General features: G+C 37.7%; 2 protein-coding genes across 2 annotated transcripts; one reads left to right on the forward strand and one right to left on the reverse strand.

Annotated features, from left to right (window-relative positions):
* Positions 1-20,466: 20,466 nt before the first annotated feature.
* On the reverse strand, positions 20,467-27,552 carry LOC138900285 (uncharacterized). The gene is made up of 5 exons (XM_070187008.1): positions 27,256-27,552; positions 27,011-27,145; positions 26,321-26,905; positions 24,739-24,822; positions 20,467-20,535 (listed from the first exon to the last, which is right to left on the reverse strand). The coding sequence occupies exons 1-5, from the start codon at positions 27,550-27,552 to the stop codon at positions 20,467-20,469; spliced, it is 1,170 nt and encodes a 389-aa protein (XP_070043109.1).
* Positions 27,553-31,961: 4,409 nt separating this feature from the next.
* Positions 31,962-36,930, forward strand: LOC104109378 (uncharacterized). The gene is made up of 9 exons (XM_009618658.2): positions 31,962-32,157; positions 32,496-32,713; positions 33,305-33,419; positions 33,774-33,863; positions 34,045-34,218; positions 34,308-34,427; positions 34,763-34,873; positions 36,447-36,528; positions 36,599-36,930. The coding sequence occupies exons 1-9, from the start codon at positions 31,990-31,992 to the stop codon at positions 36,646-36,648; spliced, it is 1,128 nt and encodes a 375-aa protein (XP_009616953.1). The 5' UTR covers positions 31,962-31,989; the 3' UTR covers positions 36,649-36,930.
* Positions 36,931-72,089: the final 35,159 nt, after the last annotated feature.

The raw sequence follows: 72,089 nt of genomic DNA on the forward strand, positions 1-72,089 counted from the left end.
AAAATCCTAACCTGTCGTAATGGTGCTTAACATGGTACTAGGCAAGCCGCTATCTTACAAATATTTCCAACACTTTTAACAAAAATGAATTTAAAATAATTTTAATAGTAAACGTTCTCATAACCCGGATAGAAAACCCAAAACATAATGCGGAACTCCCAACTATCGGGGTGTCATAGAGTACATGAGTATCTATACATCACAAGTCTGGAAAACATGGTCTATAATAGTTTGAGACCAAATACAGTAATCAAGAAGATAAGGAAAGAGAGACAAGGTCTGCGAATCACCGGCAGCTACCTCAGAATCTCCGGATATCAACTATGCGATGAAAATCAACACCCATTGTGTCCGGGAACACCTGGATCTGCACATGAAGTGCAGGGTGTAGTATGAGTACAACCATCTCAAGAAGTAACAATACTAAATAAAGAACTGAAAGTAGTGACGAGCTTCACAACTGAGTCCAATTACAGTCATTTCCAACATAACAAGGTAAGCATACTTTCAAGTTCAATATTTAATGACAAAACAGTAATTTCATGTCTGGTTCAACTGAAACATAAGATAATATCTCTCAGAAATTTTCAAAACAGTGGTATAAGATAACTAAAGTGCAACAATAATGAAATCAAATGCATCCTCTCAAGACTACAGTCACTCAGCTATTCCATTCACTCGGCCATTTCATTCATTCAGCACTTATCACTCGCACTCAGTAGGTACCTGCACTCACTGGGGGTGTGTACAGACTCCGGAAGGGCTCCTACAGCCCTAGCGCTATAATCTACACGGACAACTCGCGTGCTATAGTATAATATCTGGATCCGCACGGACAACTCACGTGCTATAGTATAATATATGGATCCGCAAGGACAACTCGCATGCTGCATGGACAACTCACGTGCTATAGTATAATATCTCACAATTAGGCCCTCAGCCTCACTTAGTCATAAATCTCTCAAGTCTCTCGGGCTCTCAATAATCATGAAAATCAGCCCAAACAACAAGGATATGATGCATCAATAATGAACAATAGAGACTGAGATAAAATAAATAAGTAAATTGTGACTGAGTACAGAATAATAATTTAGCAGATAATTCATCATGTACACAATCTTCGTGGGTCCCTTCAGTGCCAACACATGGATTAATCATGATTTATAGTTCAATTTCTCTAATACGTGGAAAAATGTACGGATATCAACAGATTATTCAACCACACAGTTCCATGGAATTGACCATGTCACAATTCCTATGGTGCACGCCCACACGCCTGTCACCTAGCATGTGTGTCACCTCAAAACCAATCACATTACACATAATCTGGGGTTTCATACCCTCAGGACCAAATTTAGAACTGTTACTTACCTCAAACCGTGTAATTCTTTATTCTGCAATGCCTTTGCCTCGTGAATCGGCTTCCAAACGCCTCGAATCTAGCCACAAGTAATCTGATTCAATCAATAAAAATTATAGGAATTAATTCCATAAGAAAATACAAATTTTCCATAAAAATCCGAAATTTCACCCAAAAATCGCTTGTAGGGCCCGCATCTCAGAACCCAACATAAGTTATAAAATTCAAAAGCCCATTCAATCACAAGTCTAACCATATCAATTTTACCAAATTACGACATCAACTCGGCATTCAAATCTTCAAATTAAACCAAGAGGATTTTCTACATTTCCAACTTAATTCACCGATTAAATTTAAAAAAAAATCATGGATTCGGGTAATTTAACCAATATTGAGTTAAGAACACTTACCTCGGTATTTTTCTTGAAACTCTCCCAAAAATCGACTCTTCCCGAGCTCCAATCCGTCAAAAATAGAAAATGGGACAAAGTCCCATTTTCAGAACTTAAACTTTCTGTCAAAACTTTTCTTCCTCGCGTTCGCGAAGCACAATTTTGTGTTGCCCACAGTTCCTTCTTCGCGAACGCTAAGGTCTTCTCGCAAAAGCGATGACCAAAAATCCCAGCCTTCGCGAATGAGGAACCTCCTTCGCGAACGCGTAGGCCAACACCCTCTTCTTCTTCGCGAATACGACCGACCTCACGTGTTCGCGATGCACAACCTGCACAGCTCTTCGCGAATGCGAAGTTCAAATCTTGCCTGCCTCCATTTCCACTTCGCGAACGCGAGACCCCTCTCGCGAACGCGAAGAAGTAAACCAGACAGTGCATCAAAAAAAATTCAGTAGCTGTTTGAGTCCCAATTTCGATCCGTCAACCATCCGAAACTCACCCGAGGCCCCCGGGACCTCAACCAAATACACAAACAAATCCTAAAACATCATACGAACTTAATTGAAACCTCAAATCACATCAAACAATGCTAACTAAAATCACTAATCACACCCCAATTCAAGCTTAACGAAAACTAACGAATTCTAACTTCTACATTCGATGTCGAAACCTATCAATTCAATTCCGATTGACCTCAAATTTTGCACACAAGTCATAAATAATATAACGGGGCTATGAAAATTTTCAGAACTGGATTCCGACTCCGATATCAAAAAGTCAACTCTCTGGTCAAACCTCCAAACTTAAATTTCTATTTTTGCCATTTCAAGCCTAATTTAGCTACGGGCTTCCAAATAACTTTTCGGATACGCTACTAAGTTCAAAATCATCATACGAAGCTATTGGAATCATCAAAACTTTATTTCGGAGTCGTTTACACATAAGTCGATATCCGGTCACTATTTTAGCTTAAGCTTTAATCCTTGGAACTAAGTGTTCCAATTCATTCCAAAACCTCACCGGACCCGAATCAACTACCCGACGAGTCACATAATAACTGTAAAGCATAAATTGAGCAGTAAATGGGGAAACGGGGTTTGTAATACTCAAAACGATCGGCCGAGTCGTTACATTTAGAGGTACCATATTTTCATAATTGGTGACTCTTATACTTCACAAGAGATTTTTCTACTAAAGATAATTATTTTTTTTGGATTAAAAATTATTTATGTTTAAATCTCAAATTTGAATGCTATAGATGGGTATTTTATAGGATTGTTGTTAGAAAAATAATTTTGATAACTCAAAGAAATATTCAAATTGATGTCTAGGTTCATTTTTTAAAATATTATGCTAATAAGTTTTCGTTATGTAATTAATTTGAATACAATTTGGATATATTTTCAAACATAATAATGATTTTGTAACTGAAATTTGATATTACTCTTGAATAGCCGTAATGGCTAATTATTCATAGTTTCTAACGTTGGCTTTTGACAATTGGGTCAGACATTTTAATGGGTTCAAAATAGCTTTTATAAGCTACTAAAGTTGACAGTTTTAACTTCTATCAACTTATCATATATATATATACACACACTCTACTTTCACGTCGAAGGAAAAAAAGGGGGAAAAATAACAGAGAAACAAGAGTGAACATTTTCTTCTTCTTTTCTTTTGTGTGGGTTTTCTTGTAATTAATCTTTGTTGTTTATGTTCCTAGTTATACTAGAAGAGCTTGTTGACTCCTGGGGGATATGCCTAATTTTATTTATCACAGTGTGGGCGAAATATCCTTAAGGACAATGTCCTTGACACGCCTCAAGCTAACTCCTATTCTCCATAACCAATTTATCCAACAATTGTCACGCAAGAAATTCATAATTAGTTAGGAGAGCTTTTAAATTTATCAAGTATTTAATTTTTTTAAAATTTATATCACTCATGGTGAAGTTTATATATATCATACAGAATTCTTAAAAAAACATGCAATTTGAAGTAGAGGACAGTTATTTATGCTTGTGTTGTAAGTTTGAAACATGCATGCTTCTTTCACAATACAAAATTAAAAAAATTAAAAAAAAAGTTTAAAATTTAATTTGAAACATAAGAATTTAAGATTTAAAAAAGAAAGGAAAATTCCGTGTTTCGTATAGATTATCAAAATCAAAACTAAAAAGAATTTACTCATCATTCACACATTTTACACCTTAAACAAATAGAAGTGTATTTTAACGTTTTATTTAAGGTAAAATTATAATCGGTTCTACAAAATTCAAATAAGGAAATTTTAATACCAAGTTTTAGTTGATTTGCAAATAGAGGGCCAAGTCTTGACTCTTGAGGCTTTTCCCCAAACCACTATTGTACTCAAACTTTCGCTGCCACAGAAATCCGCGGACCCAAGTCCCAGGTCAGTCTGCAACCACGGGCGGATCCAGCTTTAGGATTGTGGATTTCCGTGAATTCAGTAGCTTTTGCTCAAATCGTGTATTTGTATTAAGAAATTCATTAAATATTTATAAAAATCTGATTGGGAGCCCAGTTATTATTATATATATAACTCGAGATCGTTGTAGGAACCCAGGAACCCATAAATTTCAAATCCTGGATCCGTATTTGTCTGCAACCGGCAAGCGGAAATCAGAGAAAAGAGAATGGAGACACCTAATGGGACGTTTGAGGTATTGCCCGTTGATTACAAAAATTGGTCATCCATAGTAATTTTTTTTATGGAAATTTTGAAGACATCAGTGTGCATGCTTTTGACTATGACGAGTGCAATCTGTACTATGTTGTGTCCTACAAACGCCCACGGTGTCTTTTGTTGAGTCTGGGATATACTGCTGGTGGCTTTAATGTGTACATTGTTGGTGAGCCCAAATATGATGAGCAATTTAATCCTATAGCTCACTCACAGGAAGTCAAAGTTTATGATATTTGCAATAGGGTACGGCGGGAAGACTTGCCAAAGTTGAAAGCTCCCAAGCCCAAGCCGTTTGTGTTTTTCCTTAATGGGCTGCTTTTATGTGCTTTCTGCTGGTATGTCATATGACCAACCACACTTGGAGATGCTGGATATCAATAATCTTTCTCGAGGATGGGTTTCGCTATCTAATCCCTCTTTTATTAGCAACCATGTAATACCCTCAAACCACACTACCATTATTGACTACTCCAAGTCCAAGAAGATGCTATACGTAAGATTGGTTGAATGGTCTTATTGCGATTGCTCGTCAGATCTTTATGGTTAAAGCGTGCATGATCACAAGTGACATGCTTTCTGAATTTGCATGTCCGAAGAAAACATAACCTCTTCTAGCCCTATGCCTGATGACCAGCCGAGTCCTTTGACATATGATGACTATCCGAGTCTCACGTCTGAATCCTCAAACCAATCAGAACATGATGACGAGCACAGTCCTTTGACATATCATGACGAACCGAGTCCTTTGACAGCTCGCACGGGTAATCTATTGAAAGCCAGTTGGTCGGATGGCTGTGTAATTGTAGACAATCACTTGTACAGATTTCAGATGTTTCGGTACCCTAAAGAGGAACTACGTGCTATTCTGATCATTCGTGATTTGGAGCATGAAATAGAGGTGTACAATAATGCAGTCGAGCTTGATTATGTGGATGCTATGCATTTTCCTGATGATCCACCCATCGGAGGTTGCTGGGATGTTGATATCTCTCACATTGTTCAGGAAGATGTGCTTCATGATCTCTATTCTTGTGGCAAGCTAGTTTATATAGGCAAGAGGAATTCATGCCCAAGGTTTTCTTTGGTTATCTTGTACGCTTGTAGGTTTCGTCCTAAAATTACTAATCATGTGTGTACATGCACGTTTGACTTGGAAGTGAAACGCGATAAAGTAGCTGCAGTTGGAGAGAGTTCAACTGTATCATTCATTGCCAAACCCATTTCCTGCAAGTCCACAATATAAATGTTGATACAGGCCTGTTTTCTTGCAAGGAGTTATGTAAGTTTCTCCCCCTTCCACTTGTAATTGCTTGGTGGCCCGACGAAATTTAAAGTTTGTTTGTTATATATAATAGTGTTTTCAATACTTAAAACAAGTCCATCTAATTATGTTGTGACTAGAATTACATAAATAAGCAGATTTTTTACATTCCTTTCCTGAACAACACACTTGTGACCTCTAGATCATTCTTATCAACGAGAGGAGGGTATTTGTTCTCTGTGAACTACTCCATTGTTAGTTCTTACTCAATTATCAGTGGCCCTAGTGCTTACCAAGTTTTCAGTTAATATTGGATTTTTTTGCTCTAATGGTTTAAGCATGACTCCTAATCTTCTTGATCTTCTTTTCCCTCGATGAAGGTATGACCTCCTTGTTTATCATTGTTAGGATGTTGGAAGTTAAATTATCTAAGGTAGCATCTGTAATGCTTCTAAATGTCTGAAATATACCTGTATTTATCTTTGTTGTTGTGGTCATTGTCATCATTAGCGTTCCCGACTGCTCATTTGTTTGTTAACTTTCTGGCCACAGGTGAAGTCAAAGATAATTGAACTGTCTAATTGGCAGCAAAAATCTATCTGTTTGGTAAGCCTCCTCTTAGGTTCATGTACTTTTAGAACCATGATGTCTTTACAATTAATGAACTGTGATTTCTTTAGGAGTCTATTTTTTCCATTCTAATAGTCTAAAAGGACATTGTTCCAAGATGAAATGTTAGTTTCTAGCTTATTCAACTTTGATTCTCCAACCATAAGTTGTTTTCTACTCTCTGCAGTTCATCGTTCTCCTCTGAAAGTGAAAGATGCATATTCTTTGAATATTGTAGGGCAAGAGAGGACTTGTGAATTTCTAAGGATTCATGATTTTCTTTCTTGGGTTTCCTGTCAAACCTTCCCTCTGTTATTTAACAATCTAAAATTTGAACTTTGAGAAGTTTCCAAGTGATTTTGGAAAAGGAAAAATTCTACCATATGCTAATAGGATCATCTCGGTTTACACTTTCTCTCTTTTTCCGTTTCCAGTGGCAGTGACAGGTTGCGGTTACTTTTTAACCTACTATCCGCGTCATAAATAATCCAGGCGGATGATCCATTCTTCTCTCTTCCGGTGTGCAACCCTTGTTATTTTAGTGCCAATTTTCTACGGAGATGCTTTAGAGTTGGATTTTGAGTGAAAAATACCTTGAACAGTTTTTCCTTTCCCTTTTAGCGGGTCCAAGAGTTCAGTTCTCTCGATAGCGGTGGATATTTGGTTTTAACTGATTGCCCCACCCCAAACAACTCTTCAGAAAAATGAATTACAAAAATCAGTGAATGAAATAAGGCGATAAAAAAAGACCTAAGAATGAGCTAGGAGGATTGGTTTCCCACCTTAAGTACCGAGCATTTAGGGGTCTAGCCTGATGCTTTAGAGTTGGATTTTCAAGGCTATAGTCTTGTTGGCTTGTCGACTCTCATTCTGCTTGGCCCTTTCACTCTACAAACTAAAGTTTATAGTGATTTTCTTGTGTATTAGTTCCTAATGGAAACTCTTAACATTGTTCCAAGATGAAATGTTAGCTTCTAGCTTATTCAACTTTGGTTCTCCAACCATAAGTTGTTTTCTACTCTCTGCAGTTCATCGTTCTCCTCTGAAAGTGAAAGATGCATATTCTTTGAATATTGTAGGGCAAGAGAGGACTAGATAAGGATTCATGAACGGAATTCCTGTTTCAAGTTGTACGGATGTCTCACTTTTTGCAGATTTAAGTAATTTGTGAATTTCTAAGGATTCATGATTTTCTTTCTTGGGTTTCCTGTCAAACCTTCCCTCAGTTATTTAACAATCTAAAATTTGAACTTTGAGAAGTTTCCAAGTGATTTTGGAAAAGGAAAAATTCTACCATATGGCGATAGGATCATCTCGGTTTACACTTTCTCTCTTTTTCCAGTGACAGGTTGCGGTTACTTTTTAACCTAGCTACTATCCGCGTCATGAATAATCCAGGCGGATGATCCATTCTTCTCTCTTCGGTGTGTAACCTTTGTTTTTTTAGTGCCGATTTTCTACGGAGATGCTTTAGAGTTGGATTTTCGAGTGAAAATGTCTTGAACAGTTTCTCCTTTCCCTTTTAGCGGATCCAAGAGTTCAGTTCTCTCGAAAGCGATGGATATTTGGTTTTAACTGATTGCCCCACCCCAACCAACTCTTCAGGTAAATGAATTACAAAAATCAGTGAATGAATTAAGGCGATAAATAAAGACCTAAGAATGAGCAAGGAAGATTGTTTCCCACCTTGAGTACCGAGCATTTAGGGGTCTAGCCTGATGCTTTAGAGTTGGATTTTCAAGGTTGTACTCTTGTTGGCTTGTCTGACTCTCATTCTGCTTGGCCCTTTCACTCTACAAACTAAACTTTATAGTGATTTTCTTGTGTATTAGTTCATAATGGAAACTCTTAATGTGGTGATGCGGAACTACATAAAACGGGGTATGCTCCCGAAGTTAGTTTGCGGCAGCCTATGGACAATTAGTAATATTCATTTTGATATGTTCTTTTTCTATTATTGGATCTTTGACCAGCCGAAGATGCGATGAGAAGTTTTTGTACTAATTACATGTCTTGGTTTGTCGGTTCCAATGACCGTCGAAATAGCACAAGATTGTTTTAGGCTTTCAACTTTTGCTGGTAAATGGAGTTGGCCTGCATCAGGTGAGTTCTCAGCTAGCTTAAATAAGAAGAAGAACGTCATTAATGACTTCCAGGGTTTCACTAACATGAAGGACTTGTTCTTGACCAAAAATCTCTATATCTGCTAACGGTGTGTGGATGTTTTTCATGATGCATTTATATATGGTGATCAGCAGCTACTATTTTTCCATTTGTCTTACAGGTTTTTGAAATATGTAGCTGTCGGTAATTGTTGAATAGTTAAATATGCTATGAAACAACTGAATCAGATTGTCCGATTCTTGCTTAGCTTATAATTTGGCCTTTCTCATCAGTAGCTATTCTAACTTAATCATATTTTGGGCTATTCTAATACTGTGTATTTTGATCAGATGGCAATAATGATTTATGATGTCGGAAGGTTCAACCCAAGAATTGTCCATGGAGGCTAACAGAATGTCTGAAAAGCAGAAAATTGTATGAACTCCTAAGAACAAATTATCTCCCCATTTGTTAGACTGGGTCGTTTCTACTTTCACTGAATTCTAGCTCCCTTTGAAGTATTTATTCAGTGGTAATTACTTGTTGAATGCCTCTGTAATGTGTAAGGCCAAGCTTCATCACATATATAATCAATTTATGTGACAAAAATATGTGCAAGGCCAAGATGCGTCACACATAGTCCTCTTCTATTATTATTGTTAGAAAGGTGGATATTTGATATTAATATGTCGATGAGTTAATAAGGAGAAGGAATTTACTTATATGCATCCTGTATTCACAATAAACGGAGTAAATTGGCATTTGGAGTTACAAACTAAGGCAAGTGGAGAGAAAATGTGTATGAAAGACATGTTTTGTATATGCTTGTTTGTTGCAAACGCTGGATAACTTGGTTACGGAATGGAATTACTCTAAGCTCAACACATACAATTTTAATTGATATTGAAACATGTATGGTTCATTAAAATATATCTGCGCTTTAATATGATTATCTTCAAATCTTAGTGTAAAATTATTGCAGTTTTTAGCTTTGCTTGTTGATGCATATCAAGGAATATGATTGCATTGTTATAGCTTACTACTTTAATATATTAAGTTTAATTGAAAAGGTCCAAAATCCCTAACCCTATTGGATTTGGGTTATATATAGTCTTCGTTAACCTATCGGTTCATAGAAGCCTCCGCCCTTATCTTTCGACTTAAGTAATCACTTTAAAGGTACGTAATTAGATTAACTACTCATAATTAATATAATTATTATTATTCTAAAAATTAAGGCAAGTGACCTTATACAGCATGTTAAATTGCATGATTGAGTACAATTCATTATACTGTCCGTGAAGATAAATCCTTTTTTTTAGTTAGTACTTACTACAATAGCCAAATGCTGATTAAAATCGTGGAGTAATATAATTAAAGTTATAACTTAAAATAAGTAAGTAATACATAGCTTACACGTTAATAAATCAAAGTCGTGACTGGCTGTTTGTTTTAATACATAGTATTTTCTTTAAGAAAGAAAAAAATTGCTGCGTGTTACTAATCTCCTACACAATGTACTTTATTTATTTATTTATTTATTTATTTATTTCTATAACCGTAATATTCAAGTTAACTTGCATGGACGACTAATTCCATAAGATATTACTATCTCTCACTAGCTAATACAAGTATCGAAAACATTTGTCCATATACTTTTCATCTAAGTCATGATCCCTTAAATCTAGATTGTAATTTGTGTTAGGATCGGGAACACAGGTAGTGCGGAATTTTGTCAAACAATGTTACAATGACAATAACAAAGACAATGTAAGTTGATAATAACGGTAATCAAAGAAGATAAAGAAGGCACAATTTAACGTGGTTCGGTCGATGTGACCTACGTCCATAAACGGAGAGGAGCAATTTCACTATAATAACCGGTACACAAAAGAGAGTACAAAAGTAGAGATGAAACTCTAATTATCTCAAAATATATCTCAAGAGAATAACTTCGCTACAATCACTCACAAAGAAGAGGTTCACTCAAAGTGTTTCCCAACACTAACTCTATGGAATATAATAAAACTCTCTATCACAAGAATACTTAAAATGAGTTTCTAATCAAAATGTGGGATGATTCAAATGAAGTAAGATGGCTCATATTTATAGGGCAAAGTTCTTTTTTGAAGAATTTTTTTTTTATTAATCTCCACAAACAGGTACAGTATTCTCAGCTTCTTACAATCTACCTTTCCTAATAGTTCCCTTCTAACTTTCCTATTTTATACTTCATATATAACTTTACATCTTCTTCTAATATCTATAACATGTAAACTATGAACTCTCTAATTCAAACTAAGTGTGTTGTTCAGCCATTCCCTTTCTTTGCTGCCCTGCTTCATGTTGAGGAATACTCTTCTCCGCATTTTACACTCTTGCTTTATCTGTTCAATCACAAATTCAGGTCGTGGTAATTTGGATTCCCAGTAAGCCAGGTTTCTTGATTCCCAAATACGATATACCAATGTTGTCATAGTTGCAGTGACAAAAACCCTACAGCTTCTACCTTTAGTGCTCATTGTTAACCTCCTCCATATCCCATTTATGTCCCTTTGTTTCACTCCACTCCCTCTCCAGCTGAGTATACCTTGTAGGCAAATCTGGGAGAATGTACATTCAAAAAACAGATGTTCTATGGTCTCTTTGTTGGTACCACACATTACACACTTGTCACTACTAGAAATTTGGCAAAACCCGACCAAGGTCGACCGACCAACTTTGGTCGATCAAACAATCGGCCAAAAAATCGACCAAAGTTGGTCGATTTTTTAAAATATTTTATTTTTTAATTTTTTTTACAAAACCGACCAACTTTGGTCGGTTTCTTTGAGTGCAAAAATGCGAAAAACTATTTTTGAGTCACGCGAAATTTATTTTTCAAGAAACCGACCAATTTTGGTCGGGTTTTCAATTAAAATAAATAAAAATTAATATTAAAAAAACGACAAAAAATGGTCGGTTAATTCGGCCGGATATTTTAAAAAATCGACCAACTTTGATCGGTTATTTTCGTGCGAAAATACAATAAAAAAGTATAAATCAAATAAAAGACAGTCTTAAAAATAAAATGCACTAATGGTCTAGTGGTAGAATAGTATTCTGCCACAGTGCAGATCCCGGTTCGATTCCCAGATGGTGAATCTTTTGATTACATAATTAAAAAACCGACCAACTTTGGTCGATTTGTTTTGCAATATTTTTTTTTTTGAATTTAATTGACCGACCAATGTTGGTCGGTAATTTTCGACCAATGTTGGTCGGTAATTTTCGACCAACTTTGGTCGGTATGCCTTTCCGACCGTCAAAATACCGTCCACGCATAAATGGTCGCGTTTTGGTCGATAATTGGCCATAACCGACCAACTTTGGTCGATTTTTTTGTCGGTGTTTAGCGGATTTCTAGTAGTGTGTCATCTTGACTAATTCCCAGCCTATATAGTCTATCTTTTGTTAGTAGCCATTTATGCATCACCAACCAGCAGATAAAACTATGTTTTGTTAAATTTCCTCTGTTCCATATCCATCTCCACCAAGGCCAATTCTCCTTCTCCCCTATTCTCCAATTGTAGCCACTGCTCACTGTATATTTTCCTTGAGCTTTTAGCCAATCATTTATCACAAAATCAGGTGCAAATGCATCTCTTGTAGTCCATACCTTTTTCCAGTACCAACAACATTCAAGTGGTGGGACGTATTGCCACCAAACAGTATCTTTTAAGTAAATATTATTAATCCATTTGACCCACAAATTGTCGGCTTTTTGGGCAATGTTCCCAATGTATTTTGCTATTGCAACTTCATTTCATCTTTAGCACTCTGTTATTCCCGGTCCTACTTCTCTCTTTGACCTGTATACCAGGTCCCAAGGCACAAGTGGGGGTCTATTTGTGATCACTTTGCCATCCCATAGGAAGTTTCAACAAATTTTAGAGATACCTTTGAGTACTGACTTTGGTAGAATGAAGATGGAAGCCCAGTAGCTGTGAACATGGAGTAGGACCCAGTTAATTAGCATCACTCTCCCAGCATATGAGAGATGTCTAGTACCCTAGCTCCTTACTCTTACTGTTAATCTTGTAATCAGAATTTCACAATCCATTTTTGATAGTTTTCTAGCTGAAATTGGTACTCCAAGATATCTGAAAGGCAGGGTGCCTTTTGCATAGCCAGTCGCTCTAGTAAGTCTGCCTCACATTGGGGTTGCATGCTCACACTGAAGATATTTGATTTTGATGCATTTGTGCATAATCCAGAGGTATTAGAGAATGTCTTTAGTCCCCTTAGCATAAGGAGTACAGACTGGAAGTCCCCTCTGCTAAATAATAACACATCATCTGCAAAGCATAGATGATTTAGCCTAAGACTTTTGTACTTTGCATGAAACCCAAACTCCTGATGTTTTGCCACCTGATTCATTATTCTTGTAAAATATTCCATGCATATAACAAATAGAAGAGGAGAGATAGGGTCCCCTTGCCTTAGCCCTCTTCTACCTATTTGTAACGACCCGACTTGTCGTTTTAAGAATTTAAGCCCCATCTGGCGGCATAAGGCTCTGAGCATCTTCTTATTATGTGTATTGACTTGCGTGTGTGGTTGAATTCAGTTACCGGATGATTTGGAGTGATTTGGGATACTTGATCCCCAAAACGGAAGCTTAAGTCTTAGAATTTTTACCGTAGTTGGAACTGTGTGAAGACAACTCCGGAATGGAATTTTGATGATGTCAATAGCTCCGTATGGTGATTTTGGACTTAGGAGCGTGTCCGAAAAAATTATTTGGAGGTCCATAGTGGAATTTGACTTGAAATGCCGAGAGTTAAATTTTTGGAAAGTTTGACCGAGGGGTTGACTTTTTGATATCGAGGTCGGAATTCGATTATGGAAATTGGAATAGCTTTGTTATGTCATTTATGACTTGTGTGCAAAATTTGAAGTCATTCCGGATTGATTTGATATATTTCGGCACAAGATAAAGAATTTGAAAGTTCAAAGTTCATTAGGCTTGAATTGAGGTGTGATTCGTGATTTTAGCGTTGTTTGATGTGATTCGAGGCTTCGACTAAGTTCGTATGATGTATTAGGACTTGTTGGTATATTTGGTTGAGGTCCTGAGGGGCTCGGTTGAGTTTTGGGATGGTTTCGGACCATTTCTAGGCCATTTTTAATTGCTGGTTTCTGCCTACAGAGGTGTGCATCGCGATCGCGAACTTTTGGTCGCGTTCGCGAAGAGCAAACAGCAGTTTGTGGCCTTGTGAATCGCGATCGCGTAGAACAAATCTCTGTTGCATTAACCCAACTTTGGAAGCTTATATCTCACAATCTATAAGGAATTTAGAGATGATCCAAAAATAAAAGTTGTAGCCCTTGATATCTAGTATTCGGAAAAGTAAACCATTTGTCATTTGAAGTTGTGTACAAAACGTTATGGTGGATAAACTATAGGCTATTTGGGAAGGGTTTGGAAATCTCTGTTGCACAGGGCTGAGTTTGGAAGCTTATATCTAGAAATCTATAAGGAATTGAGAGATGGAAAACAAATGAAAGTTATATCTCTTGGTGTCTAGTTTTCATAAAGTTAAACCATTTATAATTTGGAATTTTATACAAAAAGTTATGACCATTATACTAGAGGCTGTCTGGAAGAGTTGGTAGAGTTTGATCTTCGCGATCGCGATTGGTTTTCCGCGATCGCGAAGAGCAATTTTGGGGCTGAAAATTTTTGTGCTTCGCAATCGCGAAGAGTAAATACCTGGGCAATAGCTATATTTCAAGGTTTCAGCCATTTTTGATATATTTGGAGTTATGGAGCTCGGATTGAAGCGATGTTTGAGGCGATTTTCACCATATGGATTAGGGTAAGTGTTATATATCCTAAAGTGTTTATATTTCATGAATATATGATTATATTTATCGTTTAATTCAGATTTTAATGGAAGAAATCAAGATTTTTGTAAAATCTTCCAAAAATAAACATTTAAGATTTGGAGGTCGAGTTGTTATTGGAATTCAATAAAATTGGTATGGTTAAACTCGTATCGGAATGGGTGTTCGGATTTCATGAAAATTTTGTCGGGTTCCGAGGGGCGGGTCCCGCGTTGACTTTTGTTGACTTTTTGGAATAAATTTTTAAGTCGACGTATTATTATCCGGAATTATTTCCGACGAATTTTAATGGATTTATACAATTAATTTTGATAGATTTGAGTTGTCAGGAGGTCAATTCAAGCAAGAAGGCTATTTTGGAATATCGGCCTAACTTCAAAAAGGTAAGTGTCTTGCTTAACCTCGAGTGGGGGAATTACCCCTTAGGCATTGAGTCTTATGTGCCATTTGTGAAATGTGAAAAGCCGTGTACGCGAAGTGACGAGTACGTACTCGGGCTTATACATGCAAAAATTCATTGAATTAAAGTTTTAGGCATTATTGTGTAGTAAATTGGAAAATTGTAGAAAATTATTAAATCATCTGTTTGTCATGCCTAAATCCTTATTGTTGAATTTGTTTTTATATGATAATTTGATGTGATTGTTAATTGAAATATTTATAAACTTTCGTGAGTATTGTTTGTGTAATATTTCTTGAAAATTAATTCCAATATGAATTTTCTTATGCAAATAATTAATTTAAGCGAGCTTAAGAATAAGTGTTAATATAATTATCTAAATTTACATTAATGAAGGCTTTGCTTTATGCTGAGTAATTTCTATCTCTATTGATTGTTTTGGGTGTTATATATATTGTGTGGAATCTTGTGCTATTTGTTGTGAAATTAATTAATTTTGTTATATCTTTGGAATTTGGTTGTGGCCATTGGGCAAATTGTGATATGAATTGATTTTATTATGTTGCCATGTTAATTTCCCGTGTAAATTGGTGTGTTGTGTGAGTTATTATTTTGTGGAGATAAGGGTAGCATTTCACCGTTGATATTATGTGGGTATAAGGGTGGCGTTTCACTGTTATTGTGTTTGTTGGAATATTATCTGGGCGGAACAATAAAGGTGGCTATAGGAGTGATAAGGGTGGCAATATGAGCTATAAGGGTGGCTATTGATATTGTCTGGGCGGAGCGATAAGGGTGGCTATAGAAGTGATAAGGGTGGCAATAGGAGCGATAAGGGTGACTATTGTCAGGGACGATATGTGATGATGTGGGGTTTTGGTGTTGATGATTTTTATGTGATGTTGTGATTTTTCTCGTGTTTATTTTTATGCTTTGTGAAATTGGTCTTGTTGATAGTAAATTGATAACAATCTGTTTTATCTTGAAATCGAGAGCCTGTGGCTATTGTCAGGCGGATTATAAAATGAAATGTGGGCACGAGGTGCCGTGAGTAAATAATGAGGATATTTGGCACGTGAATTGTCCGTGCAGTTGTGATATGAAATATGGGCACGAGGCGCTGTGATGAAATGATAATGATAATTGGCACGTGAATTGTCTGTGCAGCTGTGATATGAAATGAGGGCACGAGGTGCCGGATAAATATGATGATTTAATTATGGGCACGAGGTGCCATGGAAATATGAAATTGGGCTAAGACCCGTGTTTTAAAAAAAATTGAAAATAGGCTGAGACCCGTATTTTTTATGATTATGAAATGAGGTATCACATGGTGACTTTTTAATTGAAAGAATTATATTCAAAATATTTATTTGGAAGGATTTTTACTTAGAAAGTATTATATGAAAGAATTGTATTTGAAAGATATTTATTTGAGGAAATTATATTTGAAAAGATTTATTGAAAGAATTATATTTGAAAAATAATTATTTGAGAAAATTATATTTAAAAGAGAGTTATCTGGAAGAATTATATGTGAAAGACATTTATTTGAAGGACTTGATTTAATTGGGTGTAATTGTGTTTATTAATTATTGAGTGATATTAATGGTACTTGTTGTCTGTGGTGCATATAACTGGTTATTTTATCCTGCCCTTATTATTATTATTATTATTATTTGTTTCCTATTATTTTTTATATTATATTGCACAGGTTATTAGACCAGTGAGTGTCTTGACTGTACTTTATCTCTAATCCATTGAGGTTAGTCTTGATACTTATTGGGTACCGACCGTGGTGTACTCATACTACACTTCTGCACATTTTTGTGCAGATCCAGGTATTGGAGATATCAGACTTGAGTAGAGTTAAAGCAGGATCGTAAGGATTCAAGGTAGAGTTGCTTGGTCATCGCAGTCCCTTGGAGTCTTTTCATTTCATTGTACTGTTAATTTGTAATCTAACAGTATTGTATATTCGGTCCTCGTGATCATTCCATGTATTCAGTTAGAGTTCGTGACTCGGTACTACCAGTCTTGGGAGGTTGTATATCGTAATTATTTCTGCTGTTAGTTTTGATTACTTAAAAAAAATGGCTTCAAAATATAATTGAAATCGGCTTACCTAGTCTTAGAGACTAGGTGCCATCACGACGCCTGTGGTGGGATTTTGGGTCGTGACACTATTATATTTCCATACAATCCCCTCATTAATTGCAATACAGTATTTGGCAGTTGTGATATAATTCATAGTCCATTGGATGAAATGGTGTGGGAAATCCAGTGCATGCAATATCTCTTCCACAAACTCCCATTTAATAGTATCATATGTTTTTTTTTAAGTCAATCTTTATCAGGCAGTTTTTGGTAGTGTGCTTTCTGTTATACAACCTAACCAAATCCTGAAAGATAAGTACCTTTTGAGCAATAGACCTCCCTGCTACAAATGCACTTTGATTAACTGAAATGATTTCTGGCAGTACCTTCTTCAGTCTATTAGATAGAATCTTTGAGACTATCTTGTATATGGTATTGCAACATGCTATAGGTCTATAATCACCAACTATTTCAGAATGATCCTTCTTAGGTACTAGAGTGAGTATAGTTGCATTCCATACCTTTAAAATTTAACCAGAGCTGAAGAATTCCATCACACCGGCTAAAAGGTCGTCTTTAATGATCTCCCAATTGTCTTTGAAGAACTGACTATTTTATCCATCTGGTCCTGGTGCTTTATCCCCTTATATCTCCTATAGGGATATTTTCATCTCTTGTTTAGTGAATTCTTCTACAAGCATCTTTTTATGCTCCCCTGATACTACTAGACATTCCTCCATAGTTGAGCTGCAAACTCTGATTCTGTTAGTGCTTGAGGATCCCAGTAGAGATGTGTAGAATTCAACAAAGCTTTGTGTTATCCCTAGTAAATCATTAATGATATCTCCATTATTGTTTCTAATTGTAAATATCCTGTTGGTATTCCTTTTGGCTTTGAGAATACTATGAAAAAACTTAGTGTTCAGGTCTCCATAGTTCAACCATTGAATCTTACACTTCTGTCTGAAGTATTGGTCTCTGTCTAGCTTCATTTTCTTATAATCTTCAGTTAATCTCATTTCATGCTCTATTAGTTGTAGATTTTTGGGATCCTTATGCAATTTACTTTGACATTCATCTAGATCCTTCTTGATCTTTTCTGTATTGACCTCCACATCACTGAAATTTACTTTGTTTATTTCCCGGAGGGTGGATTCGAGCATGTTCAATTTTCCTATCAAACCAAACAGTTTTGAACCAGTTATACCTCTCTCCCAGCTAAGTTTAACTGCCTGCTGAAAGTTTGGTGCCTGACTCCTTAAATCCGCACTGGTTAGGTTGCTGCCCATTTTCCCAATTTATTATTACTGGACAATAATTCATAACCATTTATTTCCAAAGTGTGCTTCAGAGCTTGGTAGGGTGGTAATCCAGTCACTATTGACTAGGACTCTATCAATTTTGCTGTAGACCCTGCTGCTCTCACCATGCTTGTTATTCCATGTGTAAAATGCCCCTGATGATCTCAAATCCTTTAAAGAACATACTTCGACACAATGCTTAAAATCTCTTATTTCAGAAAGAGAAACAGGACTACCAATTCTCTCATCCTTGTTGAGAACATAGTTGAAGTCTCCCATTACTACTTATGCCCCTTGTATTGTACCATGAACCCCTCAAGTTGTTGCCATAGTTCTCTTCTTAAAGCATGATCATTGAATCCATACACTAGTGTCACCTGAAACATCAACTTAGTCTCTCTATGTATCACCTCACAATGAATAATTTGTGAGGCCATTACTTTTATATTAAACTTCAAAATTTTGTGGCTTCCAGAGTAAACAAATCCTACCACCAGGGTGATGGTTGAGATTTGTAGTGAAAGACCATCTATTGCTTAGGTTAAAGGCTGTTACCTAAGCTTTGTGCCTTTTAACCTTTATTTACAGGAGTCCAAATAGACCAACTTTACAGTTGTGCATAAATAAATTCATTTCTTTCTGTTTTGCTTGTCTATTCAGATCCATGGTGTTCCAAAATTCAATTTTATCCAGTATGACGGGGGTCTTCCCCACCCCTCCACGTACCTGGATTCATCACTGTGACATTAACTACACTACTAGTTGAAGCCTTAGTCTGATTCACCCTTGGTACCAGGCATGTGTCGGTGGCATTCTCAGCTTGCTTCATTTTCCCTCCTACACCTCCTTCTCCAGGTTTTCCATCTTTATTGTTTACCATTGCTGAGTTGTTTACCTCCCCTAGAGATGCAAAAGTATTGCTAGTAGTAACAACAACCTCTTTGTATTGCAGCTGTTGTCTAGATCTTCTAGGGATGTGCTATATCTCCTTCACTTTGTCCCCTTCTGGCATACTTTTCTCAGTTGGTGCCTTGCCTTTCTGAATGTTACTCACCTGGGCTGCTTGAGTACCTTTTGTCTGCTTATTCATCTTTCTATATTGCTGCTTGTTATGCTCATATATCTTACAATGATCACATAGTATAAGTTTCCATACTATACTTTCTGTTTGATGACCTGCCCAGTTTCACTTTCAAATATGATTATGTCCGGGTGTGTTTGGTTCAGCTGGACCTCAATCAGTACCCTAGCATACATCAGCCTCTCTTTCATAGTTGTTGCTGTATCAGCTTTCACTGGTTTCCCAACCAATCCTGCTATTTTTGTTAGTGTTATTTTCCCCCAATACTTCAAATTCAGCTCTATCGGCTTAATCCAGATAGGTACCTTTTCAACTGTAATCTTGTTCATTTTCACATCTGGTCTCCATGGTTTTACAATCATAGGTTTTCTATCAAAGCCTAGATCCCATCTTCAACTACTTTAATACGACTCTCCAATGAAATCTAACAAGGAAGACACCTTTACTAGTTTGTGCAATTTTGTCTATCCCCAGAGCTCCCCATATACGCTTAAAGTACCCTTCTATGACTGTTAGGGTAGGATTCGATCCCAACACATAGCAAACTACAAATGATTGCCAGTATTCTACCTCCTCCTTAATATCATCCATGGTGATTTTTATATTAGTAGCCGGGTTTTCTGTTGTTACTAAGTCAAAACCCTCCCTCAATATTGATTTCCCAACTATATTACTCCATGATTTTAGACTAGGGTCAAGTTTTTGGGTTGTATCTTTATCAATTACAGATTTCTCCTCTACATCAACTAGATCTGCCCAGGATGCCCTGCTTGTGTTCTGTTCTCCAGTGGTTGCATCTGGTGTACCAGTAGCTGCAATTGGTGTACCATTTGCCCTGCTAGATGCCATTGGAGTCACGATCAACTGCGATATCTGCTTCAATTCCAATGGAACTACTCCCTCAATTACATTCATACCCTCCGTCTTCTTTGCATCCTCTGATTGGGGAATCCCCATTTTTCCCATGTTAAGCACTGGTAGGTTACTCTTTACTCCTTGCCCTCTCCCGCCAGTCTTTGATTTCCTTGTCATCCAGCCTTAGCTGAGAGGAGCTCTCATTCTAGAGAGAGAAAGCTATTTTTTTTTCCTTTGTCTTCTTAATACAAATTCTCGCCTTAGGGCAAAGTTCTTGGTCCCCAAGTAAAGAAAAAAATATATTTTTATTCTTTGGCTCCAAGCTAAAAAATTTTGACTCCAAGTTTGAGTACTTTGGCTCTAAGATTAGCCATGGACAAATTTAGGCCATACAATTTGTAACTGGATTTTCTAAATGACTGCAACAAGAAACCTTATATCTCCACATGCAGTTTCTCTTCCTTCATTGCGCTGAAGAGCCTTACATTGCAATTGCAGATATAAGAATCATTTGATAAGTTTTTAACATGTGTAACTTATACTAAACTATTTGAAGGACATTATTTTTACTAGTGTCGGGTGGTTCTGTTACCTCTCACCAATATAGGTATCAGATAATTCTACTACTTAGGCTGATAGGCAAAAATTGTCTAGTGTCTCTACTGTAATTCAAACATTGGTCTACTAGAATTTTCACTCATTTTATTGACCTCGAGGCTATATCCTTAAATGATATTCAAGCTGACATGTTTATCGAGAAATAAGTCTTTTTCTCCAGAAATTAAACTGGCAATAGAAATTTTTAAGAATTTACTTTCTCAGTTGCCTCACCATTTCCCTTCGCAACTTAATGATATCTCGAAATCAATAATAGAAAGAAAATCGCTACACTGTCAATTTTTTAATAATTATAAATCTCATTATTAGAAATATACAAACTAAGTATAGAATAGGGGCTTACTAACTCAACCTACTGAACTCCAATCTTGATAGATAGTTCCTACGTACCAGCCAAAAAAATACTAGCTACTTTTTCCGTTTTAATTTATATGAACCTATTTGATTCAGTACGAAGTCTATTTCTTTTTTCTTTTCCGAAAGGTGTGATCTTAAACTGTTATATCATTTGTGTGATGATAAAACTTTGAAACTTATGATCTTAAATATGTCATAGTATTTGTGTCTCCATTAAAACTTCTTTTGAGGGTAAAAAAAGAAGTTTATGTTATTCTTCTCTGTAACGACCCGACCGGTCGTTTCGGGAGTTATAGCCTCATTTTTCCTATTTCTACTTCTTTTGTATTATTCAGCTGCATTATGTTATATCGAGTTAGTTGGTTCGGGACCGGAGTGGTTTTAGAGTGAATTGAGACACTTAGTCTCTTAAGTAGAACTTAAGTTGGAAAAGTTAACTCGATGTTGACCTATGTGTAAACGATCTTGGATTTGAAATTTGATGATTCCAATAGCTCTGTATGGTGATTTTGGGTTTAGGAGCATGTCCGAAATATTATTTGGAAGTCCGTAGAGGAATTAAGCTTGAAATGCCGAAAGTTTAATTTTTGAGAAGTTTGACCGGGGGTTGACTTTTTGATATCGGGGTCGGAATCCAATTCTGAAAATTGGAATACCTCTGTTATGTTATTTATGACTTGTGTGCAAAATTTGAGGTCAATCGGACGTGATTTGATAGGTTCCGGAGTTATTTGTAGAAATTAGAAATTTCAAAGTTCATTAGGCTTGAATAGGGTGTAATTCATGGTTTTAGTGTTGTTTGAGGTGATTTGAGGGTTAGACTAAGTCCGTATGATGTTTTAGGACTTGTTGGTATATTTGGTTGAGGTCCCGAGGGGCTCGGGTGAGTTTCGGATGGTTAACGGATTGGATTTTGGACTTGAAACTCTGCTGGAATATTTCTGATACACCATCTGGTTTCCTTCATCGCGTTCACGAGTGGAGCCTCACGTTCGCGAAGAGGAACTGAGAGTCTGGCAATATTTTCTCTTCGCGTTCGCGAAGAGAAGCACGCGTTCGCGAAGGGTGGACCGGGGATGCATCGCGAACACGAGATGTGTTACGCGTTCGCGAAGAAGAGAGGAAGCAGCTGAAGCCCCCAGGCAATTGGTCTACTCATTCGCGTAGGGGTTGTCGCGTTCGCGTAGTGAGAGGGAACGAAGCATCGCGTTCGCAATGGGTTGAACGCGTTCGCGTAGAAGGCATTGAAGCAGAGGCATTTTGTGCTTCGCGAACGCGAGGGTGATGTCGCGTTCGCGAAAGAGGAATTTGGACGGGAGTTATTTTTTGCTTCGCGAACGCGAGGCACTGACCGCGTTCGCGAAGAAGAAAAGTCTGGGCAGTGAGTTTAAGTTCTGAAAATGGGACTTTGTCCCATTTTCAGTTTTTGGCGATTTGGAGCTAGGAAGTGAGGCGATTTTGGGTAATTTTCAGAGAAAACAACGGGGTAAGTATTCTTAACTCAATATTGGTTAAATTACCCGAATACATGGTTGTTTTTATCATTTAATTGGTGAATTGAGTTGGAAAAATTTGAAAACCCTCTTGGTTTAAATCGAAGATTTGAGGGTTGAGTTGGGGTCGGATTTTTGTAAAATTGGTATGGTTAGATTCGTGGTTGAATGGGTTTCCGGATTTTGTAACTTTTATCGAGTTCTGAGACGTGGGCCCCACGGACAATGTTTGAGCTAATTTTTGGGTTTTTATGGAAAATCATTATAATCTTGTGGAATTAATTCCAATAAATTTTATTGACTGAAACGAATTATTTATGACCAGATTCGAGGCGTTTGGAGACCAATTAACGAGGAAAGGACATTCCAGAATAAGAATTTCGCGGTTTGAGGCAAGTAACGATTGTAAATCTAGTCCTGAGGGTATGAAACTCCGGATTTCGTATCATTCTACTATTTTGAAGTGACGCACATGCTAGGTGACGGGCGTGTGGGCGTGCACTATTGGGGAATTGTGACTTGGTCCGTCCTGTAGCAACTGTAAAGTTGCATACTTTGTTGAAACCATTTGATACTTATATGTTTTAGAAAGAATTTCTATAAATTGGGTTGAATGCCATGTTTGGGCCTTGCGCCAATGCTATTTGGACCCTTAAGGGTTGTTTCTTACCATCCTCTCACTGTTTTCGATTGAAAATCTATACTCAGTCATGTTTATACTTGTTTACCGCATAACTCAGTTTTTGACTTTATTTTGATGTATATAAATGTTGTTTTGGGCCGAATGCCCTGTTTTACTGAAATGCCCGAGTGGTTTGAGAGGTTTATGACTGAGAGAGGACGAGGGCCTGATTTGTGAGGATGAGTGTGGATCGGGGCTGCCCGCCTGCAACATATTTATGACTGAGTGAGGCTGAGGGCCTGATTTGTGAGGATAAGTGTGGATCGGGGCTGCCCGCCTGCAGCATATTTTATTATTATAGCACGTGAGTTGTCCGTGCAGATTATAGCGCTTGGGCTGAAGGAGCTCCTCCGGAGTCTGTACACACCCCCAGTTAGCGCAGGTACCTACTGAGTGCGAGTGTCGAGTGCCGAGTGCTAAGTGACTGGGGGCATGAGTGATTGTGAGGTATGCCCGAGTGGCAAGAGTGATTGTGAGGTATGACCGAGTGGCACGAGTGACTGTGAGGTTTGCCCGAGGGGCTGTTTATAAGTGATGTTTTTCCCGAGGGGTTGTTTATGATTTCATCATTTCTTTTGCTCACCTTTGCATTGAGCCTTTGTTTGAAAAACTGTTGGAAAAATATCTTTAAATAATTTTTACTGGAACCGGGTTTAAACGAGATGATTCGATTCAAACACTGATTTTTAAAGCATGTTGCACTTTACTGAGATTTCATGATATGAACGTTATATGCTTTATTGCTCGTCACTACTACTCAGTCTTTATTTATTGTTGTTACTTACTGAGTTGGCGTACTCACATTACTCCCTATACCTTGTGTGCAGATTCAGGTGTAGCTGGACACGGTAGCGGTTATTGAGTGTTCTGGTTACAGGTTTTCTTGGAGATAGTAAGGTAGTTGTTTGGCAATCGCAGCCCCAGCTCTTCTCCCTCTTATCTTCCTCTAGTTGTATTTAGATATTTTACAGGCTGAGTTAGCCTTGATATTGTTAGACAGATTGTAGTAGATGCTCATGACTAGTGACACCCCGATGTCGGGCTTTTCTTTTCCGCACTTCTATTTTTCTTTGATTTGAACTCTTTAAATGGAGGTTTTATGTTAAATAATCTTGAAATTTTCTTTGAAATGAAAATATCGGTTTGTTTTGGAAATGAGTCAGCTTGCCTAGTTCCACGATAGGCGCCATCACGACAGAGGTTAGTTTGGGTCGTGACATTCTCAAATTGTAAAAAATATCTCTTTTCGGATGAACTAAAAAGGAAAAAAGATCACATAAACTGAACGGGAGAGAGTAAAGTAGAAGAAGATTATAGACAAAAATAGATGGTTCAAGACAACAAAAATGAAAATGATAGTTGGATGATCCAGGCAGCTATTAAGAAAGCCTTCCCTAAAGTTAATATGACATTACCTTGGGTCAATTTTTGCGATAAAATGTTCAAGCTACAACCTGTTCTCAAAATCACAATAGTGTGTTGGGAGATGCCAAAGCCTAGCACACTCAAACTGAACACTGATAGAAGTTATACCTCATCAATAAATAATGCAGGGTTGGGAGGTATTCTAAGAGATTGTAAGGGTAACATGATAATGGCCTTTTCCCAGCCAGCCAACTGCAGCAACAATATCATAGCAGAAGCACAGGCAACTAAATTGGGTATAGAATGGTGCGTGCAGAATGGATATAACGATTTCACACTGGAACTTGATTCCTTGGAAGTCATTCAGATGATTATTGACAAACAAGCCAACAATTACAAGTTGCTTCATATTATCATGGACATCTCTCAAATATTGAGTCAAGCTAATGTCATAGTAAGTTATTATTTTAGGGAGGCTAATAATGTTTCGAATTATCTAGCAAAAAGTGCCAAGAATAGTCAACAAGGCTCCTTCTATTACACCTTTGAGGACCTTCCTAGAGGTGCGAAGGGCCCCTTTATGTTGAACAAATTTCAGATGCCTACCATTAGGCTAAGATACGACAAGGCTAATTTCTTTGTTAGTTAGTCCTTTTTAGTTGGTGGGATGGCTGAATAATTAATTTTTGCTTTAAGGCCATCCTTTTTTGAAGGACAATTGCTTGTCCGTGTGTTGTAATTTTGAGGTAAAGTCAAGTCCCCCTCTTGTTCTCTTTTTCATGAATACAACTACACCCAGATCACTGGGAAAATTTATATTAAAAAAAATATATACACAGTATTATTTTTTGATGAATCAGGTTCAGTTGAACCCACTACGTCCCGTATTCACGCAGGGTTTGAAGAAGAATCGCGCCCCAAAGGGGTATAATATAGGCAGCTTACCTTGATATTTGCAAGCATCAGTTAGACAAAAATTATGATTTGAAATAGAGCTTCATAATATGATTGCAGTTGAAGTCTTGTGGTTTGGTTGTTGATAAACTCAAATATGGTGTGAACTAGTACTGAAGGAGGAAAAAGAGGAACTCTGAAGTAGAAATGGCAATCACGGGGTCTTTATTGGTCCATTTTTGTTGGAGGTATTTGTTGGGGGGAGGGAGGGGGGTTGAGGAATATTAATTACATTAATTTGCATGTACAATCTCACATGTGCATATATAGGTGACATTAATTCTCTAAGTCTATATTTTACTGTTTATTATTTTAGCATAATCATTTCGGTATTTGGTGCCCATTGATCAGATTAATCCATATGTACACTATGTAGGGCTGGAAACACTCTCTATTAAAAGATTTTTTCATTATCATAATTCAAACCTGAGAATTATAATTAAGTCGTCTCATTCTTTGTTTTGTGAAAGAATTTCAAAATTTTAAGAAAAAATCGCATCCTCCTTAAAATCGTAAATACAGGAAGAGCTTACTTTGAACTAAACGAAGCAGAATCAGTGACTATCAGAGGCGGAGCTAGAATTTAAAGTGTATGGGTTCTAAATTATAAGAAAATACTATGACCTAAAACTAATATACAATAACAAGCTGACTAAAGAATGAGTATCGATATCTAATATATATTAAAGGTAACGAACCAGACAAACACAATATATGAATATAAACATTATTATTTCAATTGCACTCGATGACTTGTCATGTTTTGAAAACGATCAATGATCGCATCATTAGGTACACTTTCAAATACTCCATCCTCTATATAACAAACTAAACAATCATTCAAAAAGTCATCACCAACTCTGCTTCGCAAGTCATTTTTAATAAACTTTATTGAGGAAAAGGCCCTTTTGACTGTTGCAGTAGCCACAGGTAATATCAAACTTAGCTTCACAAGCAAATAAACAAGTCCACATGTCTTGTGAATATTTATTTTAACTAATGTATTCGAGAGATCACCAAGCCCTTTCAAGTTAGAGAATGCATTGTCCATTTCTCGAACATAGTCAATATAGTTGTCAAGCTCAAAACTAAGATCTTCAAGCTTAGAAGCAGTGAACTCATTTTGATAATATATAGCAAGTTTCATAATCTTGTTTTTATCATAATTTGCAAAAGAATCATCAGGACTCAAACTAGCCATACTAAGAAGCAGATCAGTATTCACTTCACTAAAACGATTGTTAAGCTCCGAAAGTTGCAAATCAATAGCGGCACAAAACACTTCTACATGAAAATGATGAGAATATGTAACAGTTGAACTTTTATGCTTAGACTTTCCAAGACCATACTTCTCATCTATTTTTGGGATCACAATACCATTCTTATCACAAAACGAAGAGACATCTTCTAACAAAGAATTCTATTTAGATTCCCTCATTATTTGCAATTGCCTTTTTGTGAAATGAATAAGTTTCATAGAACTAACAATATCTTGATCTTTTATTTGCAGAGCCATATTCAAATCATATGTAATTGCCATTATTTTTAACATCAAATGTAATATATACACAAACTCATAAGATCTTATATCTTCCACTAGACTTTTTGCTAGTGCTTTCTCCTGATAATTTGAACCCTCATTTGCAAGAACTCTAAGTACATGAACAATTGATGAGAATAAAAATATAAAGTTGCGCAATGTCTTAAAGTGATATCCCCAACGGGTATCACCTGGTCTTTGAAGCCCAGTTCTTGATTTAATCCACTTCCTGTATGAACTTCACCAAGCACTAATAACTCGTTTAATTTTTCAGCTTGATCATCTCTAAGCATCTCCCTACGCTTATAAGAACCTCCAACAACATTCAAAACATTAGCAAGAATGTCAAAAAAATTATTTATATCATGGTGTTTCTTTGCAACAGCTACAAGAGTCAATTGCAATTGATGAGCAAAGCAATGTACGCAATATGCCGAAGGATTATCTTTCAGAATCAAAGCTTTAAGACCATTAATTTCTCCTTGCATGTTACTATCTCCATCATACCCTTGTCCCCGTATTAAAGATGAACTCAATGAATGTTGTAAAAGCAAAGAATTTATTATTTTTTATAACGCATGTGCAGTTGTATCTTTAACATGAACAAGACCAAAGAATCGCTCAATAAGTTCATCCTCTTTGTTGACATAGCGCAGAATAATCGCCATTTGTTCCTTATGAGAGACATCTTTAGACTCATCAACTAATATCCCAAAACAATCCCTATTCAAGTCTTCAATAATTGATTTCGTTATTTCTTCTGCACAAGAATTCACAATATCTTTTTGAATATCAGGAGAAGTCATGGTGTTATTTTTTGGAGCTTTTTCTAATGCCACATTTTTCACATCTTCCTTTCTATCCGCATACCATTTTAAGAGATCTAAAAAATGGCCTCTTCTTGTCGAAGTTACACTCTCATCATGGCCGCGAAAAGGCATTCCTTCTTTCAAAAGATACCTTATCACATCAATTGAAGCATTCAAGCGAACTCAATGTTCACTTTTAATTTTCTCAGATTGCTTGTTCAAAGATGTTAGAATAGATTATGCTTGATTCATTAAATTTAGCATCATCTTGAAACATCGATTATGAATACTATTCACGTCACCCACATGTGATTTAAGCCTTTCTAAACCTTTATTCCAACCTCTAAAGCCATCTGTTGTGAAAGCATCGCCTACTTTTTTTTCATATCCTCCAATCTCATTTTTAAACAAGTAACAACATAAACAAAATACTGCATCTTGTTTAATGCTATATTCTAACCATTGAGAATATGAAGTTTTAAATCATTCAGGATTAAACTGACGCATTATTCCTCCAAAATTTCTTTTTGGAAAGACAAAACCACGAGGTTGACAAGGTCCATTTTGTATATAATTTCTCTATACTCTGTCACGTAAATTAGGTGGATATGCTGAAATTAGTTTTCTTTCAGCTGGATCGGGCTCATAATCCAACACTTTATCCGATGCTTGGGAAGGATTAATATTGTTACTAATAACTAGACATAGAAAACTTGACAAAGGAGAGCTAGAAGAAGCTGCAGAAGCTTGAGCTTTATAAAAACTCGTGATCATATTGACTTTTGCTAGAAGACCCTAAAAATTACAAAACAAAATTACACCCGAAAGTTGGTCTCACTAAGAAACTAAAAACAAGAAAGTAGGCCCACATACCTTGTGTGTCGATTTGTCGGAGAATCCAAGTTTAAACTTTTGAAAAGTACAAAAGCACAAATTGACAAAGAGAATGAAGTTCAAAATGTGGGACAACCCTAGAATCAAAGATTAAAAATCAGATTTTGTATAAATTGTAAAATATAAAATATAAGAGGAAAACATGAAAAGAAAAAATCAGGAAAGAAGAATTGAAGAAGGAAGAAGGGTCTAACTTCTAAGAGAATAAGAGCATACACAACGAGAGTTTGATGGCACCCGACTCCGGCAGAGGGTTGTAGCAGCGATCAAAAGACTGACAGAGGCAGAGAATCCTAGCTTTTTTGATTTGGGAATTAGAAAGACAGAAGGTGTGTTGGCTGTTTTTGTTTAAAATGAATTATTTATTAGAAAGAAAAAATGCTTTATGTTTTATGTATTAAAAAGAATAAATGTTAGTCTAAAGTAAGTCAAAAATGTCCTTTGGAGTTGTTTGAGAATTACATTGTAGTTAGTTTGTGCTTTCTGAAATTCTTTTTGTAGTTGTTCGAGAATTACATTGTCCTTAGTTTGTGCTTTCTGATATTTTTTTTGTAAAAAGCAATTGTGCTTTCTGATATTTTATTTATAAAAAATAACAAAATAGCACACTACTTCGAGCGGGATTCAAACCCACGTGTTCTCCCCGCGCACCCAGAACTCTTACCATTGAACCCAAACCTCTTTTGTTACTGGGTTCGGCATGATATATTTATATAGAAACAGTAAATTTTTCAATACAAATATAGGTTCTCGAAAAAAGTCACTGGGTTCGCCCGAACCCCACCCTCTATTGTAGCTCCCGCCCCGGTGACTATATATGCTTTCCAACATTTGAATGAAATTATGTTAAAGAAACAAATAAAGCAACTACGAGCAAAGACCAAATAGATACATACACAACATACGTTTTACAATGTAATTGGATCAAATAAGTAATCCACTACAGAGGATCTAAAATAATTATATGAAACAAAACTTATTTATGAAATATATTTATTAGAAACAACTGATATAAATTGGAAAACTTTAACGTTCTTCTATCCTTAATCAGATCTCGAGTTCAAGTCTTGAGAATGAAATCTTCTTTGATAGGAAACGTTAAAACTCCTTGCAATTAAATTAGTCATATCAATGAATTATGAACACCAGATAGTTTAACCAAAGAAAAAAAAGAAAAGACAATCCATATGCGTATTTGCATTTTTTGTTTTTAACATTATCTGTCATAGAAAGGATTCTTTATTTGCTATGTATAGGCTGGCTTATCAAATAATGACGAGATTTAAAATCACGAAATTTAGCTCACTAAAAGCCTTGCCTATAAATTGTAAGTTCATAATACAAGTTTTATTATGATATATACATAATACAACGTAAGCCTTGCCGACGTTCCTAAAGTCTTTTTATTTTATTTTAAATTACGTATACTGTCAAGTAATGACACATAAATTGAAATGAAAAGTAGTAATTTTCCCTACAATGTGAAAAGAAAATTAGAAACTTATCACTTGGAAATGGGCCACTTCATTCTCAACAAAATAAGTGAAACTATATTGTATAGTCGCTCTAAAAAGTTAATAGCCAATAAAATATTTTTTTATATATATTTTATATCTTAAGAGCAAGTTCTACAGAGTGGTGGTTAGATCGATTATGTTGTATAGGGTTGAGTGCTGGCCCGTCAAGAAATTTCATGTCCAGAAGATAAAAGTAGCTGAAATGAGGATATTGAGATGGATGTGTGGTCATACCAGCAAGGACATGATCAAGAATGAAGTTATTAGGGACAAGGTAGGAGTGGCATCTGTGGAGGACAAGTTGCGGGAGTCGAGGCTGAGTTGGTTAGGGGATATGAAGATGTGAGACATAGATGCTCCGGTTAGGAGGTATGAGAGGTTGTCCATTGCGGGTTTGAGGAAGGGAAGGGGCAGGCCTAAGAAGTATTGGGGGAGAGGTAGTTAGGCAGCGCATGTCATTGCTTCAGCTTACCGAAGATATGACTCACGATAAAAAGGCGTGGAGGTCGAGGATTAGGGTTGTAGATTGACAGATAGTAGTGTGTTCCTCCTAGGCTTACCAGTAGTACTAGGAATATTTTTGTGTTATCTTATTCATGATTCTTTACTATTACATGTTGTGTTATTCGCGTCCGTTACCTTAATATATTGTTGTTACTATTGTTTGCTACTTGTGTCTTATCTCCATTGTTCCTTGAGCCGAGGGTTTGTCGGAAACATCCTCTCTATCTTTATAAGGTAGGGGTAAGGTCTGCGTACATACTAACCTCCTTAAACCTCATTTATGGGAATACACTGGGTTTGTTGTTGTTGTTATAATTAACTAATGAATGTACTTTTTTAGAAATTTTACCTCCTATAGCAAAGGTATACACTCTATTTATTATAAACCAAAATTATTTTAAAATATTATTTTCTATAGTTACCTTTTGTATTTTATAGCAAAATAAATATTTTATGGTATATACTACCATTGAAGCATGAAATACGCTATTTATGTTTTTCCTCTCTCTTAGGCAGCTGGACATACCTATTTTTAAGGGATTATTGTTACTATATTCATGAATACACGACGCGAATACATGCGAATACATGCGCATATAACTGTATTCATGAATACAGCAGCGCGAACACATATAAATACATATACATACAACTGGACTGCCGTGATTTAAGGCGTTTTTGCTACTGTATTCATAAATACATGGCGTGAATATATGTGAATACATGCGCGTACAGCTGGACTGCCCTGATTTTAGGCGTTTTTACTGCTGTATTCATAAATACAACAACGCAAATACATGTGAATACATGCGCGTACAGCTGGACTGCCTTGATTTTAGGCGGTTTTTACTATTGTATTCATGAATACATGGCGCGTATATATGTGAATACATGCGCGTACAACTAGACTGCCCTGATTTTAGGCGCTTTTTGCTGATGTATTCATGAATACAGCAGCGCGAATACATGTGAATACATTACCGTAATAACTGAATAGTAGATATAGCAAGTAATTATGTATATGGTAACTATAGAAAGTTAATAGTCACTAAACAATAGTTGTTTATGAAAATTCTATTTTTTTGAGTCGACCAGCTAAATATGTAACTTGCCCACAAATTAACAGCCCATCACGGCCCTCTGCATTTGGCCCAATAATAAAGAGTCCATTTACACTATCCTCTTCTCCAAAGAAAAAAAAATGGAAAATCGACTGAAGGAGCTGAGCATGGAGGATTCCGACGAAGAACCGCCACTCGCCGTCGAAATCAACGACGCCGTCAACTCCAGTCAACTGGCGGAAAACCCCGAGCTTCCTCCGGTCGGCGTCACCGTCATCACCGGTTATCTTGGTTCTGGAAAATCCACCGTAATTTCTACTGCTACAAATTTTTTGCTTATATTCAGTTATTAAATTATACTCCCTCCGTGCCATTTGTGATGTAGTTCGACTAGACAGGAATTTAAGAAGAAAAAATTGACTTCTGAAACTTTTGGTCTAAAACAAGTCAATAGATATTTGTGGGACTATAAATCATTTGGTTGAAATGAGGTAATATTGGAGGTTTAAAGTTTAAGTGTTTTTAAATACAGAAATGTGTCATTCTTTTTGGAACAAATTAATGAGGAAATAACGTGACATAAACCGGAGAGAAGGGAGTATTAACTAGTTTGGGGTTGACTTATAGTTGTTGCTTTTATTGTTAGTTGATAAATTATATACTGAAAGAGCAACATGGGAAGAGAATAGCAGTGATACTGAATGAATTTGGGGAGGAGATAGGAGTCGAGAGAGCTATGATAAATGAAGGGGAAGAAGGCGGTCTTGTGGAAGAATGGGTAGAGCTTGCAAATGGATGTATTTGTTGTACTGTGAAGCATAGTTTGGTTCAAGCATTGGAGCAGCTTGTTCAGAGAAAAGAGAGGTAATATGATCGTGCTTTCGCCTTCACACTGTCCTTTGCCATTATTTTCTCACTGTTTATATGCATATATACTTAAAAATGAAATCTTTTTTATGCTGTGGGCTGCTCAAGGAAGGTGATGCACTGATGGTTGTACACATGCACTTCAAGCTACTGTTAGTTTGAATTGAGTTTCTTTGGTGGAATTATGGGTTATGCATAACTTTGTTCTGCTATGAAGCCTTGGTTCTATACTTGAGGAAATGGGATTAAAGAGACTGCTACTTGAATCTGATGGAATTTCCTATGTGTAACAAATATTTCATACTTTTTCAGTCTCTCTCTTTACTTTCTCATTGGCATTTAAATATTAGCTTCTCTAAGGGGTATTGTTGTTTGAACCTCTGAACACCATGCGCTGAAAACAGGCAAGGAAATGCATAAGAATAAAAGAATCTTTAAATAAGAACAGAAATGAGAAGGATCTGTTTTCACCAAGTGCTTTCTCTGAATAATCCTTCCTTGTTAAGTTTGGAGCCAGGTGACAGAGTTCTGTAGTTCTTTGCTAAAATATTTCATCTAATGATAAGGAGCTATTGTGTTTGTTTGTAGACTTGACCATATATTGCTAGAGACTACTGGTTTGGCAAACCCTGCCCCTCTTGCATCCGTGCTTTGGTTGGATGATCAGCTGGAATCAGATGTTAGGCTTGACTCGATTATTACTGTGAGTTCTGTGTTACAATGATTTAAAACTTAATTTATAAAGTTTTCAGAATTTTCCTTTTTTTCTCTACACTTCTCTGTGGATGGAGAAAAGAATATTTTCTGAAAAGTGCAGCGGTTTAGATTTTGTAGTTTTATGTGTTCATTCTTAGATCAGCAATATTCAACTAAAATTTATCATGCTGGTTAGATGTGCATTAAGGAATTACTTATTGACTTCATGTCCATCCTTTTATTGTACCTTCTTATATGATTAACTTCATATGCTATTGATTGTTCTCAATAGCATTCTGGTTCTTAAAAACTTGTCACTTTATTTTCCCAGAGGTTTTAATTGATTTTGCTTCTGTAACAGGTTGTAGATGCAAAAAACCTTCGGTATCAGCTAAAACCAAATCCTAACTCCTCTTCATTTCCTGAAGCTTACTTACAAATAGCATTTGCGGTAATTGATATGTTAGTCTCAACATTCAATCATCTGAGGTTTCTAATTAGGCTTTCAATCTAAGTTACCTTTCTAGCAGTTATCCCATTCTTATAGGTGCTAACCAGGATTGCGCTCCATACAACTTAGGTCTGGATCATGAAATGAAATCATGTCTGACTTTTATTTATTAACGATGTAGGATGTTATCATTCTTAACAAGGTTGATCTAGTTTCTCAAGACGACTCAGGAGCAATGCTACAGGAACTGGAGAAGGAAATCCGTGATATTAATTCCCTTGCCAATATTATTCATTCTGTTCGTTGCCAAATTGATTTGTCAAAGATATTAAACTGCCAGGCATATGATCCTACTGTAAGCAATGGTCCTTAATGCACTAAATTCAGATATTGTTAGACAGCAGATGGAGAGCTATTTAATCTTCTTTATTTTAATTTTCTTAGCATGCTGCTCATCTGGAAGCATTGTTGCAAGAGAACAAATCTCTAACTACTAAAGGCCTTCATGACAGTGAAGTCAGAACATTGTGCATCTGTGATACGCAGCAGATTGACCTGGATAAGGTAATTTTTTTTAAAAAGGTTGCTGGTCTATGTGCTTGCTTGGCTGTGACTTAAGCCATCTGCTGCAGAGTCCTCTGATTCTCTGTCCTTGGAAAGCAAAAAGGGCTTGCTAATTGTGGCTGATATCTTGTCCTTTCTTTAAAAGCCTTTTTTCCTTTAAGGGGTCTCATACATGCTATAAAAATCTATGAAGATCAGTACACCTGTAAATCTCAGAACCAGTACTTGTAGCCAGATTACTATGCTTTTATGCTCCTGTTGTGGTTTTAGCATAATGTCATGCACAAAGGTTGGCACTTGGATCACTAAGGTCCTTACTTACCTTGTGGCAATAGGTTCGCACATGGCTTGAGGAACTCCTTTGGGATAAAAAGTATGGCATGGATGTTTATCGTTGCAAGGGAATTTTAAGAGTCAAAAACTCGGATCACCTCCACACTTTACAGGTAACATGTCCTACAATAAAGAAAACTAATATCAAGATCTGAAGCACTTCTACTTTTACTTCTAAAATTGTTTAGGGCCACTTTTTTGGTTATTTTGCATCATTTCAAAAGATTAAAAGCCAGAACTAGTGAGCCAAGATAAAATGACAACTAGAAGAACAATGATCAAATGCTTTGATTTACCAATTTATGAAAAAGAAATGCTTTGGGAAACACATAATTAGAGATTGACTAGTGATGGAACTTTCAGCTAATAAATAAATCTCAAACAGACGTCCCTGCTATTCTTCTTTTCCTTTAACCATCCTGTATCCGAAGCCTATTGGCCCGACTAGTACGGATCTGCACTGAGTAGGGGTATTAAGGGGGGTAAAGCGCTCCCTACCAAGAAGTTCTCTATTCCCTAGGCTCGAACTTGAGACGTCTGGTTAAGAGTTGAGGGATCCTAACCATCCCACCGCACCTCTTTGTGGTTCCATGCTAGGCTACTATTTTTCTTGTAAAAAGTACTTATATTTAATTAAGAACTCAACCTTTCTGTTGTGCATTGATTGCAATAGATTCTGATATACAATTCTTGGCATATTTCATCAGTTATAAATTTAGTTCCCTACTATACTTCATGCAAAAAGCAATGACTCTTCAACACTGATGAACGTAGGTGGTTCTCTTTTCGGTGGAACTTGGAAGTTCGAATTTTCCTTACGTTTGGTGGAATATTATTTCCAAAGACATCTCCATGCAGATGTGTGTCATTTACATTTAAAGTTGCAACTTTATATGTTACATGGAGTTAGCTGCATGCTGTAATATACTGTTGTAGTGGTAATACATGTAGCTCCTAAAGCTATCAGGTGAACCAAAACGTCTGTACCCTTCCTGTTTTCTTTTTCAAAAATATCTGCGAGCGTCATAGATAGAAAAGATCATTTAACTGTTTTAGTCGCTTTTGATGTAAATCTCTTGAAAACGAAAAAGAAAAAGAAGTGAAAGGGTTGTTTCCACTTGTATCCCTAGAGCTTGAGTAAGGTGCTACATTTCTTATTTTAGTTTACAGCTTTGGCTCCTATCAAGCAGCAGAGCTATTAGCTAGGTCACCTTTTTGGCACTTATATAATACCTTCTCCGAGTGATGTGGCACTAATCTATATTTCAGTCCACTTTTTCTTTCTCGCCAACTATGGGTTCTCCTCCACCTTCATTGTGTTTTTTTGGAGTAGCAGACAATTCTTCGATTAGCCTATAGTGGACCTGCGACCAAATTGTACCATATCTCATTGATCCTCTAATTATCAGCATGCTATCACAAGTTGATATATAAAGAATTTCTGTTGCCAAGAATGTCTATCAACCATTTTTGTTACTTTTGTTCTTTTACGAGAAAAAGCAAAGCAGGATATTTTTGTGTTTTCTGGAACTTAAAAGAAAATATTGCAATAGTATTTCAGTACAATCTCATCCTATAATAGCTGTACGACATCGATTGTGTCTATGGTGTTGTGTTCTCTTTCTCCTAACATACTGACTACCGTAACCTGATAACAAAAAGCATATTGACTACTGTATCTGGCAGGGTGTGAGAGAAATATATGAAATTGTTCCAAGTCGCAGATGGAGAAATGAAGAGATTCAGATGAATAAAATAGTATTCATAGGTAAAGACATTTCAAAATATGAAGTTGATTTACAGCTGGTTCCTTTTTTAAAGTTTCCTTTCTCTTGCAGGTCGGTTTCTGAATGAACAGATCCTTTTGGACTCCTTACAAACTTGTTGAAACTGATTGACTCAATAGAATTTGATAAATCCTGTTTTCTGTCGTTAAGGCGGAAAACGGAACCAAAACTTCTCGCCATGACTAAATCTTGTTTGGTTCTCGTGCTAAGAAATTTCAGATACAGCAATAGGAAACAACACCATAGACAATTTCAGATGCATAGGAAACAATTCCAATCACAACTTTGTTATAAGAATTTTATGTAAGACTCTAAATTTAAGTTGTGTGGAGAATTACATAAGTATTCAAATAAGATGAAAGAGTAAAGTTGGACTTACGAAATTTGAGTATATTAGAACAATTCTGGTTACACTAATATAAAGTATTATTGCAAACATAAATGGTATAATATTTATGATGCATATTTTCCAATTGTAGTCAATGCTTTTAAAATATCAAAATAAGGACCCAATTTGAGACAGACACTAAACGCCCCGGGACAATTATATGGCATTGTCAATTCCGTACGACTCAAGAAAGCCATGCGCACGGTTTAAACTTTAGCTAGTAAATTTACCATCGCGCGAAAACATATCAATTACTTGGGAGATAGTCTTTATAAATTTACTTAGGCATACAATTTTCAAGGATGAAAAAAAAAAAAAAAAAAATTATTTAATCACCGCTTATTTAAATAATCCTTAAAGCAATTAGTCATGAACTGCTAAATTACTTATACAAAATCTGTTATCTAAGCTCCTAAATTAAAACTTAGAACAAAAAAAAAGGTAAACAAATTAGAAATAAAGCTTCTGCAGTAGCCATTTCAGATCCCCACAGCCTTGAAATTGCATATACACACTCTAATTTGATTAGTCTTGCTATATTTCACGAAGTAATTGCAAATAAACATGTTTAATTTGTTTTGAGTTGTTGCCTTGAATTCCATTAGTATCTTCCTCACTTCTGAATGGGATAAGTAGCAAGAATGAGAGATTGATCCCCCTATTTCACACGTTGAAGAGAAATTCAAACATAAGGGGAAAAAATACTTAAATAGTGTACCCAAAAGATAGCTCTAGATTATTATTATAATACCAAAGATGAGGAAGCAGTGCATGCTTGAATTTTTCAAATAATAATTAAAAAATAAATCAAATTGAACATAATTCTCACAAACATAAAAAAGGGGATGACAAAGGCATATAGTTGTATACTCTTCAATTGCGATTCTAAGAATATCATTATGAAAATTGTCAAATGTCACGGTCTAGTTCACAAAACTCCACACTCTGTATGATGAATTCTTTCTCTATCGATTCACATGCCTTTCAATATCGACTTCTTGACATAAATTTCAGTCTGAAAAATACCTTAAATGTAACAAATAATAAAGATAAATGCAATGACTGGAATTTAGAAAAGAAGTTTTACAGAAACTTGATCTTTGATACATCTGCACTTTGAATGAAGTTTTCTTTCATGTAACTCAGTAAAGGCGCAAAAAGTAATACAACAATTATCTACCCTTGAGCAACAACAATACTTATCGGGTCACAGAGCACAAAATTTTCTTATCAGAAGAGGAATTTAATGCATGCTCATGTATTAACTGGCTAAAATACTATAAAACATAATCATAAATATAGAAACTTCAACATCTCACCTTAAAAACCAACAAAGAGCGCTCATGTATTAGCACGTTAAAATATAAAACATAGACGAACTCACCTTTTTAAATTAATATAACACGACATTACTGGTTTTCCTTTTGTTTGTTGTAAAAAAAAGCTTCCTATAGTCCAATATCGTGTATATCTCATTACATACAACCTAAACAAATATTATATTTTTACTTCAGAATTTATCATTTGCACGGGGCGAAGCATGTACAAGCCTAACATTATAAAAGAAATTTGAATAACCCTAAAACTCACCGGAAACTGAATTGCATTATTCTCTGAAAAATGCAGCTAGTTAGTCATGTCGCAAAAAATTCCTGAAAGCTCAATACAAGGGCTAAACAAAATAAAGAGTGCACAAAATAAAGTCCAAAGTGAAAGGTTTCACTGAGTTACATGTAAAAATGTGAATTTTTTAAAATATTGCTATTGATTGTGTTGCTTGATATCAGACTCAAGATAAAACATGATTTTTCGTGATTTCTTGACTAAAGCAGAAACCTCAGGCCATTTTCATGGTTAACTATGTATTTAAATCAAACTGTACATATAATCAATCCTCATTGCTTTGAATCTCTCTATCTTATACTTTCTTTTGCATCCAAAATTTACCCATTATATAACTATAAGAACTAACCCATAATCCAAAAGTATGTATCATAGATTTATAATGCATTATATGACTCAACATAATTGCTCATCTACTTTTTTACAAACTGTATCAAATCTTTACAAACTTATCGTACCATCTTAATAGATTTATTTATAGTTTTTTAGATGACTATTTTCATCAAAAAAAAATTCAAACCTTATTCTAAGACCACTTTTATTCTCCTTCACTTTTATTCTCTCTGCATTTTGGGAGCAGAGCATGCAGCAAAATCGAGCAATGGAGTCTTACGCTACGACATTATCACAGAAAGAAAATATGACTAGTAGATAACTATTTTGTTATTGTTGTGCTCGTGTCAATTAAAACCTCAAGTGCAGTAAATTCGCCCTGGGGACATTGGGTTTGTTGGCATTATAGGCAGCTTGCCCATTAAACCCCATCATTCTACTTTGAAGTGAATTTATTTACCCCTAAAATATTACAACTAGATTCAGTCCAAAATGTATTTTACACACGCTAGCGGATTGCCTTTTTACATTTGTTTTTCATTTTTCTTCTTTTTTCAATTTCAATAGAACCTCCACCCCCCCTCTCCCCCCCTCCCCCACCAAAAAAATTTCACTCTATCCTTTTCGTTCACTTCTTCCTTCTGTCATCTCTTTCTCCCTTTCTACACTAAACATCACAGACCTACGACCTCTCTCCTGCGAAATCCTCTCCCTTGGATAACAAGCGCAAGTAGGAACAATACGGGAGAAACTCTTATGGCAATTGATTTTATAAGTCGTATGGGTTTTGTTTTTGGAGATGGGTGGTCCAAGAACTTAGTCCATATTTATCGAATTTTCATTGATTTTACGGTGCAAATCAGAATAGTTTTGGGTTAATTAATTTAAATGCAAAAGATACTTTCTTTGTAGGTATTAAAATTTTCGGAAGAAGACCCAATTGGATAAGCTCCAATTCCTACTAAATATGACTTATATTATGCAAGCCTTGAAAGTTATGGAAGATAGTGAAGCTTCATTAAGTTTATTTCAACGGGCATAGAGATATCCCTGCTATAAGCCCAATGATGATATTACGCTGTTCAATAAATTGAATCAAAACAGGAATTTTGTTTATCCAATCGATTTTTAGTAACATGGTCCTTGATTCAGCGATCACGAAGAAGGTCATTCCAGGTGGGTTTTCTGGTGAGGGACAATGGGAATTTTAGAGGTGACGACGATTTTCCGGCCAACACCGACCAAATCTTGATCGGACAATAATGATTTGGTTTGCCAGTGAAGACCACGAACATGGGAAGACGATTAAGGAGAAGAGAAAAAGAAAGAAAAGAGTAAAGAATAAGAAATGAAAAATGATAAAGATATTAAGAATAAATAATTAAGTCTAATTAGTTTACAATATCCGGTCACAAAGATGACACGTGTATAGTTTAAGTCATTTTTTAACTTTTTTCTTTCTTTTCACGCGCATGTAAGAATTTGATAATACATTCTTTGCCAAGTCAGCTTGTGGGAGGAAATAAATTTATTTTAAAGTAGAATGATGGGGTGTTAGATCATCCGTAAAGTTTAGGTGTGTAAATAATTTTTCTGTACAAGTTTAATGGGCACTTTATGCCTTTTCTCTTTTTTTTAAATAATATCCTCCACACATAGAGTAACACTTAATTAAGTTTTTTTTTAAATTTCTCTTAGCCTTGAAGAGGAATAAGAAAAGAGAAAAAAGAAAAAAATGAATGCAAGAAGGTTAGGGTAGGTATTGGTGGTAAATGGCGTCACAGCAAATGTCATTAAATAGAGTCCTAAAATTGAAGATTCCGTTGTCTCCATCAATGAGTTGGCCATTCTCCCGACAGTCCGCCACAGCTCACCTAATATCGTAGTAATAAAATATATGAGCGGATTCAGAATTTAAACTTTATGATTTAACTTTTAATATTTTAATTGTCGAAGTCGTTATATTTTTAAGATTATAAATTTGTATCTATTATTTTTATAATTTTAATAAAGTTTACGCATAAATTTATGTTTTGAACCGAAAGTATTAGATTCAAATAAATTCAACACTGCAAAGTTGTATCATTCCGTACAAGTAATATGCTAACGTAGTTGTAGGAGTTGTTGCCTGTTGGGCATATATATAGCGCCTTTTTTACAGATTTGCTTAGGTATTACAACATGTCAGATTATGATTCTGTTTTGCTAAATATAGGTTGGCAGTTTTAAGCAACAGAAATAACCTAACTCTCATTCCATTCCTTCTATATTACTCCCATTTCAAAAAAAAAAAAAAATTTAGTTTGTTGCAAAAAGAATAATTCTTTTTTAAATTTAAAAATAATTTAATTTTATTTTCACAGTTCTTTGAGTCGAGGGTCTATCGGAAACATGCTCTCTATTTTCACAAGGTAGAGGTAAGGTTTGTGTACACACTACCCTCCCCAAACCCTACATGTGGGATTACACTGTCTTTGTTGTTGTAAAATAATGTAACTTTAAACATCACCCTTAATTATCTATAAATTATTTTAAACTACAAGTTTTAAAAGTCTTCTATGCATTCTTAAACTATGTCAAATCAAATACAGTTCATTATCTTTGAAACGGAGGGAATATTATTTTCTTCTTCTACTTTCATTATTCGATCTCCACTAATTCCATCATCATTTGATGTGTTGTTGAATCAACCATATGTTTAATACCTTATTATTTGCACTTTCCAAAGGAACCCAATTATTGGTAGGATTAGAAGAAAACGAGCTAATTTAAACTATTCACTAAAGAATGATTCCTTTGCGTTTATATAGCTGCTTTTATGGTAATTAATTAACTTCTTATTAATTACCAAGTGAAGTAATTACATACCATAGCAAACTTAACACAGATTGCTAACTCTCTTCTCTAAAGAATTATATAGCGGTGTTAAATATACATATAGTTTAAAATGTTAAATTGGTTAGGATCTAAATAACTAGATATTATAAGGAATTTAAAAAAGCAAATTCTAAATTATGACAATAAGTTTAACAACAGAAGAAGAATATATAATAGGAAACATAAAAACTTAATGTATTTCGATCAATAGATATACATCCAAATAGATTAAGATTTCTTTTTGAATTGACAACATCCACTATGTAGACTTTCAGAGTTATAGAGTTTTGTTTATGAAGAAAATTAATTTGTCTCATGAATTTAATTTCGATTTTCTTTTTCATCTTTTTTCTTTATTGTCCAAATCCATCATTAGTCGTGTTGCGGAATCAACCAACAATTAATAGGATTGAAAACAGAAGAGCAAAATTTAATTTTTTTTTGGTAATAAACGACTAGATTCCATTCAACAAAAACATAGTATTACATAAGGGGAGCTATTCATGGTGGTTCAACAGTAACATTATACATGAGAAGATGTCCATCCCTGGGTGGTTCTAAAGTGGGAACCAATGACAAAAAAGAAGCTATGTTACTAAAGGATGTTGGAGCAGCTATTGACGAGATGAGTGCAAAATAGTTTGAGCTGCAGTAGGGTCTTCGATTGAAGCTGGACGTACACGTCGAACATAATGCGGGCCATGAGTATCTGCATGCAGTAGATCTACGACAAAAGAGGGCGCCTCATAGTATGTGTTGGCGGTGATATCTGGTGATGTATCAAAAAATTGCTTTGCTAAGCAATCTGCAACCATATTTTGCTCCCGATATGTATGCTTGATCATGGGATTACGTAGTTGGTGGATGACGGATCTGCAATCATTTAACAGATGTGAGTAAGCAAGGTTATCGTTTTTAAGAAATTATATTACCTCTGTGGAATCTGTTTCGACTTCCAAAAAGAGTAGGTTGTGGCTTAGAGCCATCTGGAGTCCTTTCAATAGAGCAAGTAGTTCCATGTGTATACGTCTTGTTTGATATAGCAGTATTTGACTCACAAATTATAAAATATTAATTTAACTTAATTACATATTATATTAATAGAGATAAAGAAAATAATAAATAACTTAACCTCCATGTGGTTGGATGGATGATCGAGATTCCTCTACTCTTAACTATAGATCTCGACTTTAAGCCTTCGGAAGGAAGAAACTCCTAATATGAAGTGTTCCTTACTTAAATGTGCGGTGCGCCCTACGAGGCACGAATCTAGATTAGTCATGTTAACAAATTTTGGGTACCAAATGATTATACCAAAAAAAATTATCACAAAAATTGAGACAGCAGAAGCGAAATAAAAAAATCAAGTATTACCCGTAACCTATAGTCAAATCTTATACGCATTACCATTTGAGAATCAGCCTTGAATTGGATAAGATGACATTATTTTTGTCGATACAAGTAGAAATTAACGACTTAAAATAGAGTAAGAAAAGTTTGATCAGGACTCTATCATATTTAACCTGGATTTCTCTTTCTATTTTCACTTCTTTTTCTCTTAATAATACAACTTTTCTTCTTCTTTTCACGTTTCAATGTTATAAAAAGCTATCTAACCTACCGCAACCAACTTCATTATATTCCTTCCCCTCCATTCCTTTTTTATAAATATTTTTTATTTATTCTACTTTATTGTTCTTCAATTCCACCATTATGTGATGCATGTGTTGTGGAATCAATCTTTTATAATAACATTATCTGCACTTCTAAAAGTAAATCAATTATTGATCATAGGAGAAAGAACCGGTGAACTGATTATAATATTTGTTAAAAATTTAAAATAGTGAAGCAAGTCCCATGTTCCTTAGACTTATATCACTACTAAAAAAACAGAAATTAGTGATGGACAAATTTTATATCTAAACAATAAAATTTGTCGATACTCCATCGCGTAATCCTGCTCAGTGATAGATTATAAAAAAATTCTGTTAGCTACGAGCAATTTAACGTCAGATTAGCGACGAATTTCGTCGCTAACTTCAATATTTTTAGTAATTTATATGGTTACAATCTAATTTCACTATATATCACCGTGATACGAGGTTTCATTCTGATGGTAGGCTAGAATCCCCTATTTTGGTCATAGTTTGCATTTTAATTACTGCATTTTACTTGTGTTTGAGCTTAAATGATAGTGAATTGCACTTATTATGTGTTTTATGCCTTGCAGAAAGTGATTCTGAGTTAAAAAGATAATCGGGAGCTAAATCGAACAAGTTGGAGCTTTGAAATCTGAGTAAAAGCCCAAGGGATTAAACCGGGATCGCGTTCGGGGGGTCGAGGACCGAGTTTGGATATCAAAAATCGAAGAAAAAAAAATACTCTATAAAAATTGTACTGCCGCGCTGCATGGGGCGGCGCGGCAGTGAAAAAGTATGCTGCCTATCAGAAACTCGCTCTCTGAACTTCCACACTAATGCCCCGCATGGGGCGGCGCGCCTGCGTGATTTTCTTAGAGTACTTTCCTGTTTCGGCTTGAAAAAGGTAATTTTATCCGGGCCCACTCCTACATGGTATAAATACACCAAAAAGATGTTTTTGAAGGGACTTTTGACCTTGGAAGCTTTGGGAGAGCATTAGAGGCTACAAGACTTAGGATTTCATCATCTTTCCATCAATTCAATACGGGAGTTTGGATTGTAACGTTAGATTGATGCTTCCTTATTCTTTAATTATATTTGTGATGACTTCCTCCATAAGTATGGAGTAGTTTACCTTAGGGTTTGACGGATATGGTATTTTGATAAATATTTGTGGATTCGTGTTTGATAAATATTTGTGGATTCTAACTCTAGTTCTTGCTTGAATTCGTTTATGGAGTTTTGAATTATTGCAACTTTATTCACCGGTATATTTAATCGAAAGAGGAATATTTTGGTGATTATCTTTGCATTATTTTATTTGGTTTAATTCAGTGATTCTCCTAAGTAATCAAAAGAGCTTGTTGAATTGTTGATTAAATCAGGTTAGGAGAATATTCAAGAGACGTTTTCCTAAAGACTAATTCATTAACGCATGCTTGCATACTTTCACAATGCTTATATTAGTTCACCTCGTAGAGTTAAGATTTAATCGAGAGAGGAGTCTTGACTACACGTTTGAACTAATCATCGAGTGAATTCATGAGAATCATTAGAACATTAGAGTGAATTAAACTAGAGTTAAATCCCAAATAGCTATCTTGCACCTATCCTGTCACAACCCTTATTCCTCACATTGATAAGAAACCAACTCTGCGAATCTCTAATTCTTTTTCGTCAATTGTCAATTGCTTTATTTTAGTAGTTACACGTAGTTCATAATTATTTAACTCAAGTGTTGATCCTCCTGAATAGAAATTAAACCAGAAATTACTCGAATATTATTTAAATCCAATCCCCGTGGAGACGATAATTATACTATCTTTGACTAGAGAGCAATAATTTTGTGTTATATTTTGCGCTCGTCAAATTTTGATGCCGTTGCCGGGGATTGGCAATCAATAGTGTTCAAATTAGTTTTTGGTGCTAATTTAGTAACTTAGTTTATTTTATTCTACATGGGTTTCCTCTTCCGTGTGCAGGCAACATATTGACTTCTCTGGTATATGACTCGATATTCTTAAAAGGAATTGATTCCATAGAATCTAGAAGTGGAAAAGAGTCTGCGACAGTTGAGGAAAAAGAAATAACTCACCAGAAAGTTCTTGGGGCAACCTTCAACCCCAGAACACATGGCTAATAACGGTGACGACGAAGTAGATTTAGCTGCAAGAGAGGCAGCACAACATAGAGATGAATCTGCACGGATAGCAGCTGAGGCAGTCCATAGAGCTGCTGATGTGACCATCAAAGATGATGGGGGTCGAAGATTCAATCTAAATCGACCCTTGGTTGAAGACCAGTTCGAGAATGCGGTACCCAGGCCTGGTAGAACATTGGGTCATGATTATACCAGACCAGTCTACAATCAGGGACTGTCTATTGTCAGACCTCCACCAGTAGCAACGAATAATTTTGAGTTGAAGCAAGGCTTGATTCAAACTATCCAGAACAATTGTGTCTTTAGAGGGAAGATGAATGAAGATCCTATGATGGATTTTGAGGAAATCATGAACACCTTCTAGTACAACGGAGTGTCAAAAGATGCAGTATACTTAAGGGCATTCCCCTTTTCACTGAAGGATGACGCGAAGCACTGGCTTCGTAGCTTACCAACGGGGTCGATCAGGACATGGGAAGATATGACTAAAAAGTTTCTTGAAAAATACTTCTCAGCTGCTAAAACAATGAAATTCAGAAGGGAAATTCACATCTTCTATCATACGGACACTGAAATAGTTTTCGAGGCTTGGGAAAGATTTAAGGAGATAGTGATGAAGTGTCAGCATAATGGGATTGAATTGTGGATGCAACTCCAGGACTTTTGGGATGAACTGACACCTCCCTCACAACGAACTCTGAACACTGCAGTTGGGGGTCCTTTAATGAAGAAGACTCCTGAGGAGATCGTGGAAATTCTTGATGAGCTCTCTGAAGATGCTAACCAGTAGCCTGCTGAGAGTAATGATAGAAGAAAATAAGCTGGGGTTCATCAAGTAGATTCCAACACATCAGTGCAAGCCCAGCTAGATGTCATGGCCAAAGAGATAAGAAAGTTGACCTTAGCCAAGGTCTAGAGCCAACCATCATTTGTATGTGATTTCTATGGAGTGGGTCGTCCAATGCATGAGTGTCAGGCCTCAGCTGCAGATGAAGTGGTAAATGTTATGGGAAGCTTTGACAGAGGCAACTACCATAGTGGTAATAATTTTAACTCTATGGGACAAAGGCACCCAGGCTTTTCTTGGAGTTCACCGAGTAGGAGCTTGAACTCATGGCAGTAGAATAATCTGAGACCCCATGGACAAGGAACGTCAAGATTTCAGAATCAGCAGAGGCAGCAATACCAGCCTCCACATTCTAATCAATCTAGCATGAAAGATCTAATGAAAGCCTTCATTATTAAAATAGATGAGAGATTTGAAACTCATAATACAGCTATTCGAAACTTATAGAGACAAGTGGGGAAGATTGCTTCTCTGTTGTCCGAGAGGTCTCCAAGAACCCTCCCTGCGGATACCGAAAGGAATCCAAAGAAAATAATAAATGCAATGTCGTTGAGAACTGGCAAAGTATTGCAAGATCTGTTGGTAGCAGAAAAGAAGGAGTTGACGGGAAATCAAGTTCAGAATGAAGTGAGGGCAGAGCAAGAGGATGATCTAAAGGAGAAGAACAAGTCTGAAGTTTCAACAAGGAAGAAAAAAGACAAACAAAGAAGTAATGATGAGATCGAAGAAAGTAAATACATGCCTGCTCTACCCTTCCCCCAGAAGCAAAGAAGAGAAAAGCTGGACAAATAATTCGGGGGCTTTCTAGAAGTGCTCAAGCAGGTGCATGTGAATATACCCTTCACAGAAGTGCTTTCACAGATGCTAGCTTATGCTAAATTTTTGAAGGAGATATTGTCCAAGAAGCGAAAAGTGAAAGAGACATCGGTGGTCAAACTCACATAGCATTATAGTGCCATTTTGCAAAATAAGCTTCCTAAAAAATGTGAAGATCCAGGGAGTTTTACTATACCTTGATCTTTAAGAAGTACTAAGTTTAAGAAATCTTTGTGTGGTTCAGATGCTTCTATTAATCTTATGCCTTTGTCTAATTTTAGGAAATTGGAGGGAGAGATTGGATAAATCAGGTCGATACCTTTGTCATTGCAGCTGGCGGATCAAACCACAATCATACTTGAAGGAATAGTGGAAGATTTGCTAGTTCGGGTGGACAAGTTTGTGTTTCATGCGGACTTCATTGTGATGAGCATATAGGAGAATAGGGAGGTCCCTATGATTTTAGGAAGACCTTTCTTGGCTACAAGTAGAGCAATCCTGGATATTCAGGAAAGGCAGCTCATGCTCAGTGTGGGGGAAGAAAGGCTGATCTTCAAGATGGAAAATGTGGGGTGGGGGATGTAAATATGTATATGTGTGTTTTTCGTTTCTTTTGATTAATTTTTTTTTTTTTGAATTTTCTCGACGATGGATTTCCTTGACTGTCTTCTTGAGGGATTAAAGTCGAAGAACATTGTTTTAGCCATTTATTTTGTTTTGTTTGCTTAGATAGTGTAACAATTTTTTCTTTGTTGATATTCTGTGCATATCAGTTGATGTCTAGAACTTGCCCCGAGTGTTTGCAAAGCGAAATAGCAGTTTTGTTCAGTCTAGGAAGTGATATAGGTTTTTCTTTGTTGAGCCAGTTATATGCTTTTACCCACCTAACTAATGTATATCTTAGTTAGCTCTGTTGAGCCTGCAGTCATATTTCTTTGGTAACCACACTATAAGCTTGACCTCTTTGTTTGAATTGTCTATCTGTTTGAACCTTTTACCTCTCGTAAGCACTTGAATTTGTATGAGCATGTAAAAGCTAAGTGGAAGTATGGTCAGGTTTTTGAGTGGAACTATTAGAAAAAGGAGAAATGTGCATTGTTTGAAAAATTATGAGAGCCACATGTAAGGAATTGGAAAAAGAATAGAAAGAAAAATCAATCAAAACTTTGAAAATAAGAAGAAGAAAAAAAAGTGTGTATGTGGTAGAGAAGAGAAAAATTGATCCCTTGCTAGTGGTAGTTCTCGTCTTGTTTGTGCTTAAAGATGTGGGGGGCTTAATGTTGTGAAGGTCGGAGTTTGGTTCAACACAAGTGTGGGGTTTAAACTGTGAAATTGTATGTATTAAAGTACTCAGGGAGGTGTAGTCACTATATCTAAATCTATCCTACATGTCCCGCAACCTACATTACAACCAAATTAAAGTCCTACTTGATCTTTGACTGAATGAGCTCAATTAGTAGAGTTTTACACTACAGACAAGCCTATGGTACGTCTTATGTGACACTTGAATTTTGATTCCGAGAGTGAGTGAATTCTTTTTATCGCGAGTTCCTATTTGTTCTTAAATTTTATTGTGTGTGGGACTATTCTCTATTGTTTGTGTGAGGGCACATGATTTGCGAAGGTGAGGTGAAGTCTTTGACCTCTATGTTAGAGTAAGTAAGCAGGTTGTAAAACATGCGCGGTGCTTTTGAGTTGAGTCTTGAGGCTAGGACGTTATGATAGGATGCTTAGTCTATTTTAAATAGTCTTGGCATGATAAGTTAGGGAAGTTGTCTGATAAGAAGGTCATCTCGATGTGAAGTGCAGTTTGATTGCTCGAGGACGAGCAATAGTTTATGTGTGGAATATTGATGGTAAGATAGAATCTCATATTTTGGTCATAGTTTGCACTCTAATTATTGTATTTTTACTTATGTTTGAGCTTAAATGATAATGAATTGCACTTATTACGTATTTTATACCTTGCAGGAACTGATTCCGAGTTAAAAAGATAATCAGGAGTTAAATCGAACAAGTTGGAGCTTTGAAGTCTGAGTAAAAGCCCAAGGGATTAAACCGGGATCGCGTTCGGTGGTTCGAAGACCGAGTCTGGATATCAAAAATCGAAGAAAATAAAATACTCTGTAAAAATTGTACTATCGCGCCGCATGAGGCGGTGCGATAGTGAAAAATTCTGCTGCCTGTCAGAAACTCGCTCTCTGAACTTCCCCACTAATGCCCCGCAAGGGGAGGCACGCGTTTGATTTTCTCAGAGTACTTTACTGTTTCGGCTTAGAAAAGGTAGTTTCATCCGGGTCCACTCCTATATGGTATAAATATACCAAAAAGATATTTTTAAAGGGACTTTTGACTTTGGAAGCTTTGGGAGAGCAATGGAGGCTACAAGACTCAGGATTTTATCATCTTTCCATCAATTCAATACGGGAGCTTGGATTGTAATGTTAGATTGATGTTTCCTTATTCTTTAATTATATTTGTGATGACTTCCTCCATGATTATGGAGTAGTTTACCTTAAGGTTTGACTGATATGGTATTTTGATAAATATTTGTGGATTTTAACTCTAGTTCTTGCTTGAATTCGTTTATGGAGTTTTGAATTGTTGCAACTTTATTCACCGGTTTATTTAATCAAAAGAGGAATATTTTGGTGATTATCTTTGCATTATTTTATTTGGTTTAATTCACTGATTCTCCTAAGTAATCGAATAGGCTTGTTGAATTATTGATTAAATCAAGTTAGGAGAATATTCGAGAGACGTTTTCCTAAAGACTAATTCATTAACGCATGCTTGCATACTTTCACAGTGCTTATATTAGTTCACCTCGTTGAGTTAAGATTTAATCGAGGAGTCTTGACTACACGTTTGAACTAATTATCGAGTGAATTCGTGAGAATCATTAGAACATTAGAGTGAATTAAACTAGAGTTAAATACCAAATAGCTATCTTGCACCTATCATGTCACGACCCTTATTCCTCACATTGATAAGAAACCAACTCTACGAATCTCTAATTCTTTACCGTCAATTGTCAATTGCTTTATTTTAGTAGTTACACGTAGTTCATAATCATTTAACTCAAGTGTTGATCCTCCTGAATAGAAATTAAATCGAAAATTACTCGAACATTATTTAAATCCAATCCATGTGGAAACGATAATTAAACTATACTATCTTTGACTAGCGAGTAATAATTTTGTATTGTGTTTTGCGCTCGTCACAGTCTGTGATGACCCAAAAGGTCATCTTTAAATTTAATAATAATTTCTATGATCTAAGACCTCAAAAAGTATTATGCATCATTCCTCGACTTGCGTGCGCAGTCCGTATAATTTTTCGGAAAGTTTTTATATAAAAAATAGATTAAAATATAAAATAGAGTCTTAAAACTCAATTAAGTTGACTTTGGTCAACGTTTTTAGCAAACGGACATGGATCAGTATTTTGACAGTTTCGGTAGATCCGTCTCATGATTTGGGACTTGGGCGTATGCCCGAAATTTAATTTGGAGGTCCCTAACTCAAGTTATGACCATTTAACGGAAACTAAAAATTTAAAGGCTAAAGATTTTCAAGTTTGACCACGGAATTGACTTTTTGATATCGGGGTCTGAATCTGATTCCAGAAATTAAATAGGTTCGTTATGTCATTTATGACTTGTGTGCAAAATTTGAGGTCAATCGGACTTGATTTGATAGGTTTCGGCATCGAATGTACAAGTTGAAATTTTTTAAGTTCTTTAAGCTTGAATTGTGGTATGATTTGTGATTTTAGCGTTGTTTGATGTGATTTGAGGTTTCAACTAAGTTTGTATGATATTTTAGGACTTTGTGGTGTATTTGGTTGAGGTCTCAGGGGCCTCTGGTGAGTTTTAGATGGTTAACGGGTTGAATTTTGGACTTGGAACTTCGCTGGAATTTTTCTGAAGCATTGTCTAGTTTCCTTCTTCGCGTTCGCGATAGGGGTCTCGCATTTGCGAAGAGGAACTGGAGGCAGGCAAAATTTATTCTTCGCGTTCGCGAAGAGGGGACCGCATTCGTGAAGGGGTAAAGGGCAGTGTACATCGCGAATGCGTGGGAGCGTTCGCGTTCGCGTAGAAGGGCGAGGCCTGGCAGGGCACCAGGCGATAAGGCTTCGCGTTCGCGAAGGCCAAGTTTGGCAAGGCATCACGTTCGCGAGACTGCCCTCGCGTTCGTGAAGAAAAAATATGGGGTAGCACAAAAATGTGCTTTGCGAACGCGAGGGTGCTATCGTGTTTGCGAAGAAGAAATTCCTGGACAGCAGAACTTAAGTTCTAGAAATGGAATTTTGTCCCATTTTTCATTTTGTCAAGATTTTGAGCTCGGGTAAGGCGATTTTGGGGCGATTTTTACGGGAAAACATTGGCTTAAGTGTTCCTTATCCTATATTGATTATATTTCATGATTCCATACTCATTTACATCATGAATCCGTGAATTTATGGAAGAAAAATAAGATTTTTATAAAATCTTTCAAAAATATAAAATGAAGTTTTGGAAGCCAATCCGATGTCGGAATTCGATAATTTTTGTATGGTTGAACTCGTATCGGAACGGGTGTTCGAATTTCATGAGTTTTTTGGGATTCCAGATGTGGGTCCCATTGTCAAATTTTGAGATGAATTTTAGATTTTAATCCGAAAAATTAGTAAATTCATATGAAATTAATTTCTACGATTTGTATTGAGTATATTGAATTGTTTATGACTAGATTTGAGGATTTTGGACACGAATTTATGAGGCAAAGGTTTATTGGATTCTTGAACTTGGTTGCAAAGCGAGGTAAGTGTCGGGGTTAACCCTGACTTGAGGGAATAGAACCCTTGAATTATTTGCTACGTGAATTTCATGTGTAGCGATGTATAGGCAAGGTGACGAGTGCCTATACTTTGTCAAATTAATTATTTACTTAATTATTTAAACATCTTAAATTATTTTAAGACACGAATTAATTGTTATAATAATCGTTTCTCTCCTATTCCTTGTCAAATATTAATGCTTGAATTCTTGTAATAATTATTACATGCTCATTTGATTTATGTGTCTTAATTGCTACTTGACATTTAGCCTATTAAATATTAAACTGCCTATTTTCTCCCCGATTTTCACAATTAATTGCTACTTGTCATTGTTTGTTTCATAAATAAATTATAATTACTGTATGCCTTGATGCTTAATAGCTTCTCATTGAATGTGGTATTTATTGGAGTATTTTTGTTACATTTAAGAGTTGTTAAAATATATGGGGGGGATCGGGTTGCACGCCGCAACAGATTTATTTAAAGTTTATATTGGGGGATCGGGTTGCACGCCGCAACACATTTATTTAAAGTTTATATTGGGGGGATCGGGTTGCATGCCGCAACAGATTTATTTTAAGTTTATATTGTTGGAGCGGGTTGTACGCCGCAATGGAAACAAGTTGAGGGATTAAGACTGCTGAATTTACTTCAATTATTGATATTATTTACCGGTCTTACTACTATTCCTGTTGTTATTATTATTATTATTATTATTATTATTATTATTATTATTATTATTATTATTATTATTATTATTATTATTATTATTATTATTATTATTGTGTACAGGTTAATGTAAGCGACCTGCCTTAGCCTCGTCACTACTTCGTCGAGGTTAGGCTCGGCACTTACAGAGTACATGGGGTCGGTTGTACACATACTACACTCTGCACTTCTTGGGCAGATTTCGGAGTTGGTCCCAGCGGTGTACCATAGACTTGCTCGGATTTCAAATATCCAGAGGAAACTTGAGGTATAACTGCACAGCGTCCGCAATTCTGAAGTCCCCGTCTACCTTATTAGCTGTGTGTTTTCTTTCAGACAGCTTTATTTTATTCAGACCCTTATTTGTATTATTCTAGAAGTTCATGCACTTGTGACTCCAGTTCTGGGATGGTATTTAGATATCACATTTATTATGGATTATTCACTTTATTTTAGACTTTATTTTCGCATTTGTTTCTTTGTTATTACTTAATTTAAAATTTTGTTAAAATGGCTAATATTATTCTACGTTGGCTTGCCTAACAAGTGAAATGTTATGCGCCATCACAGCCCCGAAGGTTGGAATTTCGGGTCGTGATAAGTTGGTATCAGAGCACTAGGTTACATAGGTCTCACGAGTCACGAGCAAACTTAGTAGAGTCTGAAGGATCGGTACGGAGACGTCTGTACTTATCTTTCAGAGGCTATAAAGTTTAGGAACAATATCACTTCTTTCTTATTCTGTCATGTGATCTTATTCTATCATCGATAATTGAACCATTCTATTCTTATTCTCTCGCAGATGGCGAGAACACGCAATACATCTACCGACGGACAGGGGACAGAGCCCCCAATGGCAACTATGGCCAGGGGTAGAGGTCGAGGCCGAGGTCGTGCTATAGGCCGAGGCAAAGGCAGAGCTAGAGCTCACTCTAGAGCTCGAGCAGCAACACCTGTTGTAGAACCTCAGGTGAATCTTCAGGAGGAGGTTCCAGTCCAGACTGTACCGGTTGGACTAGTTCAGGTCCCGTAAGGATTCATAGCTACTCCAGTGCTTCAGGAAGCACTAGTCCGTTTGGTGAATCTTATGGAGGGCGTGGCCCAGAATGGTACAATTCTAGTGGCACCAGCCGTCTCACAGGCTGGGGGAGGAGCACAGACTCCCACTACTCCCGCTCCGGAGCAGATGGCTCCCTAGTATCAGGCTCCAGCAGCCCCGCCAGTTGGGGTAGTTCAGCCAGTTGTTGTAGCACAGGCCGGTGATAGGCCCGCCATGTCTTTTGAGGCCTTATTGAGACTAGATAAGTTTACTAAGATCTTTCCAGTTCACTTCAGTGGTACACCTTCTGAGGACCCACGGGATTATCTTGATCGTTGCCACGAGGTGCTTCGGAATATGGGTATAGTTGAGACCAATGGGGTAGATTTTGCTGTATAGTTGAGACCAATGGGGTAGACCAGTTGGATCGCCTGCATTGACCTGGGAACAGTTCTCACGGTTATTTCTGGAGAAGTTCCTCCCTATCACAATGAGAGAGGATTACCGCAGGCAATTTGAGCTTCTACAGCAGGGCAGTATGACTGTTTCTCAGTACGGTCCGAAGAATGGAACCCTGATCCAGTCCAAGAGCAAGAGTGCAGCCGTACTCAGAAATGTGCGGTCCGCACAATGAGAGGAAGTGTGGCCGCATCTCACTTGTGTGCGACCGCAGAAAGCCATACCCACCAATCAGTCTCAAAGTGCGGACCGCACACGGAATTGTGCGGCCGCACAACCTTCGCAAGCGCAACTTTGTCAGATATTTTTAGCTGGGTATAAATAGATCTTTTTATCATTTTTAGGTTAAGTTTGGTGCACCTGAACATTGAGAGAGGTTTTTATTTAATGTATTGGGCAACTTTGTACTAGTTTAGCATTTAAACATTAGATTTTCTTTCCTTAATCAATTATTATGCATTTTATCTTAGTTTCTTCTTTAATTTCTTCATTTTTCATGAGTAACTAAACCCTTAGCTAGGGTTTTGACCCAACCCTAGTATGGGTACTTAATGGGTGATTGATTTAAGGCTTATTTGTGATTGGGTATATGAATTTTAGCCTAGTTCTTGCTTGATTTTGAGAATTGATGGTTGCAAATATTGATTCATGCCTAATTGACTTAGTCTCTACTTGAGGAAGTGAGACGAAGTCTAGGAAAACTTGGCTAATAAGAAATTGGGGTGTACTCAAGAAATTGACAGCCCCAATTAAAGGGTATAATCTAGAGATAGTAAGACCCGACTTGAGTATTTATCACTTGTTTCGTGAGATACCCATTTGGACTTGAGAAAGCCGAATTGGGCAAAATCTCTCAAACTACCGAGAGGTATGGAGTGAGTAATTACGTGTGATTGCTATATTGTATCCCGATCAACCAAACATGCCCTAAAGCTATAAATTTGTTAGGTAACCGACTAGGCGGAAGTCGCAACCCTAGATCTTTTATAACTTGAAAAAATAACCAAAACCAAAAACATTGTCTCTTAGATTTACAATTGCAAGCATTAGCGTAAAAGTAGAAGTAGAAACAACAATTGAAAATGTGGAAGTGTAATCTTAGGCACGTCATACATTCACACTAGATATATGCCTAATCCCACATCAAGATCCCTGTGGAATCGACCCTGACTCGCTACCTAAATTAGTGGTGTGAGTTTGGGCGAGCCGTTGCCGGGGAGCTAAAAACGGATTTAGCTATATATTAGGTTTTATATGTGACTTGTCTTCTTTTCTTTCCGGGTTACTAACCCTTTTGTGAATCGATATAGATACAAAAAAATGGCTCTCAACAATGATCCTCTCGGAAACATGCCTTTGGGGGATGTGGACGTGGAAGATGACCCAATTAAATAGGTTCCTCTTGAACCTCAAGCAAATAGACGAGGCTGACATCCTCAAGACAACATTCCCATTCCTCCCCCGAATCCACCAAGAGCGGCTCCACACCAGGTGCTGCCGAATAAAGGGTACGCAAGTGCCATAGTCCCGCCCAGCATTAGGGCGGGCAACTTTCAAATCACAAATGTTATGCTTACACTGCTTGAGCAACGGAGATTTTTCACCGGGGCTCCGAATCAAAATGCGTACAAGCACTTGAAAGGATTTGTGGACACCTGCTGGGGTAGTAAACAGACCAACGTTTCTGAGGATGCTTTAAGGTTTAGACTATTTCCCTTTTCTCTACGGGGTAAAGCCTTGGATTGGTTAGAAAGATTGCCAAACCATTCTATCCATACATGGGATGAATTGGCGGAAATATTCATTGCCAAGTTCTTTTCTCCCGGGCATATGGCTACTCTTAGAGACGAGATTCTAGCATTCAAACAAGAATCCAATGAGCTGTTGCACGAGATATGGGAGAGGTACCGCACTATGGTGAAAGAGTGCCCGAATAATGACATGACTGAGGCCATGATTCAACAAACCTTCTACAAGGGGATCAATACTACCAATCAATGCGTGGTCAATCAACTTGCCGGTGGAAATTTCATGACAACACCATATGCCGAAGCTTGCGAAATCTTAGATGAAATGGCGGATACCTCATCGGCATGGAAAAGTAGAGCAAATGTTCCTCAAGGTGATCCAAATATGATTCACCTACACAAAGAATTGCACGATCATGGGCAAGCAATTGCCGAGTTGACAACTACAATGAATCAATTGGCCAAAGCTCAACTTCAACAGATTCAAGGTCCTAAGCAAGTAAATGCAATGGAAGGTGTCAATATGATGGTGAACAAGTGAAGGCAAAAGGGTCAACAAGTGCAAAACCGTGTAGAACAATTTGTGCAAGATGATAGTGGGTTCGACCAAGACGAATCATATAATGAGCAAGAGGAAGAAGTGCAATATGTGAATAATTACCAAAGGCAAAGGAACAACTCTCAAGGACCGAATCAATAATGGCGATCTCAAGGAAATCAAGAAAATTGGAACAATCAAAACCACCATGGCAATTGGAGTGGTGGTATCAACAATCAAGGTAATTAGAACAATAACAATAATCAAGGCAATTGGAACAATCAAGGCAACCACGGTAATTGAGGTGGCAATAAACAAGGATATTGGGGAGGCAACAACCAAGGGGGTTGGAACGGTAACCAAGGGAACCCACCTCCTTATCCGTCTCAAGGTTCTAGTTCTTCCAACAATGAGATGGGACAGATTGAAAATATGTTCAAACAAATGATGGAGAAAAATGCCGACTCTGATGCTCAATTAGCTTCTCACAACACTTCAATCCACAATTTGGAAGTTCAATTGGGGCAAATCTCGCAAGCTTTAAACACTCGTCCTAAGGGGGCACTATCTAGTGATACGGTGGTGAACCCGAAGGGTGGGAACAATACGGGACATGCCATGGCCATAACAACAAGGAGTGGAAGAGGTGGAGATGTAACCACCTCAAATCAAAGAAGAATTATGGATGATGATGTAGTGGTTCAATAAGATGAGATTCCAAGCAATGTGGTTCAAGCTAATGATGAAGTGAAAATTGATATTGATGAGAGTGCGGAGGAGACCCAAGAAGAAGTGAACCCGTCTAGGGAACACGTGATTGACATACCGGAACAAGTAGTGCCAAAGGCCAAGGCACCAATGCCAAGGCCTCCTCCTCCATACCCTCAAAGGCTCACCAAGAAAAATAGTGAGAACCAATTCAAGAAGTTTATTGACATGATGAAGAGCTTATCCATTAATATGCCATTGGTTGAGGCGTTGGAACAAATGCCCGGGTATGAAAAGTTCATGAAAGAATTGATGACAAAGAAAAGATCAATGAATTGTAAGACTATCAAGATGACACATCAAGTGAGTGCTATTGTGCACTCAATGGCTTCGAAATTGGAAGATCCCGATGCTTTCACAATCCCTTGCACTATTAGAAGTGCCGACTTTGCCAAAGCTCTATATGATCTAGGGGTGAGTATCAACTTGATGCCCTACTCGGTGTTCAAAACTTTGGGAATTGGTAAACTAAGACCCACATCTATGAGGTTACAAATGGAGGATCGTACTATGAAGAGACCATTGGGTATTATTGATGATGTGTTGGTTTGTGTTGATAAGTTCATCCTCCCGGCGGACTTTGTGATCCTTGACTGCGAAGTTGACTATGAGGTGCCTATTATCTTGGGTAGACCTTTCCTTGCTACGGGGAAGGATCTTTTTGATGTGGAATCCGGTGAGCTCACCTTTCGGGTGGGCGATGAAAAGGTGGTTTTCCATGTGTGCAAATCTATGAGGCAACCGAATAGCAATGAAGTTTGTCCATTTGTGGACTTAGTGACTGAGGTGATTGTTGATGATGCTAGTGCCATGATGAATGTTGATGATACTTTGGAGGCCGTATTGCTTAATCATGATGATGGTGAGAAGGATGGCTATGTGGAATGTGTAAATGCATTACAAGAAATGGGGTCGTATACTTATGAACCCCGAAAATTGTCCTTAGACCTTGAGAACCGGAAGACTCCTCCAACAAAGCCCTCAATTGAGGAGCCTCTCACTTTGGAATTAAAGCCATTGCCTTCACATCTCAAGTATGAGTTTCTTAGCCCATGTTCTACTTTACCTGTTATTTTTTCCTCTTGCTTGGCTAACGTGCAGGTAGATTCTACTTTGGCGGTGCTTCAAAAGAGGAAGAAAGCTATAGGTTGGACACTGGCGGATATTTGGGGTATAAGCCCTGCCTTTTGCATGCACAAGATTATTTTGGAGGAGGATGACAAACCCTCCATTGAACCTCAAAGAAGGTTAAATTAAGCAATGCAAGAGGTGGTAAAGAAGGATATCATAAAGTGGTTGGATGCCGGGGTAGTTTATCCCATTTCCGACAACTTATGGACCTCTCCGGTGCAATGTATCCCAAAGAAAGGGGCAAGACTGTGGTCACCAATGACAAGAACGAATTGATTCCTACAAGAACGGTGACCGGGTGGAGAGTGTGCATGGGCTATCGGAAGCTCAACAAAGTCACTCGGAAAGATCATTTTTCGCTTCCATTTCTTGATCAAATTCTTGACAGGTTGGCCGGACTAGCTTTTTATTGTTTCTTTGATGGATATTCCGGCTACAATCAAATTCTCATTTCTCCTGAGGACCAAGAAAAGACTACTTTAACTTGTCCCTATGGTACTTTCACATTCTCGCAGATGCCATTTGGGTTATGCAATGCACTGATGACTTTTCAATGATGTATGATGGCTATCTTCACTGACATGGTGGAGGATTTTCTTGAGGTCTTTATGGATGATTTCTCCGTGGTTGGGAATTCCATCAATGATTGCTTGAACAACTTGGATAAGGTCTTGGCAAGATGTGAGGAGATAAACTTGGTTTTGAATTGGGAGAAATGTCACTTCATGGTCGAAGAAGACATAGTCCTCGGCCACAAAACTTCAAAGCATGGTATTGAGATCGACAAGGCCAAAATTGAGGTGATCTCCAAACTCCCTCCCCCTACATCTATGAAGGGAGTGAGGAGCTTCTTGGGTCATGCGGGGTTCTATCGCCGATTCATCAAGGACTTTTCTAAGGTGGTGAACCCCTTGTGTAAACTTTTGTAGAAGGATGCCAAGTTCCATTTCAACGAGGATTGTATGAAGGCATTCGAATTGCTCAAGTTCAAGTTGACTACTATTCCTATTATCACCACACTGGATTGGAGCTTACCTTTTGAGCTCATGTGTGACGCTAGTGATATGGCGGTCGGAGCAGTTTTGGGGCAGCGTATCAACAAAATCTTACATCCAGTCTATTATGCTAGTAAGACAATAAATGATGCCCAAGTCAACTACACAATGACCGACAAAGAGCTCATTGCTATTGTTTTTGCTATGGAAAAGTTTCGCCCGTACTTGATGGGTACAAAGGTGATTGTTCACACCGACCATGTGGTGCTTCGATATTTGATAAGCAAGAAAGATTCTAAAGCAAGACTAATGCGGTGGGTGCTTATTTTGCAAGAGTTTGATCTAGAGATTCAAGACCGCAAAGGTAGTGAAAACCAAGTGGCATACCACTTGTCTTGTTTGGAGGAGGAGGGGAGGCCACATGATGGCCTTGAGATAAATGATTTATTTCCCGACGAGCAAATCCTAGCCATTTCTATGACTGGGATGCCATGGTTCACCGACTTTGCCAATTATCTTGTGAGTAGCATTGTACCGAATGAGTTCTCTTCAAACCAAAGGAAGAAGCTCAAACGGGATTGCCTCGACTATTATTGGGATGAGCCTTATCTCTTTCGTATTTGTACCGATGGTGTGATTCTACGATGTGTATCGGAGGAGGAACAAATAGAAATTCTTGAGGCTTGCCACTCTTCGCCATATGGTGGTCACCATAGTGGAGCTAGAAAGGCAACAAAAGTGTTGAGTTGTGGATTCTATTGGCCTACTCTTTACAAGGACACTAGCGATCTCGTCAAGCATTGTGATGAATGTCAAAGGGCCGTAGGGATTTCTAAGAAAAATGAGATGCCCCTCACCACCATCTTGGAGATTGACATTTTTGATGTGTGTGGCATTGATTTCATGGGTCCGTTCGTGAGCTCTTGTGGGAACACTTACATATTGGTAGTTGTGGATTATGTGTCAAAGTGGGTTAAAGCCATGGCTTTGCCCAACAATGAAGCTTGGAGTGTGGTGGCATTTTAAAAAAAGAACATCTTCACAAGGTTTGGTACTCCAAGGCCATTATTAGTGATGGGGGATCACACTTTTGCAACAAAGCTTTTGATACCTTACTTACAAAGTATGGTGTTACTCACAAAGTGTCGACCCCCTATCATCCTCAAGCTAGCGGGCAAGTTGAAGTTTCCAACCGGGAGATCAAAAGTGTTTTGTCAAAGACCGTGAATGCCAACCGAACGGATTGGTCAAAGAAACTTGATGATGCTCTTTGGGCTTATAGAACGGCTTACAAAACACTGATTGGTATGTCTCCGTATCGGTTAGTATTCGGGAAAGCTTATCACCTACCGGTGGAACTTGAACACAAGGCTATGTGGGCATTGAAGAAGCTTAATCTTGAATGGGATGCAGCCGCCAATCTAAGGGTGGCACAATTGAATGAGCTTGATGAATTCCGGTTCGATGCATATTCAAGTTCGTCCTTGTAGAAGGACAAGATGAAGTACCTCCATGATAAGTACATCCGGAACAAGGAGTTCAAAGAAGGTGATATTGTGCTACTGTTCAATTCTCGGTTGCGGATGTTTCCGGGAAAGTTGAAATCCAAGTGGAGTGGTCCATTTGAGGTTGTGCATATGACACCCTTTGGTGCATTATACTTGAAGAACAAGAATGATGAAGTGTTTAGAGTCAATGGCCAACGGGTGAAACATTATCTTGGCAAAGTTGATGATGGCCACGTTGTGGCGTTAATTCATTTCAAGTGATTGATGGCAACCTGCTTCGTACCGCGACGTTAAATTAGGCGCTTCTTGGGAGGCAACCCATGTGTCTTTTTCTTTTCTTTTTCATTAGATAGGCTTTGTTTTGTGCTAACTAGTTTTGAAGTGTATGCAGAAATGGATGTGCATTGGAGAGACTGTGTCAAAATTTTTGGCCAAGTGTTGAAAGAGTGTGGACCGCATAATTCTAAAGGCAGCAGCAGAAATCACTCTGCGGCCGCATAATTCTGTGTGCGGTCGCACAACTGGAAGACAAAAATTGCAAGTTCTCTGAAGTTGGCCTGTCAAAATTCATATTTCCTGCTAAAGGCCACAGTGGGCGGCCTTGAGAGGTCGAAGATAAAGGAAATGTGGGAGGATCAGTTCATTAGTTTGACAGCCTTTAACAGGTTCTGGGAATTGTGGCCCCAGAGGTCGCTCACACTTGAGCGACAATTTTTAATGAAGGATTTGGATATTCATAATCCAAATATCCTTAGACAGTTCCACGAGCGCAAGGGGTGGAAGTGGTTCACCCACAGTGTCATCGATGCAAATGAGCACTTGGTCAGGGAGTTCTACACCAATGTGGCTCACATCAAGAAGGGGACGAAAGTGACAAAGGTGAGAAATTTGAAAGTCCGCTTCGACGCCTGCTCTTTGAACACTTATGTGGGATTCAAATACGTGGGGGTAGTCCAGTACCTAGAGAAGTTGGCTCTGGGTAATGCAGCTCGCCCGTGGCTAGCTGAGATTTTGGTTGCCCGAGGACCATCACCACCATGGATTACAACAGGAGTTCCTATCCTCCGGGCCACCCTAAATTTTGAAGCTAAAGGGTGGAAAACCTTTGTGTGTAGACGGATTGATCCGATTCTAAATGAGAACAACCTCCCACTTCCCCGGGCAGTTTTGGTGGCTTCTATTATGGTGGGTACCCGATCAATGTAGGTGCAATCATGTCAACCAACATCACATTGGAGGTCCGAAAAAGTGAAAAGTCTTACCCTTACCCAAACATCCTCACAGAATATTTTTAATGATGCCAAGGTGGAGCCGAGACCATATGACACACAAACAAAGGCCAAGAAGCCTTTCTCATGGTACTACCTGCAGGGTGCTGATAACCCAAAGTTCAAGGGTAAGATCACTACCACCGTTGGTCAGTCTGACGAGCCATAGGTGGTAGGTTCTGAGGCTGCTGCTGAGCCATCTACAGCTCCCATGCCTTCCACAGTAGCCGGGCCTTCCACCGCGACATCCACCATGCCACCATCTTTATATTCTAGGCCATTAGTTGCAGTACCAGTGCCAGCCTCATCCACTTATCCTCTCACTGCGCTGCGAGTCTCCCAGACTTTGGCAAGCCTCAACAACTAGATGCAGACAACCACTTCTAAGCTGTCTGACATATCCAGTACTGTTGCAGCATAATCCTCTACCCCAGCAGCACCACAGGTCCCTCAGTCAGTGGAGGAAATATTGAAAAATATTTTAGACAACCAGAAGACTATTATGGATACTCTGGTGGCTCACGGGGGTGCTATTAAGGAGTTGAGCAAGCATGTGAACAAGATGAGTAAATCCCAGGCTTCAAAGAAAGTAGTGGAGAGTTTGAGCAGGGAGGTGAAGAAGATAGCAGCAGGAGGTGATTTGCCCTTTGACCTATTGATGGAGACAGGTCCATCAGTACCAGCTGACCCAGCAACACCATCAGTAGAGGCACCAGCTGGCCAGTCTAACGAGCCAGATCTCACTGCCCCCACTGCTGAGGAGATGCTTCAAATGCTCACCAACCATGTTATCCCTCAGCCCGGTGATGATGAGATACAGTTGGAGGCGACGGATGATGGTGATGCTGCCAGTCACCCTGAGACCACATAGGGAGTTTTCTTTACTCTCTATCCTCTTTTGTTTGATGTTGCTAAGCATTGAGGACAATGCTTATTCTTATTCTAGGGGGTGGTCTATTTTGGTTCATTTTGGATGATTGTGATGACATTTGATTACATTTGGGCCTGTAATAACTTTAATACTCTTTTTCTTTTATCTTTATTTTTATTTTCTCCCTCATTATGTATATATTCATCCCGCTTGTATATATTCTATTCCTCTCAGTTTGTATATTCAGTTTCCTTACTTTCAGTATTTTATTTCATAGCTTCTCCAATTTCTTTTCTTAATAGTATAGCTTCTTAGTTACTTTATTAGCTTCTTTTTGATTTGTTAGCTTCTTTTTATGTTTTAGTGAACAATAAGCCTTTGATTTTCTTAATTTTACGGTTCTTTCCAAAGGTGGGTCTTGTGTGAACCGGGTGGCTCTTCCCAACGATGGATGGCGTGACAACCTTCTTAAGGGATCGAGTTAGTTTTTGATGATTAGGTAGAAACAAGTAGTATTAATGAATAAATAAGGGTCAAGCATGCTTCACTTGGTACCAACACACTTAACTATGCGCTTACGGTTAAAAATAAGTTTTTGTAAAAAAATAGCCCTAGTTAGTGACCTTGTGACTCTTGTGTTGACTTAGGCAATCATCGAGTGGTTTAGTTGAACCATTAGCAATTTTTAATCTTGAATGCGGTTGTTGTGGGCTCTCAACTCTTTTCTCTTTGATAATCCGGTTGTGTGAGAGGTGAGGTATTTTGTTACAAGTCCAAGTACTCGTGCGAGTGGTCTAGAACTTGCCCCGAATGTGTTTCTACGCGAAATTCTAAGTTAGCCTGGCTTGAGAAGTGATTGTAGGCTTTCCTTGACCCGTTTTGAAACCTTCCATGGACCACCTATGATATCATCCTTAGTAAACCCTTTTGATCATAAAGCCTTTTTATTTGATAACCACATTACAAGCCTTTACCCGTTTTATAGTGACTCTCTCTTGGCATCCGAATTTTCTTTAGCACTCATGTGATTCAAATGGCAAAAATATAAGTTTGGGGGTTTGGGGGAAAGACGAGGAGTTTAAAGATGGTCTCAAAGCGCAAAAAAAAAGAGAAAAGAAATGAAGATGAGGAAAGGCAAAGAAAAAGAAAGGAAAAAATAAAGAAAAACACAAAAAGAAAGTGAATAATGTGAAAGGGTTGAAAAGATGAAAAACAAAGCAAAAGTTCAAAGCATGGACAACAAAGAAGGAAAGCATGAATAGCATGGCAAAGAAAAAGTGATGTCAAGTCCCTCTAATCCCCCTAAGGGAAAAGAAAATGACTCAAAGAGTCGGCAAAGTAAGAGCCAAAAAGAGAATATGAAGTGCTAAAGGGAAGATGAACCAATTCCATTCCGATATTTCCCTCCTTAGTCCAAAAGCCTTCATTACACGATGAAAAAGCCCTACGTGATTTCAAGCTGAGCGAGCTTTCATTAGTGGTGAGCTACATGAGGGGCAAACTTATGGTACTTAGAGCCGGGCTTGTGACATTCTTTTGAGAGTGATGGGCGAATCTTTCTCGAGTCATTGAATTGAATTCTTCATTCGTGAGTGAGATGAGCTTCCGGAGAGTATAGGTGGAGGAGTTTGGGATCCACAATGACCTGCATGAAAATGCGAGCTTCCTTGATGAACAAAGTCAGCCCTTGATGCTCAAGCATCACATTAAAGCCATTTGTGCTTTAACATTCAATTCATAGGCTTGTTAATGATTCATGAGTGTGTGGGTAATCATTGGTCCCAACTGATTTGTGTTTGACTCAACTTAGGCCAGCTGAAATAGCCATTTTATAGTGGAGGTGGGAAATTTCCTTAATTGCTTGAGGACAAGCAAAAGCTTAAGTTTGAGGGAGTTGATAATTAAGGATTTTGACCGCTTATTTACTCTCTTTTACTTACGTTTTAGCTCAAAATGCTTAAAGGTACTCCCGAGAACTAATGAAATATGCTTTCTTGCAGGAATATTGGGAAATGAGACAAAGAAGTGAAAATCAACTCAAAAAGGAGTAAAATTGGACAACAACCAAAAAGGGCAACAGTGTGGACCGCACAATACTGTGTGCGGCTGCAAACTCTGAAGAGGCTCTGATAGATTTTCTTCACAGAGTGCGGACCACACAATTATTGTGCGGCCGCAGAAGACTAGATTCAGAGAGCTGAAGTTTGGGAACTTGAAGATGTGCGGACCACACTATTATTGTGCGGCCGTAGGATGCCAAAATGCTGTTGCACTCATAAATGTGCGGTCCACGAAATGGAACCCTGATCCAGTCCAAGAGCAAGAGTGCGGCCGCACACAGAAATATGCGGTCTACACAATGAGAGTAAGTGCGGCCGCATCTCACTTTTGTGCGACCGCAGAAAGCCATACCCACCAGTCAGTCTCAAAGTGCGGACCGCACACGGAATTGTGCGGCCGCACAACCTTCGCAGGGGCAATTTTGTCAGATATTTTTAGCTGGGTATAAATATATCTTTTTGTCATTTTTAGGTTATGTTTGGTGCACCTGAGCATTCGGAGCGATTTTTATTTACTGTATTGGGCAACTTTGTACTAGTTTAGCATTTAAACATTAGATTTTCTTTCCTTAATCAATTATTATGCATTTTATCTTAGTTTCTTCTTTAATTTCTTCATTTTCCATGAGTAGCTAAACCCTTAGCTAGGGTTTTGACCCAACCCTAGTATGGGTACTTAATGGGTGATTGATTTAGGGCTTATTTGTGATTGGGTATATGAATTTTAGCCTAGTTCTTCCTTGATTTTGAGAATTGATGGTTGCAAACATTGATTCATGCCTAATTGACTTAGTCTCTACTTGAGGAAGTGAGACTAAGTCTAGGAAAACTTGGCTAACAAGAAATTGGGGTGTACTCAAGAAATTGACAGCCCCAATTAAAGGGTCTAATCTAGAGATAGTAAGACCCGACTTGAGCATTTATCACTTGTTTCGTGAGATACCCATTTGGACTTGAGAAAACCGAATTGGGCAAAATTACTCAAACTACCAAGAGGTATAGAGTGAGTAATTACGTGTGATTTCTATATTGTATCCCGATCAACCAAACATTCCCTAAAGCTATAAATCCATTAGGTAACCGACTAGGCGGAAGTCGTAACCCTAGATCTTTTATAACTTGAAAAAACAACCAAAACCAAAAACATTGTCTCTTAGCTTTACAATTGCAAGAATTAGCATAAAAGTAGAAGTAGAAACAACAATTTAAAATGACACCAGATATACACCTAATCCCACATCAAGATCCCTGTGGAATCAACCCCGACTCGCATTGGATTTTTATTATTGCATCGACCGCCTCGTAACCTAAATTAGTGATGTGAGTTTGGACGACATCAGTCGCGAGGAGGATCGAGATGGTTCTTACACAGGAGAGAGGGCAGGGGTCTGATAAGAGGCCTCGTCAGTTCGGTGGGTACAGTGGTGCCTCGTCTGGAGGCAGGGGTAATTTTGGTAGGGGTCATCCTCCCAGACCATTTCATTCAGCACTTCAGGCTTCTCACGGTGCTTCAGGGAGTCACGGTCATATTATGCCTTACTCTGGGCATCCAGTATTTAGTGCACATTCAGCTCCTATCAGTACACTACCACTCCAGAGTCACTACAGCGGTTATCCGGCCTGTTCGGGTCAGCTTCAGCTTAAGCTTTAACAGCCACGGCAGCAGGATGGGTGTTATGAGTGTGGGAACATTGGTCACATCAGGAGGTATTGACCTAGGTTTTTGAGTAACAGATCTCGGTAGGATTCTCGTGCCATCATACCGGCACCGGTTGCTTCACCGCCTGCTCAGCCAGTTAAAGGTAGGGGTCAGGCAGCTAGAGGTGGAGGTCAGGCCATTAAAGGTGGAGGTTAGGCTATTAGAGGTGAAGGCCAACCAGTTAGAGGCCGTCCCAGAGACGCAATTCAGAGTGGTAAGGCCCATACCCGATTTTTTACTTTTCCAGCAAGGCCTGAGGTTGAATAATCCGATGCTGTGATTACAGGTATTGTTCTAGTTTTCCATAGAAATGCTTCAATTCTATTTGATCCAGGATCTACTTATTCATATGTGTCCTCTTACTTTGCTTCATATCTGATGATGCCTCGTGATTCTCTGAGTGTTCATGTGTGTGTGTCCACTCCAATGGGAGATTCTATCATGGTAGATCATGTCTATCACTCATGTGTGATTACTATTAGGAGTCTTAAGACTAGTGTGGATCTTTTACTTCTTGATATAATAGATTTTGATGTAATCTTAGGTATGGATTGGTTGTCCCCTTATCATTCTATATTGGATTGTCATGCCAAGACGATGACCCTAGCCATACCGGGGTTACCTCAATTAGAGTGGAAAGGAAATCCTGATCATTCTACCAGCATGGTTATTTCTTATATAAAGGCTCGGCGTATGGTTGATAAAGGGTGTCTAGCCTATTTGGCTTATATTCGCGATTCTAGTGCGGATGTTCCTTCTATGGACTCAGTACCGGTTGTTTGTGAATTTCCAGAAGTATTTCTTGCAGATTTATTGGGGATGCCACCCGATAGAGATATTGTTTTTGTATTGATTTGGCTCCGGGCACTCAGCCCATTTCTATCCCACCATATCGTATGACCCCGCCGGAGTTGAAAGAACTGAAGGAGAAGTTACAAGACTTGCTTGATCAAGGATTCATTAGACCCAGTGTATCGCCATGGGGTTCACCAGTATTATTTGTAAAGAAAAAAGATGGTTCAATGCGAATGTGTATAAATTATCAGCAGTTGAACAAGGTCACTAGTAAGAACAAGTATCTGTTGAAAAGAATTGATGACTTATTCGATCATCTTAAGGGTGCCAAGGTATTTTTGAAGATTTATTTGAGGTATGGTTGCCATCAGTTGAAGATTAGGGCATCCGATGTCCCTAAGACAGCTTTTCGGACTCGGTATAGGCATTACGAATTCCTAGTGATGTCATTTAGGCTGACAAATGCCCCAGCAACATTTATGGATTTGATGAATCGAGTGTTCAAGCCTTATTTGGATTCCTTTGTGGTTGTGTTCATTGATGATATCTTGATTTATTCCAGCAGTCGAGAGGAGCATGAGCAGCATCTTCGGAGTGTGCTTCAAACTTTGAAAATAATCAGTTATATGCCAAATGTTCAAAATGTGAATTTTGGTTAGACTCAGTTGCCTTTTTGGGGCATGTAGTATCGGCTGAAGGCATAAAAGTGGATCCTAAAAAGATTGAGGCAGTTCAGAATTGGCCTAGACCTACTTGAGTTACGGAGATACGGAGTTTCCTGAGGTTTGGCATGTTATTATCGCCGGTTCGAGGAAGGGTTTTCATCTATAGCAAGCCCATTGACCAGACAAACCCAGAAAGGTATTCCATTTGGATGGTCAGATGAGTGTGAGTTGAGCTTTCAGAAGCTCAAGACTGCCTTGACTACGGCGCCAGTGTTGGTATTACCCACAGGTTCAGGATCCTATATGGTGTATTATAATGCATCTCGCGTTGGACTTGGTGCAGTATTGATGCAATATGGCAGGGTGATTGCATATGCATCCCGGTAGTTGAAAGTTCACGAGAAGAATTATCCTGTTCATGACTTAGAATTGGCAGCCATTGTTCATGCGCTGAAGATTTGGAGGCATTACCTTTACGGTGTCTCGTGTGAGGTATTTACTAATCATCGTAGCCTTCAGTATCTGTTCAAACAAAAAGATCTTAATTTGAGGCAGAGAAGATAGTTAGATTTGTTGAAAGACTATGATATCACCATTTTGTATCACCTAGGAAAAACTAATGTAGTGGCCGATTCTTTGAGTAGAAAGGCTGTGAGTATGGGCAACCTTGCTTATATTCCGATTGGTGAGAGACCGTTAGCTGTAGATGTCCAGACTTTGGCCAATCGGTTCGTGAGGTTAGATGTTTCAGAATATAGTCGGGTTCTAGCTTGCATAGTCGCTCGGTCTTCTTTATATGAGCGCATCAGAGAGCGGCAGTATGATGATCCTCATTTACTTTTCCTTAAGGACACGGTGCGACACGGTGATGCCAAACAGGTTGTTGTGGGGGAAGATGGAGTCCTGTAAATGCAGGGTCGTATTTGTGTGCCTAATGTTGACGGGCTTCGTGAATTAATTCTTGAAGAGGCACACAGTTCCAGATATTCTATTCATCCAGGTGCCGCCAAAATGTATCAAGATTTGTGGCAACATTATTGGTGGAGGAGAATGAAGAGGGATATAGTTGCATATGTAGCTCGGTGTTTAAATTGTCAGCAAGTCAAATACGAGCATCAGAGACCTGGTGGTTTGCTTCAGAAGTTAGAAATCCTGAGTGGATGTGGGAGCGTATCACTATGGATTTTATTGTTGGTATCCCACGAACTCAGAGAAAATTTGACGCAGTTTGGGTCATTATGGATAGGTTGACCAAGTCAGCATATTTCATTCTAGTGGCAGTTACCTATTCTTCAGAGCGGTTAGTTAAAATTTACATTCGTGAGATTGTCCGCCTTCACAGTGTGCCCATGTCTATTATTTCAGATCGAGGTACACAGTTTACCTCACACTTCTGGAGGGCTGTACAACGTGGGTTAGACACGCGGGTTGAGTTGAGTACAACATTTCATCCACAGACAGACGGACAGTCAGAGCGCACTATTCAGATATTGGAAGATATGATTCGCACTTGTGTTATAGACTTTGGAGGTTCTTGGGATCAGTTCTTGCCACTTGCGGAGTTTGCTTATAATAATAGCTACCAGTCGAGCATTCAGATGGCTCCATATGAGTCATTATACGGAACGCGATGCCAATCGCCAGTTGGCTGGTTTGAACCGGGAGAGGCTCAGTCGTTGGGTACCGATTTGGTACAGGATGCCTTGGAAAGGTCAAAATTATTCAAGATCGACTTCGCACAGCTCAGTCTAGGAAAAAGAGTTATGCCGATCGTAAAGTTCGTGATATTGCATTCATGGTTAGATAAAGAGTATTGCTCCAGGTTTCACCTATGAAAGGTGTAATGAGGTTCAGAAAGAAGGGCATGTTGAGCCCTATGTATATAGGACCCTTCGAAATTCTTGAAAGAGTGGGCGAAGTAGCCTACATGCTTGCATTACCACCTAGTTTATCAGCGGTTCATCCGGTGTTCCATGTGTCTATGCTACAGAAATATTATGGTGATCCATCCCATGTATTAGATTTCAGCTCAGTCCAATTGGACAAAGATTTGACTTATGAAGAGGAGCCGGTAGTTATTCTAGCCTGGTAGGTCCGACAGTTGGTCTAAGAGTTATCCTTCAGTTCGGGTACAATGGAGAGGCCAGCTGGTAGAAGCATCTACCTGGGAATCCGATTTGGACATGCGGAGTAAATATCCACACCTTTCACCAACTCAGGTATTTTTCCTAATTCTGTTCGAGGACGAACGTTTGTTCTAGATGTGAAGAATGTGATGACCCAAAAGGTCATCTTTAAATTTGATAATTATTTCTGTGATCTAAGACCTTGAAAATCACTATGCATCATATCTCGACTTGCGTGCACAGTCCGTATAATTTTTCGAAAAGTTTTTATATAAAAAATTGATTAAAATGTGAAATAGAGTCTTAAAACTCAATTAAGTTGACTTTGGTCAACATTTTTAGCAAACGGACCCGGATCAATATTCTAAAATTTCTAGTAGGTCCGTCTCGTAATTTGGGACTTGGACATATGCCCAAAATTTAATTTAGAGGTCTCTAGCTCAAGTTATGACCATTTAATGGAAACTAGAAATTTAAAGGCTAAAGATTTCCAAGTTTGACCACGGAGTGGACTTTTTGATATCGGGGTTGGAATCCGATTCCAGAAATTAAAATAGGTCCGTTATGTCATTTATGACTTGTGTGCAAAATTTGAGATCAATCAGACTTGATTTGATAGGTTTCGGCATCGAATGTAGAAGTTAAAAATTTTTAAGTTCCTTAAGCTAGAATTGTGGTATGATTTGTGGTTTTAGCATTGTTTTATGTGATTTGAGGTTTCGACTAAGTTCGTATGATATTTTAGGACTTGGTAGTGTATTTGGTTGAGGTCTCAGGGGCCTCGAGTGAGTTTTAGATGGTTAACGGGTTGAATTTCGGACTTGGAACTTTGCTAGAATTTTTCTGATGCATTGTGTGGTTTCCTTCTTCGCGTTCGCGATAGGGGTCTCGCATTCACGAAGAGGAACTGGAGGCAGGAGAAATTTACTCTTCGCGTTCGTGAAAAGGAGACCGCGTTCATGAAGGGGTAAAGGATAGTGTACATCGCGAATGCGTGGGAGCGTTCGTGTTCGCGTAGAAGGGCGAGGCATGGCGATAAGGCTTCGCGTTCGCGTAGGGGAGACCGCATTCGCGAAGGCCAAGTTTGGCAAGGCATCACGTTCGTGAGACTGCCCTAGCGTTAGTGAAGAAGAAATCTGGGGCAGCACAAAAATGTGCTTCGCGAACGCGAGGGTGCTATCGCGTTCACGAAGAAGAAATTCCTGGACAGCAGAACTTAAGTTCTGGAAATGGGATTTCGTCACATTTTTTATTTTTTCAAGATTTTGAGCTCAGGTAAGGCGATTTTAGGGCGATTTTTACGGAAAAACATTGGGGTAAGTGTTCCTTATCCTATATTGATTATATTTCATGATTACATACTCATTTACATCATGAATCCGTAAATTTATGGAAGAAAAATCAGATGTTTATAAAATCGTCCACAAATGTAAAATGAAGATTTGAAAGCCAATCCGATGTCGAAATTCGATAATTTTTATATGGTTGAACTCATATCGGAACGGGTATTCGGATTTCGTGAGTTTTTTCGGAATTCGATACGTGGGTCCCACTATCAATGTTTTAGATGAATTTCAGATTTTAATCCGAAAAATTAGTAAATTCATATGGAATTAATTCCTACGATTTGTATTGAGTATATTGAATTGTTTATGACT

The sequence above is a fragment of the Nicotiana tomentosiformis genome, chromosome 10 (assembly GCF_000390325.3).
Source record: "Nicotiana tomentosiformis chromosome 10, ASM39032v3, whole genome shotgun sequence".
In the NCBI taxonomy this organism is placed as follows: Eukaryota; Viridiplantae; Streptophyta; class Magnoliopsida; order Solanales; family Solanaceae; genus Nicotiana; species Nicotiana tomentosiformis.

Coding starts and splice junctions, on each gene's coding strand:
- LOC138900285 (XM_070187008.1), bottom strand. CDS start 27,552: ATGCAAGGAGAAATTAATGGTCTTAAAGCTTTGATTCTGAAAGATAAT. Junction 26,906..27,010: donor AAATAAAAGATCAAGATATT/GTTAGTTCTATG, acceptor TTTTGTGATAAG/AATGGTATTGTGATCCCAAA. Junction 20,536..24,738: donor CTGCATTATTTATTGATGAG/GTATAACTTCTA, acceptor TTGCAATGTAAG/GCTCTTCAGCGCAATGAAGG.
- LOC104109378 (XM_009618658.2), top strand. CDS start 31,990: ATGGAAAATCGACTGAAGGAGCTGAGCATGGAGGATTCCGACGAAGAA. Junction 33,864..34,044: donor ACTTACAAATAGCATTTGCG/GTAATTGATATG, acceptor TTAACGATGTAG/GATGTTATCATTCTTAACAA. Junction 34,874..36,446: donor ATCACCTCCACACTTTACAG/GTAACATGTCCT, acceptor TGTATCTGGCAG/GGTGTGAGAGAAATATATGA.